Genomic DNA, 72,089 nt, shown 5'->3' on the forward strand with positions numbered 1-72,089 from the left:
TCACTATTCTTCACACCTCTTGCCAAATTCAATTTCAGCTGTGCTTTAGCTTTCTTTATCCCATCCCTAACATTCAGGCAGCATCCCTGTATTCTTTCAAGGATGCATGTGCCTGGTTCCACTGCCTGTACACTTCCTTCTTATACTTTAATTTCACCAGGAAGTCGTTACTCAGCCATGCAACCAGCTGTACCTTCTGGGTACAGGCTTTTGGGCCTTCCTTTGTTACGGGGCTCTCTCAGGTCTGTGTGTCCACTCCTCTACTTTTCAGACTTACCTGTTACCTTAGGTAATTTCACCCACAAAAATATATCTGTCTTATATATACCTAAGTTCTATTGTTATCCTGTAAACATCTGCAGGGATACCTCATGGTTCTCTTTAAAATCTTTTTTCTTTTTCTTTAACTTATTTGTTCATTTATTTTTAACTGATACCTAGAAGCACCTGGGCAAAGATGTGACATCATTGCCTACTGCACTGGACAAGGTCATTCGGTTGTCACAAAGTTCTCTTTTGTCTGTATATCTCTGTTCTTTATATCTCAGATAGCAAAGTCATTGGGTGAAGACCAGCATTTTCTTTTCTGTCTTGTGTGTGAAATCACAGTGAAGTGATCGTTCACAACAGGATGTATTTGCTGTGTCTGCTTATTAAATACATTTGCCAAAGGATTAATGAGTATCCTTGAAGGTATTGCAGAGTGGCTCACATTCCCATTGTTCTGAACTCACTTCTTTTAGAGCATGTGTTTGTTATTGTTTATTATAGTATGAATTTGAGCAAATATGTTACATGCTCTTGGAAGTGAAAGAAGAGCACTGTAAGAGATCTGAGGTGAAAGTCATGCTTAAAATAATATAAGAAGACTGCATAAGACAGCTAGAACCAACCACACTGCAATTTTATATGCACTACCTAGTGGGAGGTCTCTTGGAATTCACTGTCCCTCAAACAACACCTAGGTTTTATTTTAAGGAAATTAATTGGTTTTCCCAAGGAAATAATTTACACTATTGTTATATAGACAATGAGGAAACCATGTTCTGAGTGTGAAGAGGAGTTATAGTTTATTTGGAAGTGTGGGCATGCTGTGTAGATGCCAGAATAATAAAAATAATAATAATAATATTCAAATTTCACCTAAAATACATCTGTAAACAAAGATCACACTTGAAGTACATCTGCAATTGTGGGATTAAACTCACGTGACTTTAAGACTCTCAATTTATATAGTTAGCAGATAGGAAGTTCTAATCTCCATTAACTTGCTATGCTGTCTCTGAAGTCAAATATGAGCATTTCAGAGATGATTCATAGTATCTGTCTTAGTAATTCAGCTTCATATGGAATGAATTTGCTTTTATGAACCAGCCATGTTTTTCCAGTTACTATAGAGGTAATTCAGTAATTTCCTTGTTGGGCTTCCAGCTAGGATCTGCCATAAGTCCTGTTTTGTATCTGCCAAACCTGTACAGGTGATGTACCTACCTTCTATTGTGTACAGGCAATAGACATCTTTGGGCATCTGTCCCGACCCAATATCGGGGAGGGTTGTTAAATGATCCCGAGACCGAGATTAAGACACAAACGAGGTCAAATGCTATACAACCTTACAACTTTTATTTCCTACAACAACCAACAACTGCAATAGAACAAAGTGAGGAAGAAGGAAAGGAAAAGGCAGACCTAAGAAGCAAGATAATGGGAGAGAGACATAGCGAGACTAGTTACCACCACCATGAATCCAGCAACGTCCTGCTGAACCGGTTCCGACGCCGATGTTGGAGGGTCGGGTCCTTCTGCTGCCAGTCCAATGCCTCTCCCGGTGTTACAGTCTTTCGGATGGTTTCCAAGTCCAAGCTGTCCACACGCGCGCGCCCGAGAGGGGAGTACGCAGTTCTTTTATCGTCCCAGTCCCCCATCACTTCTTCGAAAAGTCCACCCCTTTCTTCAGAAGTCATTATCCTGTGTGCCGCCCCCAGTTCCTCCATGGGTGCATGCCCAGGTGCTCGTGGTGGTTTCTCACCTTGCTTGTGGGCAGGCACAGCTCAGCAGGCACAGATGTGGTGGCTTTCTTTGGGGACATCTTGTGCACTCCCCCACAACAACAGGATGTCGAGGCAGCAGCGATGTCGAGTCAGCAGAACCAACACAGTCTCTTATAGCATCTCTGATGACACTAAATTACTACAATTAGGCAAACGTATCATGTCCTGTGTGTTTGCCTTATGTGTCTACAGTGAGCTGAATAGTTGACTGAATTCTACTATACTGACTAGATCCATTTGCTCTATAATGAGGCCATACCAACTCACATGCTGGTACTTAACATTTGGTCACCTGTTTGTGGTCTTGAATTTAGACATCTGGAATCTGAATTTTTTTCTAGACTTTTGGAGATTAAACTAATTAGAACTAGCTTTAGGATGGGTGAATTCCAAATTAATAATCTAATTGTGCAGTATACTAAGGCAACCCAAAATTAAAACATGTATGTTAACTTCAAGAAAACAAACAAAGAAATGAATACTTTGCCTATTGGGAAAGGGGGCAAGTGGGGGAGTTTAAACTATGGTTTCCTTTCCCCTCTTTTTTTTTTTTAAAAAAACCCACCCTATTATCTACTTGAATAGAGCTTATTTGAAAACTAACCTCAAATCCATATTGATCCAACCTCTCCATTTCCTTTTTATGTGCTAGAAATATTGAATAGAAAAAGTCCACTTGCTTGCAGTCCCAAAATTTCCTGATTTCAACCTTTTTGTCCTGTACATTATTTCTTTAATGTTATTAAGCAGAGATAATACAAAAACTAAATACAAGTAGTTTGCTTCTTAGTGGAGTAAAAGTTCATAAATAAAAAGCACAATATTATAAAGCATGACATAGAAAAGGAGGGAGCTCAGGTTTCCTGACTTTTGTGTTAATCCTTCACTCCTCTGAAGAGGATAAACTAAAGCTGAAATGGAAGACATTAAGGTTTGTTTGTTTTCCTAACTTCTAAACCCGAAACTTCTTAAAGAATTTTAACAAAAGATGTAAATGGCTTGTAAATACGCTACATTTTTTTCCTTTTACCTATAAGCTCTTTATCTCATAAACAGAAGATAAGTAAAAGGCAGAATTTTACATTACATTGTTTTCCCTTAAAGTTTAATATGAAATTCATTTTTTTTTTTCTTTACTAACACATGAGGAAAGAAAAAAGATCAGCTATTAAATGCAGAATAAATTAAATGTGTGGTATTGGGAAATAATTTAAAAAGCCTTTGCTGGCAGAAGGGGGAAAAGAAAAGGGTAAGGAGAAGGTGACCAGCATCTCTGATGCCATTTTGGCTATGGGAGTACTGCAACTACAAATCAGCCAAGCTCTACCCAGTGTATAGTGTCCCTGACAGATGAAAATCCATTTTGGCCTATCAGAATCACTGTATTAGCTAGTACTCAAATAGAAAGAAAAAAAAAAAAAAAAAAAAGTGTAGCAAAATCCATCTGTTTATCTTCGCTTCCCTCACTGCAAGAGCCAGAAAAGTTACCTTTCTTGTTTTTGTCCCCGCCTCGGTAGCAGACATTATTTATAGGAGAGCTGAGATGGCACTGTAAATTGAAAGGCAGGAATAAATTCTGTATAAATGAACTCTGGTTCCTTAACACTGTCAATACACTCTAGAACTTCACCATCCCTATTCAGCAGTTGTTTTAGAAGCTGTAAATTTGGCACCTTTTTGCAGCTAAGATGGTATCAGACTGGTTCATTGCCTTTTTCTTTCTTTCAGTGGTCTATTTACTAGTACATATTTCTCTTGTAGCTGTTCTACCATGGCCCTATTTCCAATTGATGAAGCACATACGTTCTGGGAAGTAGACAGATCTTTGAAGGTAGATGGATTACTTGAGTGTCAGGGCTGGTAAAGAAGAAAGAAGCATTGTGATATCACTTGTGAACAGTTTGACATGTTCAGTCAGAGGTTTACTAAAGCCCAAGGCTTCAATGTGTCCAAATTCTGTGAAGTACTACATTACTCCTAGCATTAGGAGTAACTCCTAGTGTAGGATTTTCCCTATTTATTAAGGAAAATAAATAGAATTTTTTCTTGTTACCCGCAACAAGCTGCAGAAGAAAGCAGAAATGATGAATTGTTGTTAAATGTGTATATAATATATGTGTCGGAGATTCTGTTCCTTAACTTCTGAGTACTGCTACATGGTTCTATATTGTGTTTTTTCCTATCTGTGGATTTTACATTTCATATCTTTTTATTGTCAGTACTTTAGTGTATTTTTCACTTGTTTTGACTATCCCATGTGTTCTAGGGTACAATGTAAAATACTATGATTTAGAAATAACAAGTACTTGATTAAGAGTTTAAAGGGTTGGTACCCAAAACTTCACTTAAACTTTCATAACCACTTTCCAATCCAGAAACTAAAGACTGCTGTGTTTAATTTGTAAACCCTTTTGTGAGCTGAACCCTGCAGAAATCATACAGCCCCATGCACCCTTTGAGACTAATAACAGCAACTGCAGCAAATCAGTCAGAAAATTAAACAGGAAAGGCAAGAAACAAAAAAATAAAATAAAATAATAAAACCAACCAAACAAACAAAAAACTCAACAACAAAAAAGAAAGCAGTATAGCATGAGTGAAAATCAGTTGCTAGTGAAAAAGTAACACTACATGAAAAGAAAATGAGCACTGAGATTAGACAGAAGGATATACTTCTGACATGTTTTTAAAAAAAATGAAAAATAAAACGCTCAGCTTTCATATTTCCAGATTATTTTTTACCAGAGTTATTATTTATTATTTAGTTTTTACTCACAGTTACAAACTAGGATCCTTATTTTCAGCTGTTTATTCTGTTGATTTTTTCTGTTTTATATTTCTGAAGGCTATTAAAACTCAGAGTTTTTATAAAATCATGACACAGGATATTATGGCATTTTGAGTCAACTGTTATGTTCTTTGAGATTAAGAAAATAATATCCCCATAAACATGAGTCTAATTTAACCAAGTTATGTGGGATGACCAGTATTAGAAAGGATGAATTCACATCTGAAAGCTAGCTTTACTTTTCTTTTCAGTAACAGATCTCACAACACAATTCATTCACTCTTTGTTATAGAGAAAATTTACAATAATTTCAAATTAATACATTATCTGTATTTGTTAGTAGTTGTTTTTCTTTTTTTTTTTTTTTTTTTGGAAAGGGGAAAAAAAAACCCCTAAGGTAAATTGATGAAATATTCTGAGTATTAAAATATCACCTGTAATTTTTATATTTCAGAATTAGTGCATAATAATTATTATGGCAGAACTTGTTATGTCCTCTAAAGCACTCAGTGAAAATGTAAATAATAGCCACAGTACAAAATGATGAAAAAACAATGCTTTGTAATACTTCTAATTTCTTTTTTTATAGAAAACACAGAATGAAATTAGTTATAATCTCCATATCCCCAAGGAAAAACAATGGACTATAAGGAAAAAAATTAAGTATTTAAACACAATTAAACATAATATACAGATAGTACTCTTTTTTCTTTTTTCCATTTAAAAAAAAATATTCCAAACTGTGTAAAAACTCATCTTAAATCATAAATCTTGCCTGTAATACCATAGACCACTTAACATTGAACACTATGGTAGAAAGGGAGCAGGGTAGAATCAAATGGAGAAGAAAATGAAGCAGCTACTGATTGTAGTAAGGCTTTTGCTTCGTTACAATACTTTCGAACTAGAGAAATGGAAAAAAAAAAAAAAAACAACAAACCACCAACTTTTGTCTTAGTTTCTTCAGTAATATTTAATGAAGTGTCAATATGTCTTTAAATTTTTATCAATGGTTTTTCACTACATTGCTAGATCACTGGACCCCAGTGAATAGGCAAGTGAATTAAGCTATTTGAAGGACTGTGTTTATCAAATATAGGAAAGACAAAGGAACTCCAGTAATATGTTTTATTTCATCCTTCATTAAACACCTAACAGCCCTATGATTTTTGGGCGTCTGATTATCTGAACCATCATTTTAGTTAAAACTTAAAAAAAATTCAGAAGTTGAAACAGAAATTGAAAGTATTAATTTGATTTTTTTCCCCAGATGTGAATAAATAGACATAAAATTGTCTTACATGTTGTTTTCTCTCATGTAAAGCAAATGTATGATACACACAACAATGCTGCATGTATGTGGCTGAACACTTTCAGAAACAGCGTTCATTCAGAATTCTTATTCAAATATAATTGAAAACATTCACAAAAAGGACAATAATATTATTAGAAAAAAGTGGGTGTTAGTGTAGGCGTAAAAATATCTATTATTTTCCACCATTTGAACCACATACTACATTATACTTCTAGCTTTTAAGACATGAATATTATGACTGCATTTCCATGTGAGAGAATGTGCAGAGGATATTCTTGTTATATCCACATCTATTTTTAGGATCTAAACAGATCCCCTTTTACCATGGTGAGGCAAATAAGATTATTGGTTTATATTAAAATTTGTCAGGATGTCTTACTTTCATGGTATTTGGGATGTTTTTCTCTTCATTATTTCACAAATAACTTAATCTCTATAGAGTCTTCCATGTTGGTATTAGGTCTCTGGAAAGTACATTTTGCAGATATTCTTTCATGTAGACTCTCACTATGTTTGGTTCTCCAGGGTAAATTCTTGGGTGCTTCTTTTTGAAACACTTTGTTTTCACATAGTTATTTTTTCTTAACACTGAGAACTCACAATGTTGAAACTTCTTTTTTGAAGCATGTGAATATTTTCCCTCAGGATTAAGGGGTAAATATCCCCTTTTCTTAAATTCTGAAAATCTAAAGATGAATTGAACTAAAGAGAACATATTTGTCCTGTAAAATAAAGCAGACTGTATAGCATAAGGATGCTTTCCTTCACTTAAAAACATAATTTCAGATGTAGTCCAGATTTTGCTGCTGCATTTTATGTTGGTCATAAGAATGCCATCCAATCTCAGCATTAGAAAAGCAACCCTCCAGAATAGTTGTAATAATAATAATAATAATAATAATAATAATAAAAAATATATAAAATTATTATTATTATTACTATTATTATTATTAAATCAGAAGAAACCATAACAAACATCAATAGTTTACCTAAGGATTTGTTCTTAGGTTACATTGCTTTTGTTCAACTTATATCAGCTGGACTCACTCAAGTATATTAAGGATTTATATTTACTTCATTGCTTTCCATAGGCATATATATTTTATGGGTGTTATATGAACATTGTTTGGAGCATCATTTGATTTATATGTCTTGATTGCTTAGCCCTTAAAATGAAATTATTGCAAATAAAAGAAGTCATCACACACACAAAAATACCCTGAGGCTGAAATCACATATTTTACAACGCCTCATTTCTGTTTCAGACTAGAAGTACAATGATATCTTGCTTTTCAGATTTGTCTCCTCAGAGTCTGTCTTTTTCAGAGCCAATGAGACAAATAATAATATCAAATTATGATTAAATGAGTCAGTAACCACTTAGTAACTGAGTGGAGAACTTAGCATGGGACCACCAGCTTATAATGTAATTATTTATTTTTGATACATGCAATTAAAAAGATTATTCATTTTTAATTCATGAAAAAGTATAGTCACAAAGCAAAATTTATGTCAGTACCCTCTGTCCATGTATTGGGTGCAGGTGCCCACGCGCCGGCAGCAGGGCCTGCCAGGACAGCCTCTGAGGAGCGCCCGGCGCTGCCCCATGCCGGACACAGCCGGTTCCAGCCGGTTCCAGCCGGCTCCAACCCGCCCACCCCAGGGCACCGCTCAGCCCCACAGCCAAAATGGTGGCACCTCTGGGAAAATGTGTTTAAGAAGGGAAAAAATGCTGCACAGGCAGTGAGGAGCTAGGAAAAAAATTGTGAGAAACAGCCCTGCAGACCCCCAGGTCAGTGAAGAAGGAGGAGGAGATGCCTCAGGTGCCAGAGCAGAGATTCCCCTGCAGCCTGTGGGGAAGACCATGGTGAGGCAGGCTGGCTCCATGCAGCCCAGGGACGACCACGGTGGAGCAGGTGGACATGCCCTGAAGGAAGCTGCAGCCCAAGATGAGCCAATGCAGTAGCAGGCTTTCATCTTATTTTCTCCTGTTCTGCTGAGGAGGGGGAGGGGGAGAACCGCTCGGTGGGTGTCTGGCAGCCAGCCAGATCAGACCACCACAATTTTCCTTTTATGCCAAACCCCAGAAACATTGCAAAACAATGAGGTAGTGCAGGGAATACTTTATCCCCTGCTGACATCTCTAATTAAAATGATATAATATGCATACAGAACCAAAGCCTGATACAACAGAAATTGTCAAAACTCACATCGTTGTTTGCTGTGGATGTCACCAACAAGCCCAGTCCTACTTCCTCTAAACTCAGTATGTCAAATTCAGAGCTATTATATCTTTTAATGGAAATGTTTCAAGAGTTTAACCTGTGGTTTTTGTTCTATATTTAAATTGGACACAGGCCTCCGCTTTTCTTTATTCCCTTCTGTTTCCTCAGTTGCACATCTTCATACCTCTACTGTTCCTTGTCTTTCTAACACCTTCCTACTTGATATTCTGTGCTGCTCACTGTCCTCTTCTCAGATACAATGAATGTGTCTCGGGGTAACATTCACTACAATTCTGTAATGCAGAAATAGAGCGTCAGAATGTATATCGAGAATATTATTTTCTCCCTTTCATAACTGTCAACGTCACAATTTCTTGGACTTTATTTTGTCATCTATCATCTCTCTACAAGACCTAGTCTCACTCACATGAATCTAACCTCTGCTGACAAGACATGTTTGGCAACTACAAACTTCTAGCTACCATGACAGAATTAACACTTGTATTTTATACAGTCCTTTCCAACACTACACAGTTCATGCAGCTACTCTTTCTGCTACCCATAAATGACAAATGGATTATAATTTAACTTTAGTTACTTTATCTCCTATCTCTCTTAGCAATAGAAGACCAAAAAACATTAAATCTCACACCATCTCACCTAGCTAGGTTATGAACAAGAGGGGTATATTTTACATTTCTAATGCTTATAATACACAAGGACAACATATTTGTCAAAACGGTTATATTCAGGGATTTCTTAAGTTCAAATAATTCAAAACATTAGTGAACTGAGTCCTGAATGCAATGAAAGGTAGCTACCTTAGAGTTCATCTTCTCCCTCACCCGAAAATTCTTAAAATGTTTGCGAACTTCTTTTCTTCCCCCTATGTCCTGCTCCAGACAGTTCTACATGAAAATACTAAAGGTTTCATATCCCTCCTATCCATTAGACATGTACCACAAAGCCAAATAATTTATTTTTTCACCCTGTTAATGATTGACAGAACTTTTATTATGGGGATGTGCAACCAATTTGTTTCACTGGAGTTACAGAACATGTTGCTTGAATTCCCATCTGTCTATTGTTAGTTTTATTGAAGTCTTAACAGTCCAACCAACAAGTTATTAGTATAGCTAAAATGATGCTAACACAGTTCAAAATGTATGCAGTTAAAATAGATGTGTGTGTTTTAAAATATTTATAAGCTTATAAATATATAAAAGTTATACCTACATATATATATTTATATATATATAATAATTATTCCCAGTATCAGTCCCTTTCTCTGGTTTCATGCTCGCCCTTCTACTGCCCCTGTGGTGGATCTTACAATAGGTGGCTCCTGTCTGAGAAGGATCTGTAAAGGGAGTCATCATCAAGTCATTTGCTGGGAGTAGTACAATATTGTTTCCAACAGTTTCTTCTTTCTCACACTAGGATCTACCTTAGGTTATTTTTATGTGTCTGCTAACATGCTCAACACCTTGTTCCCTTTTCATTGGTCTGCAAGTCTATGATGTATCCAAATGCTCTGTATGTGGTGTGCTTTACATATGCTGGATGCTTGTACTTTGTGCTCTTTGTTATCTCAAAAATTTATTTTGCCCAGATCTAAAGACTGCATTTCTTTAATGACCAATAATTGACCATTGGTGACTACAGCCTCCAGTATTACCCTGTGCCTGCATTTTCAAGGCCTTTCTTGTCATCCCATACTGGCATTCTTCCATACCACATTTTATTCTAGGGTCTCAGCTCTTAAATGGTATAAACTGTGCTATAACTATCTGTTGGTTACTAAAGGTGGACAATGATAAGCATTATATCACACATTGGTATAAAAAAATGAAAGCTAAAGCAAAGTAGGTAATATTTAGCTGGCCATTAGATAATTTCTGTTATAAGTTAAACCACATCTCTAGGCAGGCCAAAGCAAGTCCAGAGAAAGCCAGGCAGATTTTGGGGTCTGATTTGTCATCTTAGCAAAGCCTACTGCAAGCATCAACAACTCGGTATTTACTGGGGTACAGTGCTACAAATAATAACCCTGGGCATTTGATTAGCAGTACCTCACTTCTGATTCCAGCCCATTCTTTTTATTTGTTTTGCATAGCTGCTACAACTATATTATTCATTAACCACATGAGTAGCAAATAGGATTTTTCATCTCAAAGTGATTTTACCAGTATTTCCAATGTTATAAGTTTAGAATTTGTTACATATATTTTTATAAATATAACAAATCTTCCGATAATTTACAGCTATTTTTTAAATAAGCACAGTGACAGCATTCTTCAATCTTACGTGCTTCAGAAAGCCATAATAGCAAAAATAACTAGGATACATTGGTTCAATAAAACTAAGGAATTTCCAGAAGTGAAATGACCTGTTGTATGAGATTTTCAAGAAGTTTTTAAATTAATACCCCTTACACTTCAAGGTTACTATACTTCTTTAATCCCCACAAGTGTTCAAGACCTTTGTTTTGTTGTATGCAGTTAATATATATAATTTTAAATACAGCAGATTGTAAACACCACTTCTTTTTCTTGTCTATTGATAGCAAAGGTTTTTTCTTAACTACTTAAATAGACATTTGACTGACAACAGTCTGATACAGTTTTATCTGTATTCTCTCCTAGTGTGTACTTAGAACATAATTTACTTCAGTTAAACAAGTTGTGAAGTCTCAGAAAACAAAATAAATCTTCAGAATACAATCTTATAATGGAATCTTGCTTAAGCTTATTTTCAATACTGTTATCTCTATTTTCCAGTAAAAAATTTCAGAGAATGTCATGTGTTATCTGTATTTGGAAAAACATAGATTTTCATTAAACAGAAAGCTGCTGAGCAAGTCTTAAAACAAGTAATTTTAAGAGTTCTGGAATTAATGAAGTCCATCTTGAGATGGACCGAATCTCCATCTGGAAGTACACTTTTCTATGTAGAATTGTATATGACCGCAGAGCATCCTCAGATACTTCTAGGAAGATGAACCTTACCTTCCTTTCACATGAATATAAAACAAAACCAGCCCATGCAAAATTTCTTCCTCTCTTGCAGGCCAGGAGTCTTGTCTAGCCATGAGTCAAAAGGCAAATTATGCCAAACTGCTTAATAGTTAAAATATTCTTTCCTCTAATTTAATCCTCTGTTCTTGTAATTCCTGATGTAATGAGTCAAATTTTAAGGAGGTATTAGAAAATGAAGTAATAAGAAGGAACAGTCATCAAAGTAGCATTCAGAAATTTTATCCTTAAAATAAATCTATGTTTATGTGTGTATATATATGTATACAAGTTTGTATGTATGCATAACCTGTTTATTGTATGACATTGTGATTTTATACTTGAACTTCTTCAGGCAGGTTCTTTAGGTGGAAGGAAAGGTGAAGCAGTGACAATAGGTTTTGAAATAATGAAACACGCAAGGTGTGAGAGAACTAGTGGAAGATCCCACAGAAGCATACAGTAAATACAGAATAAAGTATTGCGAAAGTTACACATAAAAAATGAAAACTGCTACAGAGGACTGTTGAAGACCATAGACAGTGATGCAGTGTTTGTATTCCTCAAGAAAGGGAGAAAGTGCAAATATTGTTCAGAGTGAAGAGTATGTGGAACTTGTTAGTTCTGATGTAAGTGGATAATTCAGCTTAGTTTTTCTTTTACACCTACTTAGAACAATTTGAGAGGATAACAGACAAGATACATTATTAGCTAAATATTATTTGGGTGTTTTTTTATTTTCCAGTTATACTTGCTTAGTTAATGGCATAGACTCTAAATCCCCATACTCTACCTAATCGAAGCTATAACAGCACACTGATTTCTGCATTTGAGCATATTCCCTCATACTTTTTGTATAGGTCATTAGAACTGGTGGCTACTGAAGGAAACAATAGACTGTCATCAATCCAAAACTTAATTTCAGCATGATTTATGACATATCCCAGAAAGGCTCAACAAATACATTGTATTTTGTAGTACAAAGGGTACATCAAAATGTAGAAATGTAAATATATCTGATTTTATCAGAGTGCACTACACTGCTTTTTTCCAATAAAAATAAAATACTTCTAAATCTAAGATTCAGCCTCAGGGAAATCTATTTTTTTCCCTGTGCATAAGGACTACTTTTATTTGAAGTAATACTGTCTTATTCAGAACTGTGTGGCCACTACAGCTCTATGGTTTTGAAAGGCTGTTACTCAGAGAGAAAAAAAAAAATAAAAATTAAGGAAAAATGTTTCTTCTGATTGACAAGCAATTTAGTTCAGAGGAGAGTTCATAAACTGAGTGCTGAACTGACAGATATGGATGCTGAAGTCCTGATTAACGGAAAACCCATGTTACTGCTTTTGTAAGTGACAAAATAATTTTTTTTTAGACTGCTTCTGCCTCTCTGCTTCTAACTTTTTTTTGCCAGGACAATCTCTAAGGTTAAATAAATTGTTCAGACATTGCTTTCTGAGGATGCCAGAAAAGGTACCTCATAAAAGAATTTTCTTCGTGAGTGGATAATCTGTGAACTGAACAAGCTCCTTTTGCAACTATTTCTGTGGTAATTTCTTTGATTTCAGGAATATTGATTTGGAGTCAAGGTTTCTTTTCAAGAGTTAGATGTCATATACATTTCACATTATATATGTAATTATATATGTGATGTTTTATATATATGCATATGTATACATATATGTAATAATATATTTTTATATATGTGTATACACATTGCCATCTATTTAATAGACGTGCATACTAAAAGACGTGTTTGTTGTGTGTTTTGTTTCCTTCTGACTTCAGTGACCTATAGTGTAGGTATGCAAAGGAGATTTCCCCCACAGTCAGTGGAAATAAACAATTCTTCTAGGAAGAAGGAGAGTTCTGGCAAGAAATTTAAGATGAATTGGCATAGATTATAGAAAAGTTTATTTCTTTCTACTAATTTTAAAGCAACAACATATCTACATATGATCAGATAAGTCCCACTTTAAGTTTCTGTCATATTGAATCCCTCTTCCATCACTTAAAGTATGTGTACATATACAGGCACTGCTTTTCACTTTCAGATGTTCTGAGTATGTCACAATTCTTGTAACTTCACACATTGCCTGAAAGTGAACTCACTATTTTTATTGTTGTCCAAATTCAGATTTCATTCTAAGTTTTCTTTCAACAGCAATTTCAGACATATTTTTGAGAAATCCTACTGATTTAAGCTGCTTAATTATCTTCAATTAGATCTTAAAATACAAGGCATGTTAAATTGTGATATGTCTAGCACAACTCAGTTCTTATTAAAGGCTGCAGTGTACCCTCAGTAGGCATGAGAGCACAAAATCCTTTGATCTCATTGTTGTGCAGTGGACTAAAGTATCTCTTCTACTCTTAAATATTTCCTTCTGGGGAGCCTACTCAGGTGGAGTTGGTGGGCTATATTACATCTCTGGCAACAGTGTTACTGCATTACTAATAAAAGGTCCTTTGAATCTTTAACCACATTTGAGATCACAAGTCATCTGCAATTTGTGTGAGAGAAATACGCAGTGAAAAGCTGAAACCTTGGGGTTTTTTTACTATTCTTCATGTGTTGTCTGTTTCAAGTATACATTTCCATTCTACTAGCCACAGTACTGTTATAGTAGTACCCAGTGAAGCATGTCAGACAGCACCTATTAATCACATCATTTAGTCTCTGTCTTATGAACATGACTGTATTAAAACAAAACAAAAATGAAGAAAAAAAGTCCACATCAAGGAGAAGAGAAAAAAAAATATTCACTTTTTCCTTCAATACCTTTCCCTATTCTGTATTTTATTTGACAAGAACTTGAAACTAAAGTTACTCAGATTAATATAGTGCTTCAAGAATATTGATAGCTTCAAAATAAACTATAGTATTTGCTAACTGCATGGGAGCTTCTTTGCTAAGATGATACCATGAGTAGCTCAAGAATTGTTTGTTTGCCTAGCTTTTTATGATTTTATTTTCCTAACTTGAATGGAGATCTTAAATATTCAGAATTCACTAAACAAAAAGAAATATAAAGGCACTATAAAAAAAGAAATGAAAACAGGAAGTTATTTGAGTGCAAAAATTCTTTGATATAACTGGTTCTTTGTAAGACAAAATAGCGGCAATTAACATAATGACAGCAACTCAAATGAAATATAAAATGCCAATTTATTTTAAGAAAAAATGTGGAAAGCCGTAGTGTAATCAAACTTCAAAATTAATATTACATTACTTCAAAAGATTTCAGCTTTTCTTGATTGGCAGCTGTATTGTGCCATATAATAGCTACGGTGTTCCTTTTTTTAAATGGTGTATACAAAAGGTACTGTATGCACAATATTTTTCCTCTCATGTCTTGTTTGAGTTATCTACTTGTTGTTTGATTAAAATTCCAGAATGTGCAAAAAAAAACCCTCAAATGAAGAGCAGCAGACCACCAACAACAAAACCATGCCACAAAACATGCTGTATCTGAGCAAAAGTTTTATGGTTATGGTTAACTGTAAACACATAAGTAATATCAGTCTACTCCGTCCAGCCTTTAAACAAATACTTGATTTTTCCTGAAGTCAGAAATGTTGCAAATCTTAGGTGACCTCCCATAGGGTCAAAATAAATGAACAAGATATTAGCAAAAGTGGTAAAGTCTTATATTCAGTATCTTCATGCACATAGAAGGACATATAAAAAGCAAGGTGAAAGCGTCCAGACATCCACTGATTTTAAATTATCAGTAAGAACTCAAAAAATAGGTCTAAGCATCACTTTAGCAGTATTGACATTATTTCAGCAGTTTGGACAATAAAAGAGCTGCAGACAGCTGCCAGAAGGACTTGATTAAAAAAAACAAACAAAAAAAACCAAACAAACAAAAAAAAAGATAAAATTGGCATTTATATATGTCTAGGTAGTTAAGCTGTAAGAAATTAAAAAAAAAAAGCTGAAAATATATAACAATTTAATTTGATGATACATACTCAAATGGGATATTTTGTGTAATTATCTTAGGATATACCAGAAAGAGAAAAGGTACAACTAAAAGCATACAGTATATTACAGTTATTCCATATGTGGAAGTCTAAAGCAATTAAAATTCTTGCTTAGAGATGAAAATTCAGACACATTGTGTGATGGTTATATAAAACTGTGTATTGCTGAACTCACGCTTACCTAAGATTTACTTAACTATCATAATTTAAGTGAACAAAAGTAAATTAAAAGGAAAAAAATATCTGAATAACAGGAAACTGTTAGTCAGGAATTTTATTTAATTAACACTATTTTTAGTCTCACAGCAAAATTTAACTCCCTACTATTCATAAACTCCAAATACTATGAGCTACAAGCATTAGCAGGAATAGCAAAAACTGTTGGATGCTTATTAACATGGACGAGCATTCTTTATGCAGTCCTACTAAGTGAAGAAAAAATTGGTAAAGACATGTCATCCCCTTTCTCCTAAAGGTTGGGAAATTCTCCTTATGGACAAATCTGTAAAGGTATTTTAACACACACTAATATTTAAGTATCTGACTATTCCTTCTGTAAAAAATGGAAAGTATTTTAAACTTTTGTCTTCTGTTTAAATCAGTAGAAACTGTCCTGTATACTTCAAGGAAAGGAATATTTAGCACATAAAGATTTCCTGGATGTTTTGATAGTAGGTTTTGTTAATAGTGAATGTCAAAGACAAGTTAAAGGATGACATGAACAAACCTCAAAAAAGTCTTATCTGTTATATTACCCTGTAGAGTCTCTTATTCAGCCTGAGTATCAATGCCATGTTGCATGAATTCATAAGAACTTTTAATAAGAATTATTTTATTATTAAACCATAGAGCCTATATCTACTCTGATGATGACAGGACAGAAAAATGCATGCCTGACCAACTTTATTTAGTTGTATCATAATATTTTGAATGAACATGTATTAGAAATAAATCTTAGTACTACATCACAGTCCTATACATTTGATTTTTTTTTAATCCAGGAAAATATTCTTGAGATATTTTTCCACATGATGTGCTATTAAGATGGATACAGTAAATATAAAAGCAGTATGAAAACCAACCCATTATAAATACTGATCCTTATTAAGCTCTCATAGTGTTTCAAAACACAAGATAAGGAGTTTCTCACCACCTCTCATATGCCAAGGCCTTTTAAAGGTTGATTAATCTGTTATTTATGGCAGAAGCAGGAATAATCCAGCAGAAGCTGGATAATCTATAGACTATAGTAAACATTATCACTAAAGCTGCTGAATTCTCATCATAGTCAAGCAGATTTATAATACACTTTACCTCTCAATCATTATATTGTAGCTATATGTATTTTAATAATCATTGATAAAACTGTATGATCCATTGTTTTATCACTAGTCCATACTCATGATGCCATTTGTCACTGGCAGGTCAATATATATCCAGCTAAAAAAAAAAAATAATTCACAGACATATTAGAGTGTGATAAATTCTGAGCACTCTAGTCTCAAAGAAGGATTGTTATGTTATCATTATTCTATATATCAGTTCCTTGGAAGATGTAAGAATCTCTAAACATAGAATTTGTGGATGTGGTAATTTTAATCATTCATCTAGCTACAGTTTGAACTGAGGTCACAGTAGTGTCACAGATTTTTTTGAATGGCATTGCTTTGACCTAAGTTTGTATCTATCAAAGTAAATAATAAACTATTATTAAAGTAAATAAATTATTTACAACATTAATGGAAAAAAAAAGTCAAAATTAGGTTCTGAAAATCCCACAATATATTTTAATGAAATTTTAGCCTTACTATATATTAGTAATCATGTCTTATATTACTACTAAGTATCCTGCCTTTTGGAGAGTAGGATAATATCTATGAAACTTGGAAGTAATCATTGTGAAATCATACAAAATTTTCAAAATAAATTGTTAAGTCATACAAAAGCCTTCTGCAGGTAGACACTCCGCTGTTTTAAAATGAATTATATTACTTGTCTGTCATTGGGATATACAATTTACCTTAGAAAAATCCAGATTTCAGTGTATTTATTTTAATATATATGCTATCCAGGTACTTTCCAGACCAAAAGTATTTAATATTATAAATGGAATATTGATTTCTTTGAAACTGAAGACTGTCAGATAATTTTTTACTTTTATTTTTAATATGTTAATTCTTTTGAGCAGTTTAAATGAAACAAATAAAAGCTTGAAAATGCTAGATTATCATTTGTTGATGTAATTAGGAACTTTTCTTAAACCTAGATTAGTTTCTATATTTTCAATGACAATAAAAGTAAAGTATTTTGTGTTTGTTATGTATTAATTTGACTTCTTTTAGTTTTTCTCCAAAGGACTATTTTTCTTTTTTAAAGAAAAAATCTTTATCCTATATACATGTATAAGATTGGGTAGTAGAAGCTTTCTAATTAAATATGAAGATGGTTTGCATCAGCTCACAAACTCAGTCAAAAAGTGTTTCTTTAGTGGGTATTCCTTTATTCTTCTGTGGCTTTGGGGAGGGACACTAATATTCTGTCTGGATATAATTGGCCTGGTTTTGTTTTCATAAGAAGCAAGTCATACTTGCATACACTTAAGTGCAGCACTTAAGTATTATCTTCTAACTTTTCCTTCATAAAATATTCTATGTCACAAAAAGTTTAGTACAATGCTTACTTCCTAGAACAATGAAAAGCAGAGTACAGAAGTTACCAGGCATTAGGTCTCAACTGAGCAGAAGACATTGGTCAATATCTAGTGCAAGTAAAAGCTAAATTTCAAATGCATTTATTTAAGTAGTGTAAATAACTCTGTTTTTAAATATTCTGTTGTACTAGCAGATTTTTTTGAGTAAAATCTTTTCTGAACCAGACCTTCTACAGTAATTTAAGTTAGTTTCTTAACTAAAATAAATGTTTTTCAATTAAGTACTCAGCACTTGAGTCATGGGAGTCTGATGCAGGCTGGTTTTAAACTTTGGGTCATTTATGTTTTCCTAGTACTTTTGAAAGAAAAACAATCTGTAAAGAGCAGATAAATTATTTGCACAAATTTCTACCAGAATTTTGAGGGAAAACTCCACAAGAGGAACATGACCAATGAAAAAGGAATAAGAGATTTAACACTGAATCAGACTATGTACAGTATCATCCACAGATAGCAAATTCACTACAGTGCGACTTGAATGCATTGCATACATAAAAATACTTTTCTAAAGAGTGCTGAGGGTCAACACATCTGATAACCTTGAAAGTGCTTCAGCCTGAATAAAATTTAGCCCACTTTGTGTCCCTGATGCATGTCCTGGTTTTAATGGTGAGATTTTGTTTGTTATGATTAAAGCATTTATCACTCCACTTTAAGCCAGTTAACCTCTATTATGACTTCTCAGAAAAAAAAAAAAAAAAAAAAGTCTAACTACATGGAATGGATGAAGAACACATTCAGAGAAATAATTTTTGTTACTATTTTAAATCACAGTATGCAATGGCAGGAATATTACGGCACCTGCATCAACACAGGACCAGGTAAGCCAATTTTCCTGCACAAACTATGAATTGGTCATGATGATTTCAAAAGACAAAACATAGACTCCTATACATGACAGGAAGCATTTGGTAGGCAATAAATTATATGTAACTCCACAGAGTAAAAAGATGACAGAGAAAAGGGGGAGTTTAATATTTGTTTTGGTGCATATTTTGGAGAAAGGAGAAACCTCTGATAGTTTGCAGTTATTGTAAGGAAGAATATTCTTTCCTTTCCTCATTCTCTTTGTTTCTTCAAATGCCCCTACATTTGGTTAATAGAACCTCAATTCCTCTCTCTGTTTCTGGGTGGGGTTAGAATTGGAAACAAACAAACATAAATCAACAAGCCAATAGCAATATCTTTGAAAAATGCCAAGGAATCACAGAGTCACCAGTGATGAATATATGCTGATACAACAGAAGTATTATGATTCTATGTCTATATTATATCAAATACTATCAAAACCTTTAGGCACTGATGCCTACAATACTAGCCTTTTGCTCTTCTGTGCAGCACCTCTGTGTTATTCTTTAATGATCACCCTGCTGTGCATTGGATTCATAATCCCTTCCCAACTCCATCCCTCCCCTCCCTTGCCATTCACAGCCAGTCTAATCATGGGATCTGACCATCCTATTTTAGAACTGGAATCAAACCTGTACTTATTACTTCATCTCCTTTTCATGCACTCCCTCTCCCTTCCTACTTAGTGGTTCTCTTCCCGCTGTCAGCAAAATGTTGCATGCAAGCAGAGATGCCGTATGAACCAGAAGAGGGGGAGAGGCATCTATTGCATCTGTGAGAAAGACAAGTGAGGAAGAGGTACAGTGGTGGATCAGAGGATCTCAAATACACTGTGGCAGGAGGTGAAGTAGGCTTGCCAGCAACTACTGCATCGCCTGCTGTGAAGTTCCAAGGAGAAGTTCCCAGTTTTCCAGAAATATCAGGACTGATGATGGGAGGCATTACTAAAGGAGCAAGAAAGATTCCTGTATTCTTTTATAGCCCCCAAGTTTACCGTATCACATTGTCTAAATACTCCTTAGTTTCCATTATGATTTTTGGTATCTATATTGTCACAGATTCAAATGCTGGCCCCCATATCTATTAATCACGTGCTCCACATATTCATTATGGTAATTTTCATCATGTTAAAACTGTGAAAAAAACCAAGGATTTTGTACTAAAAAGCAAAAAAAAAAAAAAAACAACAACAAAAAATATAGCCCTTTCAGAACATAATAATATCTAGCATTCTCCTCAAATAATGTTATTTTGTGACACACAAAAGTAGAGAGAGTATACATGGAGAGCAAGCTGTACCAACCTCAGTACTGTTCACGCTGACATATCTGTGAAAGTAACAGGCAATAGCAAGCCATAACCATATTTCGGTACAAGAAATGTGGTTGCACTGTAAAGAAAGCATTAAAAATCACTTACACCCTGGGAAGTCAATGCACAGCTTTAAAAGAAAAAAAAAAAAAAAAAAAAAAGGAAAGAAAACCCCAAACCAATCAAATCTTGTATCGCTCAGGTTCACAAGCAGTAAATTAAAATCTACTGTTTCATATTTGAATACAGGTGACATTATATAATTATCAGAAGCTTTTTCTTTTTACTGCTAGCCCTGAGTATTTGGTAATGTACTACCCAGGGATCTGCTGGAACAAATTGTTCACTTCCCCCCTTGTATTCGTCTCCAAAGACTTACTGACTTTTTTTTTTTTCCCTTGTAATTACTCTGTGGGAGAAAAAAAAAAAATAAAATTAAAAATCCAGAGGGTTTTTTTGATCTAATTATTGAATACTAGGTATGCCTCTTAGTTTCCAACAGTGGAAAAATCACTGTTCCAATCACCTTTAGAAGCAAAGGAGCAGGAAATTCCATGGTGCCAAAAGTCAAGCAAGCAGGGCAGAAGATCAGCTTGTCTGAACAGGGAACCCTTGATACACTGGCAGAAAAAGATCTCTGGAAGTGAGGTCAGGTTTGGGTTGTGATAGAATTAGTGGAAGTATTAGTCTGTTCCCAGAGCTATGATGTTATTGGCATTAGCAAGACTTGGTGAAACGAGTCCCATGACTGAAGTGCTAGCATGAAGAGCTGTGGGCTATTCAAGAGGGACAGGCAGAGCAGGTGAGGTGGAGAAGTTGCACCATATGTAAGGGAGAGGATTGAGTGTACAGTCCTTCCAGATAGGGAAGGTGTGGTTATGAGCATCTGGTTGAGCATTAGAGGGATGGAAAACAAAGCAGATGACATTGTGGGTGTCTACAATCAGTCCCCCAGCCAGGATGATAGCACTGATGAGTTATTCTATAGGTAATTAAGAGAAATCTCTGGCTCTGTAGTCCATGTCCTTATGGGAGATTTCAACTTCTCAGATATCAACTGGTAATACCATACTGCTGTGACAAGCAAGTCTAGGAAATTCCTGATTATGTTGAAGATAATTTCATGTCAAAAATACTGTGTGAGCCAACAAGGAAAGATACCCTCCTAGACTTGTATTTATGAGCAAAGAAGGACTCATGGGAGATGCGATAGGTGGCTGTCTTGGCCACAGCGATCACAAAATGGTTGAGTTTAAAATTTTCAGTGTAATGAGAAAAAAGGTCAGCAGAGTTGCTACCCTGGATTTCAAAAGAACAAACATTAAGCTACTCAGGGAGCTAGTTTGCAGTGTCCCCTGGAAACCTGCTTTTGAGGGCTTAGGGGTCCATGAAACCAGGTCAGTTTTTAAGAATCACCTTTAGAAGCACAGGAGCAGGCAATTCTGTGGTGCCAAAAGTCAAGCAAGCAGGGCAGAAGATCAGCTTGTCTGAACAGGGAACCCTTGATCCTCAGTCAGAAAAAGATCTCTGGAAGTGAGGTCAGGCTTCACAGGAAGATCACAGAGCTGTAGTTCATGTATGTAGGGAGAAAACATGAAAAAAACCAAAGCTCAACTAGAGTTGAAACTGGCCAATGTTGTGTCAGTCAACAAAAAAAAAAGGCTTTTTTAAAGTATGTTACTAGTAAGAGGAGGTGTAAGGGAAATATGGGACCAATACTTGATGAAGATGGTCTCCTGACTAATACGGATGAAGAAGAGGCAGAGGCATTCAGTGTATTTTTTGCATCAGTCTTTGATATTAAGGATAGATCTTGGGCTGCCTGATCCTCTGAGTTGGAGGACCATGACTGGGGGAGCAGTGACTTTCCATTTGTGGACACTGAAATTGTAAGGGACCAGTTGTATCAGCTGAATGTTCGCATGTCCATGGGGCCTGATGGGATTCAACCCAGAATACCAAAGCAGCTAGCACATGTTATGGCAGGACCCCTCTTGTTCATCTAGCAAAGGTGGTGGGAGTCTGGGGAGGTCCCTGATGACTGGAAGTTAGCCAATGCTATTCCAATTTGTAAGGAGGGCATCAGGGAACACCCAGGAAACTACAGACTCGTTAGTCTAACCTCTGTACCTGGAAAGGTTATGAAGAAGATCATACTAGGTGCTATTAGGCTCTACAAATTGATCTGGACAGGCTGGATCGATGGGCTGAGGCCAATCGTATGAAGTTCAACAAGGCCAAGTGCTGGGTCCTGCACTTGGGTCACAGCAACTCCATGCAATGCTACGGGCTTGGGGAAGAGTGGCTGGAAAGCTGCCCGGCAGAAAAAGACCTGGTGGTGCTGGTTGACAGCCGGCTGAATATGAGCCAGCAGTGTGCCCAGGTGGCCAAGGCGGCCAATGACATCCTGGCCTGTATCAGAAATAGTGTGGCCAGCAGGAGCAGGGAGGTGGTTGTTCCCCTGTACTCGGCACTGGTGAGGCCGCACCTCAAGTCCTGTGTTCAGTTTTGGGCCCCTCACTACAAGAAAGACATTGAGGTGCTGGAGCGTGTTCAGAGGAGGGCAACCAAGTTGGTGTGGGGCCTGGAGCACAAGTCTTATGAGGAGCGGCTGAGGGAGCTGGGGCTGTTTAGTCTAGAAAAGAGGAGGCTGAGGGGAGACCTTATCGCTCTCTACAACTACCTGAAAGGGGGTTGTAGTGAGGTGGGTGCTGGTGTCTTCTGTCAGGTGGCTGGAGATAGGACAAGAGGAAATGGCCTCAAGTTGAGGCAAGGGACATTTAGGTTAGATACTAGGAAAATTTTTTTTACTGAGAGGGTTGTCAAACATTGGAATGGGCTGCCCAGGGAAGTGGTTGAGTCACCATCCCTGGAGATATTAAAAAAATGAGTGGACAGGGTACTTCAGGACATGGTTTAGTGGGCATGGTTAATGGTTGGACTCAATGATCTTGAAGGTCTTTTCCAACCTAAATGATTCTATGATTCTATGATTCATGTAATTTCTTTTAGACAAGATATAAAAAGGCCTGACCATAAGCACAGGAAATGCCATCTCTCAGCATTAGTACTTGACTATGCTAAATGAGTGTATCTAGATTTTGAGCAATTTCTCACTCAAAAATTTGTTTTCTCAATAACACTTTCTTCTGTGCTAATTACATCAGGCTTCTCTTTGTGGAGTTGAATTTTATTTGAAGTTGCTAAGAGACAAGAGATTCAGCAAAATACTCAGTTGCAAAAACACTGAGCTAATTTCATTCCGTCAATTTCATCAACACTGAGAAATTTTACTGCTGGTTTGGAAAAAAATCTATTCAGAGACATTATTTTAAAACACCAAAATGAGCCAGCTCTCTCTATCCCTGTATCTGATTTTAGAAATTGTCTTATATTAGACATATTGTCATACAATGTCTGTCATCAAGAAAAGGTCCTAAACCAGGTATTTGATCATATTTTCTGAACAGGGAAAAAATATTATGAAAGATATGTAAAAAACAGACCTCTTACCTTTAAAGACAAGGATAATATAATTCAGGTAGTAGTAAACAAATAAAATGTTTTTCTAATTATTTTTGTTGTTTTATTCAGCTACTCTTTTACTGTAGGAAACAATGTGGTTTTGTGTATGAAAATGTCTGTATCTCTATAAATTATCACTGAAATAATTTCAACAACAGTGAATTCAAGTTAACTATGCAGGGGAGGATTCAGTCCACTTAACACTGGTACCTAACTAGCATCCAAGCCTTGATTAGAGAAGCAATTCTCCCAATCTGCATAAGTACACATCCACTTTATCTCTACTTAGGATTCTTTATGGAAGCTAAGACCATCCACTGGGAGGTCTGGAGGAGCTTCCCCTTGCTGCAATAGTACATAGGACAACTACAATGGAAAAAATTCCTTAATACTGTTACATACATTTCATTTTCTTCAGTGCTACACATGATCAGTAGGAAAAGAATTCCCACAAAAAGCTGTGAAGCCACTACCTTACTTTCATTCAAAACCTTTATTAAAACATTATTATTATGATGCTCATAAGAAGCTAATCCCTAGCAGGTGGCAAACTTGAATAACTGTGATTACTTCTGCTACTTTGTTTAATATACACATATTTTATTCAATTAATTCTGCAGTTTGTCTTACTAATCTAGCCTGGTTGATCTCTTAGAAGCTTTTTTGGACTGTGGTTAACATTTTCTGGAAGTTCAGTCAAAAGAACAAAAGAACTATCTTCAAAAGATTTCATAATTTCCAAAGTTTTCTGCTTTCTGATTTTCGATGAGCCCAAGAATAAATTTACTAACTTACTTTTCTCTTTCAGTATTCAGAAAATCAGAAAGAAACAGTGATGTTATAATTTCCTGTTCATGTCAGATATTGTCCTACTTGCCATCTCTCATCATTATTTTGTGATCCAATATGTTGATCCAATATGACATAATGTAAAAAAAACAGTATTCTGGAGTACAGAAAGTTACCCTGAGAAATGCCTTTTGCCCCAAATAAGGATGAAGGTATCCTGAATGAAATGAGATACTAAAAGAAAAGTTTACTTGTCTGTGTTGTGCTGAATTTGTAAGAACAAACAAAAACGTCTCTAGAAAAATGGAAATAAACAACAACACTGAAAGAAGCATAAAACTAATCTGTGAGTTTTCATCATTTACACAAAGCACACAAGCTTCTTTAGAGACATGATTATAACAATCTTTGAAGTACTTTTGTGGTTGGACTCAGAATATTAAGAAGACTATTGAAATATTTAGATTCCAATTTGGGCTCTAGTTGTTGAAAAGCTCATGTATAGGCATATCTGAATACAGCTTGGCTTCAGAACTGTATCCACTTCCCAGACTGCAACAGATCTTAAATTCAAGAAATTATACTCATTGACAGTACATTTCTCAAATATATGTGAAGCTTCTTTTATACATTAAGATTCTAAATGGCAGGGTTTTTAGCAAAGACTAAAAAAAATAGCACTGTAAATGGTAAACTGTACAGAAAATGTACAATAGATGTATGTTTTTCTAAAGATAAGGGATATTAGTTAGGATATAGGAAACAGGTTTGACTTTTTTTTTTTTCCTTTTCAGTTTTTTATACAGGAAGTAAATAATGGATCACTTCCCAGTTACTAAAAAAAGCACACAATTGAAAAAAAAAAAAGGTTGGAAAGGAATCTTGCTCTCATTGTTCCAAAAAAAGAAAGACTTACATATCTCTCTTCCACTTAAGAGTTTTGACTCTCAGTTTAGTGCGTTTGTGGAATGAGACTACTCTTTTACACTTCAACTTTGAATAACTGCTGTTACTATATAATATATACTAACCAGAGAGACAAACCTTTTCCTTCAATGAGTCTAGAAGTTTACTAAGGTGGTATACAAAAAAAGGATGCCAAAAGTATGAAAGAAAAGTAACAAAAGAATGGGTTTAATAGTAATGACATATGAGAAAGACGTAAGTACAGGTAAGAAACAGTAAAGAAAAAAATCTCTTTAACTGACACAGAAAAAAAAAATAGACAAATTCCAGGCACTAGGCCTGCTTTGGGTTTAAAATAAATGCAACAACATTAAAAGCCAAATACAATGGAGAACAATTACCTTGATTTTGACTTGATTCTGTTAATCAGAGTGACATAAGCAGAGACAGAACTGTGTAAAGACCTGAAAGTAGAAGAAATACAAGAAGCAAGCCAGAAGAGGATCCAAGTAGCATTTTAAGTAGACAAACAAGCTGTAATATAATGAAGAAGTAGGAATACATTTAGAAGGAAGCAATTAAGAAGTAATTTATGTCAACTCCTATTTGTATATATATAAACTACCCAACAGGCCATTGAGGAAACCAATCTACAAAGCCATTTTTTAATTGGCAAACTGAGCTGTCAGAATTGAATACCTCAGGAACACTTGTTGAATATACTGAAATTAATTTTATGAGAAGAAAAATGACACAAAGACAAAATTAAAAGTTCAACTACACCACTTGCATAACTATTTATTGTTAATGGAAAAATCCCTTAGATGCAAACCCAGAAATGGGTATATCTGAAGACACATATCTAATTCATGAACCATTTGAAGTAAACTGCATATAAATGTTTTCATGAACCATTTTTCTGTAAAAAGAATAACCAGACTTCTAAGTGTGACTTTGGAAAATTTGAAATCTAGATTCTGAAATTAACAACATCAGCCTGTCAATAGTATAAAGTACTAAAAGGCAAGAATGTGAATGCTAATATTCTAGAAAAAAATGCAGGCATCCAAAACAAGACCCACATAGAATGCTAGGCAGTTATGTAGTCATTATATTCATAAAAGAAAAAGAAAGAGCTAAAGGTCTTCTTTCTAAAACAAAGAATATTAGTTCCAAAGTGGCAAGACTAAATTATGCTTTTTTTCCTTTGCTTATTTTTTCCCATTTTTTCTTTCTTAAGCAGAGTAATGCTCATAATAACAATTAGACTTTAGTTACTGAAGGGAGAGAAAAGTAATAATTAAAAATTATTTGAAAGGAATGTGATTATATATCTTCAGACAAAAAGAATGCCTCTACCTCTCTTGTACTTAGAAGAGGAGTCATCTTCATCAGGGATCTTAGCAATTCGGGTTTATTCTCATGTTAATTGAAAATAACATTTTTTATGACATATATTACAGAGGGAAGTGTCATATACATGCTTTGTGCCATGCACTGAAGAGAAAAAAATGTAATTATTCTAGCTCACTAATTAAATTAGGATTGCCAGTTCACTAAGTATAAAAACCTTGTATCAGAGGATTGACAGAGAATCTGTGAATTTTCATAAGGGTTTTTTTGTTTGTATGTAACGTAGTTGGGGGGCAGGAGATTGTTGTTTGTTTTTTTTCCTAATCAAAGTAGATCTAATGATTAAGCAACCACAATAAAGGACAATAAAATCAGATTTTTCAACTGCATCAAAAAGAAATGCAAAACCAGAAAAAAAAAATCATATGTTCATTTTTTATTTTTTTAAATGTAATCCTTTTGATTCCTGAATATTCCCTTTCTAACAAGATGAAATGTAATCCTTTTGATTCCTGAATATTCCCTTTCTAACAAGATGAAGGAGTAAACTCACAGTAGCAGTACTGTGTTATAACACTGATCAGGGCAGACTGCTTTGTCATATTAAACCTTAAGTATTTTAATCCAAATGACATTTACCAGAAGCTAGAAAGTCTTTAATCTAACTTACTTCCTTTAATGAGTTTTCAGATGTAAATCTTAGGAGTATTTGGAAATAGTCAATATTAACATTTTAAGTTACTATTTTAAATACCAACAATGATTTTGGACTCAAAAATGGCAAAGGCAAAAATATTTCTCTAAGGTACTGCAGCAAGAGTAGAGGCAGGTAAAGCTACACTATAACTAAGAGAGAAGGGTTTGTCAGAAACCTGTTCAAGGATGTTAGCTGCTACTCAAGAAATACATAGTAATGAACTGGCAGAGATGCAGTAAGTCAAGATGTGAAGTTGTTCTGAGAAGACTCTTACTCATAGCCTCTATATGTGATCTTTTCCAGACATTTATATCTGATTCTTTCTAGACCCTGTTGGCATGCATTTTCAGAGGCAGTTCATTCAATTATTAAAGCAATTATCCTAAATCTTTTGTGTTATATATTCCTAAAGAAAATGAGATAAATGAAGATAAAGAGATTTCAGGATTTCTATGTAATAGAACCTCACTCAGGATTTAAAAAAAAAACACAAAACCAACCTCCCCCCCAACCCAAACCAAAACAGAAATCTGACAGTGAATATGGCATGTAACAAAAAAATATATATAAAAAATTGTTTCACAGAAAAAAAAAAAAAAAAAGAGTTTAACTAAATTTTGCTTTCTCACCCTTACTTTGCATTCAGGCCTTAATTCCTGGTTGTCCTGTTAGTCTGCTCCTGCATGAATCTGACTTCTTTTTGGCTGAGAAGCAAAGATATAGAATAAAGAAAAGCCCTGTTGGCAGACTCTGCCCTCCATGTAACATGAATGCAAGTTAGGCCAGATTTGACCCTGCTGCCCTTTGTAGTCTCCCAAGGTTAGACCAGGAGTCTGTGGCATCCTGAGTAACTCAGGAGAAAAATGAGTGCTAGAGGACACTGGTCTGCTGGGCAGCATTCTCATGCTGTCTTGACAGAAAGGTTAGATACCATGTTTTTACATGTTCCTAACATAACGTGCTGTATAACCATACTGTGGATATTCCTGAGCATTAAGTAACATATGAATGTGCAAATTGGTTCCCTTGGCTAGGGAATAGCAGGATGCTCCTGCAGCAGTTATTAACACCTACAAAAGTAAACCTGGAATTCTGAACACAATATGTCAAATATCCCTCTACTACAAAGAGAGAGCAAGTTTTCCAAGTGTAAGTTTTTTTAAAGAAAATAAACTGTAGTCTTTTGTCCCACTGCTTCCTTATCACACTACTTACCAAAGTGACATAATCTGAAGTCCAATCACTCAAGCAATTATTAGAAGCATCTTCAAATATGAAAGTTTTTCAAATTGTGTAATTAATAGTAATATAAATTATTTTGTGTATAGGAAAAAACTGTCTGAAAGTGTTAAAAGTGTGCACACTGATTTCAACTAGAAGTTGCATATGGATTGTTAAGCCTACAGACAAATACTCCTTTACCTTGCTGAAGACGCTGTGTTGCCATGAGGTGCTCAAGTGATGATGCTGTTTTAACAATGCTAAACTATTCTTAAGCTGTCTTGAACCAAAAAAATCTGCTTGTGTTACTGAAATGAAATATTGACATAAGCAAGGCTTTGAGTTCATTTTCAGATTTTCTTACTTTGCCCCATAAAAATGTCAAAGAGTTTTGTAAATTTTACAGACAGGCTTAAGTAGAATATTGAAACATATATTTTAAAAGGGAAATAGTACAACTTCTGGGAAGAATTACAAAGGTTTAACAAAAACATCCCCCTCTTCCCTAAACTGTTCTTGCATGCTTGTTCTCTTTCCAACAACTCAGTAATACTGGGAAACAAAATCTTCAGTTTCTTCTGGATCCCACAAGGTTTCTTTCCATCATGTTTCAGGTCAGCTTGTTCCAATTCTTCACAATTTCCGAGTGTCCATTTGCCAAAGGCTTCCTTCTGTTTTTTTATTATTCCCTCTGCATGCTTGAGTGCTGCTCCCTGCACTCCAGAAGGTTCCCCCAGTTCAGCAACCCTAGCTGATCCCACAGAAAGGCTGACTTCCCTCTTCTTCAACAAGTTCTACTTGATCCAAGAGACAGCAGTCCAGACAAGTAAAACAGGGATCATCATTCCCTGCTGCCCAGCCACGCCCTTTAAAAAAAGCAGAATAATAACATAAGGCTAGCAATAAGCAAAGCAAATATGTCATCCCTCACACTCATTTTGGAAAAGAAACTTGTATTATCTCTTTACTGGTATTATATTAAAAAAATGAATTGTGCACACTCAGAAATAATTCCTATAACAAAGGCAGTGCAAAAGATATTACTGAAATAATTTTATATAAGCCAAAAAATGTCACTTTGCACTTGATTCAAAATATTAGGAAAAAATATGTGGGAGGGGGAACATGAAATGTAAAGAAAGGTGAGAAGTGAAATTTTTCCCCCAAATCAGGTTAAGTATGGCAGCAGGAGGAAATATCAGTTTCAAAAGTGCCTGAAAAAACATACAAAAATGCCTGTACAATCAAGTAGCAAACAGCTCCTATGAAAAGTAAAATACACTCATTGAACCATTTGCAATGCCAAGCTCCTCTTACTCTGCTTTTTTTTCAGTAGTTTAATCATTAACCATGCTTCAGCATCTTGTGCTATTTGCTACAAACTATATAACTTGGCTAATTTTCTGGGACTTGGGATTTTTTTGCAGACTTGAAACTCCTCAGCAGACTTCCTAATGCACACAAAGCTTTCAAGAAACAAAATGGTCTTTTATGGAATTGTATCAACTAGGTGCTTGCAGTTTCACTAGGTGTTGACATGAAAGCTTAAGCAACTCAGCTGGATTGATTTAATTTTGCTTTGAAGTGAGAAGTTCATTTGAACCTGAAGCTCAAAGAAAGAGTCACACAATATAAAACCAAGATGAACTAAAACTGGGGAGAAGGCATTATACACAACTTTTTCAAATCAAAATACAATGTTGTGTGGCTCTATTTATAACAATATCAATCCTGTTCCAGTTACTTATTATTTTCAATTGTTAGAAAGTAATCTTAAATATAAAATTAATTTCTGTCATTCCTCAAATGTACTGAAAACATTTTAAAGGAAATTTTACAATGATACAGCACAAATAAAGGATTACCCGGAAGTTAGAAGACATTTCATCACTGTGCTCTCACCTTTAGAAGCACATAGCTGCTCTCACTTGCCAAGTTGGCTGGGACTCCCATGGTGATAGAGCTGGAACTACTCTGGCAGGGTATTATTTGGGCTCCCCCTCCTGCCACTGTCTCTCTGAGTTCCTGTGTGGGTGTGCACATGAGCTTGTATCATATAAACTAACATGTTGATTCAAAGGTGACTCATTTCATTTTCCTTGCAGTAGACAAAGTATCTTACAAATAAATATGAAAGGTCAAAGTTAGGAGAGAGTGTGTGGTATGGTGACCCTGGCTGGATGTCAGGTGCCCACCAAAGCCGCTCGATCACCCTCCTCCTCAGCTGGACTGGGGAGAGAAAATATAATGAAAAGCTTGTGGGTCGAGATAAAGGCAGGGAGAGATCACTCAACATCATGGGCAAAATAGACTCTACTTGGTGAAAATTAATTTATTGCCAATCAGATCAGGTTAGGATAATGAGAAATAAAACCAAATCTTAAAACACCTTCCCCCCACCCTTCCCTTCTTCCTGGGCTCAACTTTACTCCAGATTTTCTCCATTTCCTCCCCCCAGGAAGTGAAGGGGGATAGGAGATGGGGGTTTACGGTCAGTTGGTCACATGTTATCTCTGCCACTCCTTCCTCCTCAAGGGCAGGACTCATCATACTCTTCCTCTGCTCAACGAGGGGTCCCTCCCACAGGAGGCAGTTCTCCATGAACTTCTCCAACCTGAGTCTTTCCATGGGCTACAGTCCTTCAGGCACAGACTGCTCTAGCATGGGTCCCCCACGGGGTCACAAATCCTGCCAGAAAACCTGCTCCAGCGTGGGCTCCTCTCTCCACGGGGCCACAGGTCCTGCCAGGAACCTGCTCCAGTGCTGGCTTCCCACGGGGGCACAGCCTCCTTGGCTATCTCCCTGCTCTGGCGTGGTGTCCTCCCCGGGCTGCAGGTGGAGATTTGCTCCACCGTGGACCTCCCTGGGCTGCAGGGGGCCAGCCTGCCTCACCAGGGTCTTCCCCACGGGCTGCAGGGGAATTTCTGCTCCAGCACCTGGAGCACCTCCTCCCCCTCCTTCTGCACTGACCTGGGGGTCTGCAGGGCTGTTTCTTTTGCTTGTTCTCACTCCTCTCCTCTGGCTGCTGTTGTGCAGGTTTTTATTCCCCTTCTTAAATCTGTTCTCCCAGAGGTGCTACCACTATCACTGATGGGCTTGGCCTTGGCCAGCGGCGGGTCCATCTTAGAGCCGGCTGGCACTGGCTCTGTCGGACAGGTGCAAAGCTTCTGGCAGCTTCTCACAGAAGCCACCACTGTAATGCCCTCCCCTCCCCGCTACCAAAACCTTGCCACACAAACCCAATACATTGTGTTAGGACTCAGTGTTAAATTTTCTTTGGATAAATGCACACTTAGTTTAAAGAGAGTCTTTAGTCTAAGAGGTTCATCTAATGTAATGGAAAATTACTCATACACTGGGGTTAAATTCCTCAGGTCTGTCCTGTGTTAATTATCACATGAAGAGACCAGAGTCAATTAAAAAAAATTAAATAAATTTAACTATATTATTGGTTTGTATTGTTCCCACAAGTTTCTTTCTTCTTTTTCATGAGGCTTTGTTCTGACTTAGCACTGCTCATTTGTCTATACATATCTAGTAGTATATAAATATTTTGTTGCCTTTTGGATGAAATAAAGTTTAACAATGACAAAAACCTTTATTGAAAATGTATAGTCTATATAGTGCCAAAATTTTGCAATATAAATTTCATTTTAAATGAAGAAACAGGTATTTTTCATTTAAGGAGTCTTAACTACAAGTTAGTTACAGCATGGTTTCTGTTTTTACGACTCATTAAAATTTGCTGAACTCGCTTCCTGGAGCTTTGCCTAAACTGTTTCTTAGGGATTACACATCTACAAATTTCTCATTTGTCATAACATATACAAAACAGTGATAAACCAATAGCGTTGGAAGTTATTATAATGCATTATCTTCTGCTGCATGTCACCTGCAGTTATATAGATGCCTATCATTTAATTGTTATATTTAAAATATATTTACACCTGTTTCTATTCTCCACATGAGTATTTCACATTCTTTAATCGTTCTGTGAATATGTAAGATATAACAGCAATAGTTTATGCCTTTAAAATTCATGGGGTTTGGTGTTTTCCAGTTTTTTAATTAAAACACTTTCCTTGGAGTATGTAAAAACTCAGAAAGAAAACATTTTACTTAGAATTTGTAAGAATCCCTAAAGTTTAAGTTTATTCATAATCACTCCTTTTGTACATTTGCACAGCAGACATACCACTCTATAAAACCAATGACATCTATAAGAAGAATTCTTTATATCATGGTTAATGTCACATCCTTGCTCATTAAGGATCAAATATTTTAATTCTGTTTCTGCAATGGAACATTGTCTTGCTTTTGATTCCAGCACATGTACAGAAGTTTGGTTTTATATATCTGCTTTACAGTATGAGTAATGCATTATTTGTTAGAAAAAATGTACACATAGAGACACTAAAGAACATACCTACTAGACACATGAAATTGTAATTATATTTTTATATTCATATTCATTACATATCCCAAATTTCTAGGCATGTACTGCGTTTTCAAATTTAAAAAAAAAACCACACAAAAACCCAACAAAACAAGACACAAAACCCCTTACCTCTTTTAAATGTTGACTTCTCTGAAAGGATTTTAATTGTTTTGAAGTCTTAAAATGGCTTAATTTCCATTTTCAGATTTGTTTGCTTACCTGTTTTTCTTAACACTGTTACGCCTTTGTTTTATAATGACAAAAACCTTATTTTCATTAGGTTTCCAAAATTCTTTGGCAGTTACCTCATTATTTCACATTTCATGTAATTCCATGATGATTAATTAAGTTTTTTCAAAACTTTTCATATACGTTCGAGAAAGATCTTAAACAAAAAGCAACAATCTTAAGCAAAAATAGCAACCAAATATATATATATATATATGTATGTAGTAGTAGATATGTGTAGACAAATAAGCAGTGTTTAGTCAGAATAAAGCCTCATGAAAACGAAGAAAGACATTTGTAGGAACAATTCAAAACACCTAATCTGTTATCTAGCTATATGAAAACATCCTAGAAAAGATATTCAGAAAACATATGTCTTCTCAGCATTCTTAACAATCAGACAAAAGCACTATTAATTTAACAATGAACTATCAGGCAAATGATGAATACGGCATGCTTTTAGTCCCATAGTCAAACTGAACTTGTCAATAACCCAAAGAGCACAATAGTTTTCAGACAGCCTAGTCCGTGCAAAAAAAACTATGCAACTAAGCAAACAACATGCATCTTTGAAGAAACCTCAAAATACTGTGGACAAATTCACTATGATACAAAAAAGAACCTCCTATGATTACGTAACGCTGGTTGTTGCTTATCTCCTTAGCTTGAAAGCTAGAAGGAGAATCATTAAACAATGACATAATTAAATCATTAAATAATGACAATCCATAGTGGAAGATGCCTATATCTTTGTCTCCTCAGAGCTCCTCTTAGTTGTTCTAGCTCTAAGCAGCTTTACCAGAAATTAACTTCCCAGAGATGAAAATGTACACAGTTGAGCTATCTTCCTGACACCACAATAAATGTCTCCATGACCAGTGTATTAAAATCCTAGAATTATACAATTTTATACTTCAGATGTAGTGTGAAGTACACACATCATTTGGTGTGTCAAATGCCAAACACACTCTGTTGGTGAGACCAAACAGTCATTACCTGTGTAGCTCTTCTGTAGGTACTCTGCTATACCTATGTATGCTAGGGGATATAAAATATCCTGTGTAGCCTACAGCTGCTTTTCCAAAAGCTTTCACATGAATCCTTACCAGACTTGTGTAAGTTCTCTTTCATATCTGCCTGTCCCAAGCTGATGTTTTGGATATCACAAGGCATCTCCAAGAGCATTAGGAACTTATTTTTACACAACCGATTCCAAATCTGGATGCTTAAAGACAGATGGGAATGTTCTTCCCTGCTACCAGAGGAAAAAACCACTCAAATTAAATTTGTTCTGTCTCTGACATCTCAGTGCTGATCCTCAAGACAAATTTTACAAACCAATTTCAGAAGAGATCAACCAAGCAACTAAACCTCATGCATTGGCTTCAAGGCATACAGTAATTTTCACCAAAACCTTTAGTCATTGCATGCTTCACAGGAAAAGATTTCCACCCCCGCTATCTCTAAGGAATTTATTACCTTTATACTTGGTAACCTCTCCTCTGTTCCACAGCTCTTTTGCCCAGTTTTTCTAACCTATACTTACAGAGTCAAGTAACCAAGCTAAACATAAACTATTATTGGCAGTACATACATATAGTTTTGAAAGCAGAGCCTTCTGTTTTACATATAAAAAAGGGTTTATCTACTCGAAAACTCATCTGTTTGCTAAATTGAATTGGTCTAATAAAGCTATTGCCTCTCTGTGCAAACTTCTTCTGGTTTATGTCTTTAGATCAAAGCTGCAGCAATGCTATTATAATACCATGAAAAGCAACTTACAGGCATGCAGTATGAAAGTCAGACATGTATAAACTATAGAAGTCATATCTAAGAAGCCTGAAAATTCATAGACATAAGATGATTTAGATACGTCTATGAATCACCGCTTTTTGATGGGCTTCCAGTCGGTTTGCTCTTATCATTTATAGCCAGGCAATTGGCAAATAATGACATTATGTTGCTATCTGAACAAATAGTAAATAAAAAATAAATAAATAGATTTGCAAGTCCAAAACTTTTCATCACCTACAAGTCTGTTACAATACCATGAAATATCAGTTACTCTGTCTTAATGAAAATTCCCATCTTGGTACAGTTTTGGTTTTGGTTTGGGGTTCGGGGGTTTTTTTGAGGCCCTAAAAAATACTGCAAACCTGACCTGGGATAGATTCCTGCATAGAGAAGGTAGCTGATCAGTTTGGTTTTGGATTGGCTTGTGTAAATAACATGAAGCTATAAGAAATTCAATGCTATTAGGATGAATTTGTATCATATAGTATATGTCAACTCATTTGCAAAATGAGCATTTGATGTTTCAAGGATCTTTCATCATCAATGCAACTAGAAACCATAAAGGTATTGCTTTCATTCATTGTTACCTAAGGAAAAAAAACCCTCAAGTGTACAATAAAAATATAGACATTTCAAATGCCGCACTTTATATACTACTCAAAAGCAGCTTCATCTTCAAAGGCTGTAGCCTTCCATTTTCCTTCTTTGATGAAACTTCCCTCAGTCTTGAACATCACCTTGAGCTCCCTTCCACCTCCAACCTCACTGCTCATCAGACCAGTTTCCAGCCATCTAGCATTTTATATTTCCTTATCATGACCTATTATGCTGGTTTTGACTAGGATAGAGTTAATTTTCTTCATAGTAGCTAGTATGGTATTATGTTTTGGATTTGTGACTGTAAGAGTGTTGGTAACACAGGCATGTTTCACATGGCTTACACAGAGTCAAGGCCTTTTCTGCTTCTCACACTGCCCTGACAGTGAGTAGGCTGGGGGTGGATGAGAAGCTGGGAGAGGACACAGCTGGGACAGGTGACCCACTTGACAAAGGGATATCCCATAACATATGACATCATGCTCAGCAATAAACGTTGGGGGAAGAGGAAGAAGGTGGGACATTTGAAGTTAGGGCATTTGTCTTCCCAAGCAACTGTTATTCATGATGGAATCCTGCTTCCTGGAAATGGCTGAACATCTGCCTGCCGATGGAAGGTAGTGAATGAATTCCTTAATTTGCTTTGTTTGCACGTTTTTGCTATTTGTTTTTTGCTATTGAGCTGTCTTTATTTCAACCCACAAGTTTTTACACTTTTAGCCTTCTGATTTTCTCCCCCATCCTGCTGCGGGGGGGAGCGAGTGGCTGTGTGGGGCTGAGCTGTCTACTGGGGCTAACCCACAACAGCTATATTCCCCACTCTGGTCCATAGTGCTGTAAAAGACATCCTGAAAACTTCCAGCCTCCAGGCTATTAGGTGCTCCTACCCCCTGCATTGGCTCGTGAATGATTTTTAAAACAGTAGCCCTGTAACTGCTAGCCAAGTGTCAAGGTACTTGGTGCTATCTGCTCTCTCCCTGGGCTGAATGGACAAGCAGAGGCAGCACCTTTCAAAAATTCTAAGAGGAGTCATCAGGGGATCTTGTGCTGATATTGGCTAACCATGAATGACATGACTGCATCTCCAAAAGTGGAGGAAAACTGTTACCAAGGGCTGGTGGCAAATGAAAACTAGTGGTAGTGATTTGAATGGATCCATTTATTATTTTGCTCACCTAAAACATTAATTTTGATGTCAAACTCTGGGACCTTGATCCACAAATGACTCCAAATGAAAGTGAAAAACAATATGTTAACTTATTTTTACCTTAACTCATGTCCTAAGTACATATTTTAAATGACAGTCAGCTGAGTCAGTTATGTAAAAGTGAATCGATTTCTTACAATGTTTAATCAAAACGCACTTTGGGAAAAAATGCAAGTTAACACCTAAGATCATTCCTCAAATTACAGCAAATCCAATATGTACCAGATCAACATCTAAAGATTCCCTAGAAGAAACATTCTGCTTCTAATCTGCATATCTTCTTCTTTTTCGCAAAATGAGGATAAGTGATACAGAGAATAATTGCTGTGTGAAGAACATGTAATGCAAAATGCTTGAAGGTTTTCTAGACCTGCCATTATAATTACTAGTATTACAACTCGGTGCCCCTTTTGCATTTCTGATCTTAAATTGAGATGTTACATGAAGACATCCACACAGGAAAACCTGTACCCTCTTTCATTTCCCAAAAGTCTGGGGAGAGAAAAAGAATATAAAAAGACATCCAGTGAAAGAAATATAGTCACATATGGTTTATACCATCATCCTGAGAAGGAACTTGTGCAAAATGATTTGCAGAAACTGCTGTAGTCATAGTTATCAGTTATGTTAACCTGCTAATTAGGGAATCTGTAGAGGTTTTCCTGCAAAGGCAGTTTTCATTGGTAAAATGTGTCAGGAGAAAATATTTCTTAAAATACATCAAGATAATTAACAAAACCAAAAATGCATCTACACAACACTCTCTTTGTACTAGGAAAACCAGGAGTCCTAGGCTACTTCCTGTGAAGCTGCGTAACTCTTTACAAGCCTAATGCCTGGAAATCTTGGCACAGTCTTTGTGGTCAACATGTGAGAACGGGCTTGAATCCCTAACCTGCAAGGCTGATGCAGAAATATTGAAAAGTGCTGGAAGTTTGAGACTATGTGTAAATGAATACATCAGAATACCTAACTGTATTATAGCATAGGACTCCACTTGAAGTACCTGTGTCCACACATGGGTATGAGCCATTGTCCTGCAAGAACTGGTTCATTACAAAACCTACAGCTGACTAAAGAATCACAGTGATCACTATTTAGCACTCAGTCTATAGTCACCCGTCCCCCCAAAAATTCCTGGTGCTTCTATTTGTTAACAGCAAGCAACCACACACTGGCATTTTAGGTAAGACTAGGAAGCGGAAGTATAGAGCAACTTTTTTCCTCCATTCTTCTTCACATTTCTACAATATACTGGAACTTCAGAACTGGTACGTTCAAAAATATTTTGATGCTTACAAAGGAAATTAAACAGTGAGATTTCTAAAAAGTTCTCAGCAGTGGACATTTCAAGCTTCGTTATCTTCTTATTTGGAATAAAAAAAAAAATCTGTCAATCACAGAATTTCCTAAGAAATAGTTTTTATCTCCAATTTTTGGATTTAGGGAAGGGGAAGGCAAGGAAATTTCTGATAGAGACACAAACATTGTAAAGATGAGAAATAAAACCTAGTTCCCAAGTGCAACACATACTAAAAGGATGGCCTGCTACAGAAAGGATATAATGATAAATGTTTCTTCCATCTTTCTTTTTCACACTCCGAATTTAGCCGGTCTATTTTCCCTTCCGCATCCATGAATTTACATAAAAATACTTTTCTTTTTTGGCAATTTCATTGCTGCTCTCTGATTTCCTTTTTTGTTCAGTTCTCAAACTCCTTATCCACAAGTATATTGAACTTTCAGAACTGATAAGACTAGAGGTATTCTTGTATTAATATTAACACATATATATGTGTTTGTATGTATGTCTATGTGTGTGTATATATATATATATATAAAATTGCAGAATTTTAGAAGTCTTTAAATTAGTCTGGCAGATTTAAAGCCTTAACAGTAAGCTAAAAATCCCTGAAGTAGTTTTATAGAATCATAAACCTTAACACTTACTTGTATTTTACTTGTCTAAAAATTATTATGCAGTCTCTGCAAAAGAAACAGAACAATAAAACAGAAAAATAATACTCTTCCTAATGTAAGTCTGTACCCTACAAACTATTATTTAGTAGAAAAAGAGTACTCCCAATTTTGCGATCTCAAGTGTTTTGAAGATCGTAATGTGATTATTCATCTAGATGAGTGAGAAAAGCCTGGAGTCCACTCCTGTGAAAATGTGGTGCTTAAGGTGTCATGTCAGATGAAATAGATGAGGATTATCTCTAAGTACTAACTGAATAACAGCAATGAAATTTGACATGGTTACATTGATCTATAAGAGAGAGTAATTGTGACATATATAAACCAGAATCTATAATCAGAATTTTTAAGTCTTTATCTAGATTGCATTTATTAATTTATAGAACTGAAGAAATTTTCATAGCATCTACAGCATAGATGTGTAATCAAAGTAAATAATATGAAGTATGTTGTTCTGTAACATACTGCAAAAAATCCTTCTGCCATATAACAAATCAGAAAAAATCTGAACTACTGTGGGAAAATAAGATCTACTAGGCAAAATGAGAATTTGTTGCAAAAGCATCCCAGCTTGGGGTTTTTTTTGTAAGACAGCAAATAAGCCAATACAAACCAGCTATAGAACTTATTTTTACATATCATCACAACTTATAGATGACCAGTGTCCTATTGCTTCTTAGTTTCAACAATAAAAGTGTTCTAAAGCAACACCTCTCATATTATTTAAATAGTAAACTGAAGAATCGGAGTTCTAGAAGCCCACCTTTTGCAAGATAAACTGTTGAAAGACTATGAGAATTGTCCCTTATTCAGAAACAACTGTTCAACATAAAGTGACTTAGAACCTGAAAATGTTTAAATAAAAAAAAAGAACTGGTATTGCTTGTTACCAGCTTTTCCCATTGTCCTGGGTTCAGCTGGGATAGAGTTAATTTTTACAGGAACCTGGGAGGTGGGGGCACAGCCGGGGCAGCTGACCTGGACTAGCCAAGGAGCTATTCCATACCATGGGACATCATGCTCAGTATATAGATGGGGAGCGGGCCGGGGGGTGGTCTCTGTTTTCGGTGGGGGAAGTGGCGGAGCGTCGGGTCCCGCGTGGTGAGCAGTTGCACTGTGCATCACTCTTTTTGTATACTTTTTTTTTTTTTCATTAGTGCCGTTGTTGTTGTTGTAATCTCTTTGTGTTTGTCCCAGTAAACTGCCTTTATCTCAACCCTCGAGGTTCCAGGGTTTTTTTTTTCCTTTTCTCTCCTCCGTCTCCTCCCCATCCCACCGGAGGTGGGCGGAGGAGTGAGCGAGCGGCTGCGTGGTCCTTTGGTACCGGCCGGGCTGAAACCACGACACCCATGAAGAAAAAAACAAACAAACAAACAAAGGAGAAGAGTAACAAAACTATAATGAACACAAGCAGGTGAATTTTGATCTCCCAATATTTTTACCATGACTACTCAATTTTGTGAACAAAAGGATTGGTCTACTAGTAAAAAACAACAACAACAACAAAAAAAAAAAAATCAGGATTTTTTGTGTGAAAATAGACTGCATATCTATATAAAGACATGCATGAGCATACATTGAAATTCTCATGCCAAATATACATTTATATCATAATACTGTGCAGGAACATAATAAAAATAAATAAATCAATGAAAGCCCTGTGAGATGGCCAGTAAAGCTCATTTGTTCATTCCCTTCCTTTCCAGGAGGGAAAAAAAAAAAAAGTTTTTACTCTTTCTTAAATATGTTATCACAGAGGCACCACCAGTGCTACTGATGGTCTCAGCTTTGGCCAGTGGTGCATGCATTTTGGAGATGACTACAGCTGGCTGTGTCTGACATGGGGCAGCTCCTGATGTCTTCTCACAGAAACCACGTCTGCAGCACCCCTGCTACCAAAACCTTTCCAAGTAAACCCAATACATTCTCACATTAAGTTGTTTTCTGGCATCAAAGCACAGATGGTGTGCAACATGGTACACTCAGATATAAAGATCTTGTTGATGCAGAATTTTTCTCATAGCTTATTTATTTCTCATTCTGTGTTTCTTGCTGATTTTTGGAATGAAACTATTGTACTATTGTCTATTGTCTGTAGTCTATATTGTCTATAGTCTATAAAGACTATTGTCATGTCTGTCACTGTTTCTTTTGGGTTTTTTTTTTTTTTTTCAAGCTCAGATTTCATATTTTGTCCAGCAGAAAATGATTGATTTTTCAATATATTTTCACTCTTAACATTGTCTATTTTGATCTATGTATCTCAAAGGAGTAGTTTATAATTTCATTTTCATTTTAGTATTTTACAGATTTCCAATTATTTCACTCCAACTGGACTTCCATTAGAAGATTTGGAAAACCACGCTTCTGTTACCTATACTTGTGGTAGTTCATATGGCTGGCAAAGTCTTCCAATAACTGCTATTGTAAAGGCATATTTTATGTCACAGTACTATAAGGAAGAAAAATGTAATAAGTACGTAGTTTTTGATAGTGAAAATATCAACTTGATGAACTGAGCCTATGTTATTAAAATGTTGAGCATTAACACACCTTTCTGCTTTGCAGTTATAAGTAATGATCACATTTCTAAACTGATATATGGGGCTGGGATTTCAAAGATAAAGACAGATATCTAAACTTAGACATGCATACATAAGGGACATGGGTTGGAATTCCATGCTATGATAGCTGTCTAAGATATTTGGGGTGAGTGATCATTGGTGGAGTTTTTGCTGCTTATTCACTGAACTCAGACCACAGATTTTGGCTGTTACTTTTAGGTAGCTAAAGTGAGATGAACTAAACTCCATCCCCAGTAGAAATCAAAGAATCACAGAAAGGCTGAGGTTGGAAGGGACCTCCGGAGGTCATCTGGTTCAACATCCTTGCTCAAGCAGAGCCACCTGGAGCCGGTAGCCCAGGATCATATCCAGACAGCTTTTGAAGATCTCCAGCGATGGAGATTCCACAGCCTCCCTGGGCAACCTGTTCCAGTGCTTAGTCACCCTCACAATAAAGGAGTGTTTCCTGATGTTCTGAAAGAACCTCCTGCATTTCAGGTTGTGCCCATTGCCTCTTATCCTGCCACTGAGCACCACTGAAAAGAGCCTGGCTCCATCCTCTTTGCACCCTCCCTTCAGGCATATACATACATTGATGAGATCCCTCCCTGAAGCTCCTTTTCTCCAGGCTGAAAAGTACCAGTTCTCTCAGCTTTTCCTCATAGGCGAGATGGGCCAATCCCTTCACCTTCGTGGTCCTTCGCTGGATTCTGTCTAGTAGCTCCAAAAGTAAACTGTCAGAAAGAGTATAGATACAATAATTCATTGTCCTTCCCAAGCTCCATGGACTGATTTTGAATTTCTTTTCAAGAGAAGTATGCCTTGCTAGTCATAGCTTTTATTTTTGGCACGCCCCCTTGGAAACTCAAGATGCATATGATTGTGCTCAAGTTGAGGAGACCTTTGACTTTAAAACTTGCAAGACTAATGAGTGTTCCAACAACCAGTTTTCATTTTGCTAGATTTAGTGTTTAGTAACATAAGAAAAAAAGAAAAGATTGCCTACAATCAAGAAAACCTTATTACATTTTGGTTTTAATTCTGGGCACAGGAAGATACGTATGTATCTTGGGTATTCTTGTAGGGTTTTCTTGAGCCATCTCTACACTGGAACATTGTGCTGGGTATTGGGTCTGAAAGCTCGTGGTCAAATCTTAATGTGCCCTGAAAGCAAACAGTCACATCAAGTACAACATGTGGAGTAGAGAACAGTCATGTAAAACCTTGTTACTAGCCCACCTATGCCCCTTCAGCATTTCTGTTGTACCTGACTTGCCTGGCTTATGTAGAATTTTTGACCCTGCTGGAAACTTTTTGTAAAAGTTTCTGCAATATCAGTACCAACAGAGATCGTAAGACTCACACCTGAACTTTCCAATGAATACTAGTTGGAAAAAAAATTGCATGTAACTATTGTGAAAGTAGCAGTACAAAAGGTTATAACAAGAGGCAGCATCACTACAGAATTTGTATGAAAACACAAAATAAGATCAGTATTACATTTCAAAATGCTGAATTCTTATATCTGTTATGAACTGGTAGTCACTCAGTATAACTTACAGCAGGTACCTAAACCCTACAAAGTATATCATATATAACAGGCTGCTACCTTGGATATGCATCACTGTATATCTGGTACATGTATTCACAAGATCCTTCAGGTGTTTTACGGTCATTAGCAGGCATCAAGCCAGCTCAGTCTCCTACACTAAAAGCCCTGTCTTCCCCAGGGATGTCTATTGGTCATGCAGGGAATTTTAAAGCTAGAGGGTTCTCTTTCTAGAGCCAAATGAAAATACCCTGGATCTCCAGAAAGCATTTCTGTTCAGACAATACCTAGGTGGAACAAGAGCAGAATGTTCCCAGGAAAAAAACAGGTAAGAAGCAAAGAACTGCCTCTGGTCTTGTTCTAAAAGGTGCAAAAGGGAAAAGTGAACAGGGGCCTCCATAACTCTGTGTCCACAAGAGGGAGGGCTTAATTCCCAAGCATCTTTTAAAACAACCTTTCAATAATAGTAAGCAAAATAAGAACAATAAAATCCCACAAGCTGATAGATATATTTCTAAATAACTAATTTAAACATAGTAATAAAATGTTATTATCTTTTAAAACCCTCATCTGGTCTCTTCTGCCTCTCTGCACCCCGAGCAGGTGCTTCCCTTTCCACATAGCTGCTCAGGAGCCCTAGCTTTAGTGGGCCTGCTGCTGTGGATGCCATCCAATGCCTGCCTTTTGCAGGCATGCAGTGTCATATGTTGGCTCTTTTCCTGGTGCCGCTGAAACCAACAATGATAGCCAGTGAAACAGACTGTGGGATGATTTGCCTGATGTTCAGAGAGGCAGGCTTCTGAAAATGTCCTGAGCGTATGCCAGCTCTCTTGATTTCTCCCTTGAGAAGTAACTGTGGTACAAAATTCTTAGCATTAATACTTTTCTTCTCTACCTTAGTAGACTGTCCAGAGCACAACCACCAGTTCAAGTCCATCATCATACAATTCATGCCCTAAAGAAAGTTCCTGTCTAGTGCGAGCTTGGCGAGCTGCCTCCACTTGCCTTCCAGATATTCTGTCTACCCATCCTTTTTTCACATTTTCGGTATGCTGCAAGGTACTGAAGAAGCTGTGACTCTGCAATAGCTCAGATGGCGCTCACATAAGTCCTTAGGAGAATGAACGGTGAAAGAGGGGATAGGGCAAGGGATAATGAAGGAAACCAGAGTTGCTCAGTGCCATTTGGAGGAAGGTCTGTAACCCCCTTACTCTTTCCTCTGTGTGTGCCTGTGTCCTTGTACAGAAGCCGAATTGTGGTTTACTGAGGTCAAAGTCACTTGCTACCTCAATCTCTCGTCCTGGGAAACAAAAGCACATACCCACCTTTGCTTGCAGTGACTGAGGGTTTTTACAGAAGTTACCGTGAACCAGCAGCTACTTAGATAGAAATTTGTATTCCTGTAGGCTGGAGACATGTTAGACTCACAAAAACTTATCTGTTAGACTTTATGAGACTGCCATCCACAGACTTTGTTCAGTCTGACAGTATGAGCTGAAATTTTATGCTGTGAGAGTTGCTGCCTAAGACTGAGTATGGCAAGAAGATCAAAAGTCCTAACATCAGGCTGCCTTATCCTTGCATAGGCATTATCCTAGAGATGTTCCCTTTAGTATTCCACAGCCTGTCCTCTCTGCCGCATTAGTCACCTCTGTATAATAAAACACTAATAACATCTCTTTCACATCAGTGTTGTGATACTGCTTCAGTTGAAGACGCAGAATTATCCAAGTGTTCTTGTTACCATAAATGATACGTAGCACAGACACCTCTGTTGTGTGCTAGATACTCTCTGCATCAACATCTGTTCTACTGTCATGCATTTCATTTGCAGTAGTGTCCTGTGTATTCCTTCTTCCTTCAGAGACTACTTTTATTTACTTGCATTTTATATTTGTTCATTTGAGAGCTGTAGGTTGTTCTTTTCCTTTTCACAGGAACAAAAGCTGTACAGCACCCCATGGGTCAGCACAAAAGAGGCTTAACTAGGCTGCTGTTTTCTGAAATTTTCCATAGTATTCCATAGTGAATCATCTGTATATTCTTTTAAACACTTTTATTCTGTTTTACAAAGAAATTCCTTTCAAAGCACAGGATTATTATTTTTTTTTAACTTTCCAGCATACAGAGTCTTCTTTCACATCATCTGTCTTTTGATGATCTGATCCAGGGAATAAGGTATAATTAAAAGTGCAAAAGAAACCGAGCTTCCCAAATATAATTATTGCAAGAACTGCTGCCTAATCACTTATATCAGTTCTCAGCAATTTTTTAACTTCAGTATTGACCTGGACCTCCCTAAAAGTCATATTACCTTTTTTGTAATAATTGCACTTACACAGATTCTCCACTTTAATGTTGCATAGATTATTGTCCTCTGTAAGAGACTGAATTGTTATCTCTAGCCGTTTGTCTCAAAGATTGTTAGGTGTGAGGGACTGGACCTGTCATCTCAAGCCATTCATCTCAAGGAACTGTGAACTGTTTATCTCCAGCCTTTTGTCTCTGAGATGGCTTGTTTAAGCCATAAGGCCGTAAGGACGATGACCAGGACACTGAGGCATCCAGGGGAGGAAACAGAGCTGGAGCCAAGGACGCATGCAAAAATGTGGAGTGTACCATGGAAACGTAGTCTTTGAGATAAGATACTGGTTTCTGGTGTTGATCATACGAAGGTCATGTGATAGATGAAACCTGCAGCGCGTGAACAGTGCATGAACAATACATACGTGCATACCTCATCGAACTATACCCTACAAAAAAAGGTGGAGACGAGCCATGGTGTGCACACACCACCAAAGAAATGAATACTGAGGACCAACGGGATGCCACTGGATCCATGGTGGTGACTATCCTTGCAACTCTATTCCAACTGCTTGCTTGATTTCTGCCTTTTCTTCCATTCTATCCTATTGCTACTATTTTCTACTTTTGATACTTTTGATAATAAAAACTCTTTTGGGTTTGACCTCGTTTGTGTCTTAATCTCACTCTTGGGATCATATCAAAACCTTCCCCAACATTGGATCGGGACATCCTCTTTCATTTGAAATATAGCATGACATTATTTATCAGTAAAGTTCAAACTAATCCAATAAAAGTCTTTGTCCTAGCAAAAATTCTTGGCTGCTATTTCAAGTGCATCAAAATGTTGACATGTCACTTATAACTAAAATTGTTAAAAAAAAATAATAAAAAAAGGAAGTTTTGTGTCTGAAAAAAGCGCCTCCGGGAAAACATTTGGTTATGTGATAAAAAGCTCATCTCCCTACTCAGGCAGGAGTGCAGAGGCAGGGCAGGCAGAGGAACCCCAACAACTTAGTTGGAGAGACAAGCACTGCCCTGGCCCAAGGGTCAGCTGAGATGCACGTGTGGGTGTGTGTCTGTGTGTCTGTCTGTCCGTCTGTGCCTGAGGCAACGGAGGGAGAACAAAGATCCAGGACCAGCTGATGGATGAACTGTGCATAGAATCCCAGTTCTTGGAAGGATCCAAAGAGTGTGTGTTTGTGTGTCTGTGTGTTGGTGCATGTGTGCAAAGGGGTCTGTATCAGCACCTGGAGTGGGGCTGCCATGCAGGGACTCAGTGCAGATGCCAGCAATTGGGAACATTGGGATCCAGGGGCAACTACTGGACAGACCAAGTGTCTGAGCTAGAGGGATCCATGTTGCACGGGTGTATATATACACATATATATATTCCACTAATTTGCCTTTATCCTGACCAGCCACAGAGGGGATTTGATGGCTCCCTAATATAAAAATGTAGGCTGACACAATGATCCTAAATAATATTTCACTTCAGATTAAGTCTGAAGGATTCATTTGTATATCTGATTTTATTTTGGTGTTCTCAAAATGTTTTATTTTTAATTCTAGCTTTTTAAATTTGTTTTTCTTACAAATAAATTGAAGTTTTAAATTGTAATTAATATAATTATTGTATTAATTTGTTTTATAAATTCAGAGTTGTTTATTTTTAAGTAAGGAAAATAAGGAAAATGGTGTATACAGAATTCATAACAGAAAACTATTCCAGAACAAAATGTACAGTCTTCTGTGTTGTAATATTTCAACAACTATGACAAGAAATTACTCAGTTGTTCTCAAACAAATTCTGTTAAATTTTCATTTTTCCATTGATTGTCTTTTGGTTTTGTTTCCTCCACAAAATGAGAAAAAATATCATTGCTTAAGAATTTCCTATGCAATTTTTTTTGAACACTCTTATTCACAAGACTTTTCTGGATGTATAATAAACATGCCTACTTTGCTAAATAAAAGAAGACTGAGGAAGCATGTCTGAGTTATGGACTTCTTATATACTGCCTGCTCACTCCCTGCCTCTGTCTTGGGCTATTCTAACAATCATCTGTCCAAGATAATGACCAAGTGTGCTTCAGGGATTATTTCACTGTAGGGATCACTTCTGAAAGGTGTTATGAACAGGACTGCACCAGATAGGATTCTTTGCCTGTCCCAGGTACCTTAGCATCTTCAAACAATCTTTTATATATGCAAGCTGCACTCCAGCCTTGCAGGAGGTAGTCTCAGTTTTGTGATATGAAAATCACCACTCTTGTATATGCATAACACTCCTCCCACTGTTCTAGACACTTCGAACTGAGAAGATAAAAAGCCCTACTCATGAAACATTATTTATGTCTTAGGTTTACAGAGACATTATATGGTTGGCAGCAAAGATTAAAGGCCGAGTGTGGGCATAGCCAGTCTGCTTTACTGTTGTTTAAGCTGATTTCAGCACACAAGGGCTCCTCTGCTTTTGTTTGGGACTCATGGACAATTTCCTGGAACAAATGCATTTAACAATAGCGATGTAAATGTGATGCTTATCAGGCTCCAGCAAGATTTATCTTCCATGATGTCATGCTGGTACAGAGTGATACAGGGTAGAGAAAAAACCTGACCCCTTTTGCATGGGAAATCTTCCTCTATAGCAGTCCAATGTGCAAGATTAACCTTACTGAGCTGCAACAATAATGAGCAGAATCTATCATTGCTGAACAAACACCCCCATTAAAGTAACAAAAAAAAGCCTACAGGTAGATCTTCAGCATTTATTGTAAAGAATCTTTGTCCAAAGCTTGTTAAATCAGGTTTTGCCATGAGGTGAAGATTTTTCCCTTGAAGCTAATGAATACTTCTTACATGTTTAGGTACGCAGCCAAATATATTTTCCATGTTGGTTAGATACTATAGCAGTTATTGTAACTGTACGAAATACCTAACATTACCTCATACTTTTTTAACACTAATGAGCATTACAGAGCTGTTCACAGCTTGGTTTTGCTTATGATTATTTTTCCTTAATGAACTTGCCTATCTGAATCCAATCAAAAACCTACTTAGTGGGATAGCTTAATTCTGCTGCTTCAAGAAGAATCTTAAAACCAGCTCAGACAGGTATGCAATCAGGCGTTGATGCAGTCATCTTTACTTAGGATGCTCTGTTTAGGCTGAACCCTTCCTTCCTCTTCTACTGCCCTTTTCTACTCCCCTATACAGATCTGTATTGGTTTTGTTTGGCAAGGTTTTGGTAGCGGGGGGGGGTTACAGGGGTGGCTTCTGTAAGAAACTGCTGGAAGCTTCCCCTGTGTTCGAGAGAGAGCGAGCCCATATTAGCCGGCTCTGAGACGGACCCGCCGCCGGCCAAGGCCGAGCCAATCAGTGATAGTGGTAACGCCTCTGTGATAACATTTTTAAGAAGGAAACAAAAGTTGGGACGGAGAGAAACTGCCGCCGGAGTGAGGAGTGAGAACATGTAAGAGAAACAAGCCTGCGGACACCAAGGTCAGTGAAGAAGGAGGGGGAGGAGATGCTCCAGGCGCCGGAGCGAAGATTCCCCTGCAGCCCGTGGTGAAGACCCTGGTGAGGCAGGCTGTCCCCCTGCAGTCCAGGGAGGTCCACGGGGGAGCAGATCTCCACCTGTAGCCCGTGGAGGACCCCACGCCGGAGCAGGTGGGTTCCCGAAGGAGGCTGTGACCCCATGGGAACCCCGCGCTGGAGCAGGCTCCTGGCAGGACCTGCGGATCTGTGGAGAAAGGAGCCCACGGAGCAGGCTTTCTGGCAGGACTTGTGACCCCGTGGGGGACCCGCGCTGGAGCAGTGTGCTCCTGAAGGACTGCACACCATGGAATGGACCCATGCTGGAGCAGTTCGTGAAGAACTGCAGCCCGTGGGAATGGCCCACGTTGGAGGAGTTCGTGGAGGACTGTCTCCCGTGGGTGGGACCCCACGCTGGAGCAGGGGAAGAGTGTGATCAGCCCTCGTCCTGAGGAGGTGAAGCGGCAGAAAATAACGTGTGATGACCGTAAACCCCATCCCTGTCCCCCTGTGCCGCTGGGCGGGCTTGGTGGTGAAATCCGGGAGGGTAGTTGTGCCCGGGAAGAAGGGAGGGGTGGTGGGAAGGTGTTCTGAGATTTCATTTTACTTCTCATTACCTTGCTCTGGTTGATTTGTAATAAATTGAGTTAATTTTGCAAACTGAGTCTGTTTTGCCCGTGACGGTAATAGTGAATGATCTCTCCTGTCCTTATCTCGACCCGCGAGCCTTTTGTTATATTTTCTCTCCCCTATCCAGCTGAGGATGGGGGAGTGATAGAACGGCTTTGGTGGGCACCTGGTGTTCAGCCAGGGTCAACCCATCACAAGATCAAAGTTTTTAATTGAACTGTTAAGAAAAATTGCTCTTTGCTGTAATTTAGCCATTTTCCACTATGTGTGATTTTTTTGTTGTTCTCTCTTTCTTCATTCCTGCTTACTATTTGGAAAATAGCCAGTAAATTTATGAGCAAAGTAGGCTGATTAGTAATGTTTTTTGCACTCATTATCACAGATGGACCCAAGCCTAAAATAGATAAAGTTTTATGTTATTACTCCATATCTCACTAGTGCTTACACCCAAATAATGTAACTCAAAATAAATGTACCAAAATTGAAGAAAGCATATTTTGTCACATAGCCCCCTAAACAATCTAGTTTTCACTGGAAATGAAAATGTATCAGCCTTAGCTTCCTTTCAATTTTTTTTTTCTTTTTTCTGAATGTTGCAATTAGGAAGACATTTAAAAGTGTACAAGTTATGTATGTACCTGCCAAGTACACCTTAAATGTATTTTAACAGTTTATGTTCTGTCTCCCTATCATAATGCAGCATAGGACTTAAGAATCAACCCCATCCTTAGTCTAAAATGCTGATCTTGGCATTCCTTGTTTTATTTATGTCTGGAAGCCACTTCCATATCCAAGTCTTTTGTTGGTTTTTTTTTTTGCTTTGGTTTGGTTTTGTTTTTTTTTTTTTTATTTTGTTTTAGTAAGACAATCAGTCTTTTAAACTTTATTTTCTGGGATTGCCAAAGTTTGGTTGTTTTTTTGGTTTTGGTTTTTTTTTTGTTTTTTTTTTTTTATTTGAATGGTAAAAGGCTTGATGATCACTTAGCAGTTTGAGGCTTAAAGAAATTAAAATTTCTTTTAGATGGATCATTTGAAGGGTTGATATGCTAGGTAGTCTTAGTGTGTGAGGAAAGCACAAACACAGGATCAGGTACAGTGGAATAATCAGAAGGTGTTTCTGATCTATCTTAAGCCCTAGGTGGAGACGATGATTTTCTGGTTATATGCTTGCGCAAGATATGTTAGACTTGAGTTTAATTCTCTATTTTGTTGATGCTTTCCACACCATGCTGTGGATGCATAAACTGGGGTAGAGACTCACGTGTCTGAACATAGATGACATTTCCCACATAGACATTAAGCATGGTGCCCAGCCTTTGGTTGCTACTGCAAGTGAATTCCGTCCATGTGTAGTTGCCTGTATCTTAAAAGACATCTCGGTGTAGATGCTCCAGTACCTAAGATATCTATTCTAATATCCTGAAATATCTAAAATGAATGTAGACCTGGATGTAGACATAAAAGTAGGCAACTACTCTAGGATGAGCTGTTTTCTAGATTTCACAGGCAGAATCAAGTTGAAGTGTAAAATCAGAATTAAAGAGTCTACAATATGGGGCTGAATTCCGCCCATGATAGGAGGATTATTTGGGTCAGAAAAAGAAAATGTGACATTTTTACTTGAACTTTTGTTAAATGTCAGAGAGACATAAAACCTTGATTCCAGTTCCTCCTACAAAAACTCTGTGTTTTATTTAATAACTGCTTAATGCAGAATGGTTTGTGAATTAACAACATTTAGGATGAATAAAATTTCACTACCCTAGAAATGGAAAAGCCAAACTGTTCACATTCTTGAGGTTCATTCCTTTATCACCCTTTGGGGATATCATCTTTTATTTCAACAGTATAGCCTGCTTGAGAGCAGTTGAAAGTTTTCTTCTCCCCTTCACCTATTCCTTCTTACCACTTCAGACTAGTTTAAAACATTTTAGTTGAAGCACACTTCTCGGGGATGTGCATTTTTACCCATTCACACAAAAGAAAGCATTGAGATGAAGTTTTCCATATCTTGGTAACTGTATAAAAGGAAGGCTCTCCTATAAAAGTTATGGAAGGAAAGAAATCACCACTGTCAGTTTTGGGTTTGAAACAAAACTGGTTTAGGGTTGATTCTGATTAGTGAGGACTCTCAAGCTGGGAAGCTTAAATAATTGAGAGAAATGAGACTGAAGGCACTTTTGCCTCCTTATTATTTTCCTATGGGATATATCTGAGATGCCCTTTGGTTAGAGTCCTGGTTATGTCAATAGTCTGAAGCATGTAGCTGTTACCATGCTTTGTTTAGGGAAGTTAGGCACAAACATCTGTTATGGATTGTCCTTCTGAGGCTATATTGATAGCTATTGTTATGATACGATACAATACGATACGATATGATATGATACGATATGATATGATGGCTATCTACCTACCTAAGAATATTTAAAGAGAATTGTGCAAATAATATGCTTCCTTTTACTTAGGGTTGAAGAAAGTGTCAATAATGAAAGTCTTGGAACAGTCTAAAAACAATTATCGGAGAGAATGTTTTGTGTACTACAAAATGCTTCAGCCAATCTGCAATTTAATAACTAAATTATCTATAGATTGTGAGCAGATTTTTTCAAATTTCTTAGAAATTAGGAAACTCAGAATGCAAAGTTGTAAACAGTTCATTTGACTAAATCAACAGTCCACATTTCAGTACTTCCTCCTTTTATATTTATCCGTTTTTACTATTGCATTTGATCCAAACATGTATATTTTCAGTTATCCTAAACTGCATTTGGAGGAAAATATACTGTTACATTATTGATAATCTCTATTGATAGAGATTATCCTATCTATAGATATCAAATCAAGCTAAAATCAAGAATAAGATTTCTTCATATAATTTTCAGAAAAAATAGTTTAACTTTGATTTATAAACAAACATTTTAAACTATGGCAGACATCTGATAATAAATATAAAATCAATAGACTAAATTAAATTTAAATTCAATACTAAATTATATTTTTTTTATGTGAAAAACAAACACGGATTATTAGTACTGAAGGTGAGATGGCTTAAAACATCTTCTTTTTAAAAATTATTTAATTCAGAATGATTTTTATTTAACTTCCAGAGACAAATTCATAGCAGAGAACAATAGAAAACTACATAACTCTTTCCAAACTCTCTGAAGTTTGTTTTTTTTTCTTATTCCATGAATATCTGTTAGAATACAGGTGAGGTATTTTAGATTATACTTACACAAATGCAGTTGTGATTGACTCATTAAACATAAATCTATAATTAATCATGCCTTTAACATCTAATTGCTCATTAATATGGATCTCTTGTGCATAGCTCAACAAATCTGATTATTAAACAGAAGTATAGAATAACTGGAGAGTCTTCAATGCGTAAATGCATGAAGACCTTTTTAAAAGGTTATGAAGTCTCTGATACTCCTAAGCTGTCCCTTTTGGTGAATAACTTTTGTGGAATAAAGCTGACTGCTGAAGATTATTTGTAAGATCTCTTCAGTATAAATCACATATGAAATAACATATATAAGATCTGGTGTGTGTATCCCTTTCATAAAGACATAAAGTAATTAGAGATTTCATTATCTCTCCCAGGCTTTGGCTAGTTCAAAATGGGATTTTTTTTCTTAGTTGTTAGAGGGATTCAGTAAGTTTGATGAGCAGCAACCCAGATAAGACTCTCCCTTTACATTTTTTTGGGGAAAATAAAACACATTTGTGCCTGCTATTTCTCTCCTGAGAAGTAAGATCCAGTGTAGTCAGGTAGGCAGAAAGACCTGGGAGATTTTCCAATGGTTCCTCGCAAAGATATTAAAATTTCTCCCCTCTTACGTCTTCCTTGTCTAAACCCCTCTTCTGTCTTTTGCAATTCATATCGTCCATATTGACATTAACAATTATTTAACATTAACAATTATTTCAGCAAATTGCTTGAATAATTGCCGTCCCATTATCAAACATATAGGTCAGCTCTTCAGCTGGTGTGAATAAATAAATTCACCAACTTCTATGTGAACTCATACTAGATAGGATCTGGGTCAGTATTCTTTCACTGCTGTGGAATGGCCAGAGATAAGATGACACTAACTACTTACTGGGTTTTGGTTGGATCTTTCCCAAGGAAGAACTCTCCAGAATAGTTTTGATATGGTACATTCTTCTTGTTATATTAATATTGTGAAACTGTCACCACACAAAATGCCAGAAAATGTAAGTTGCAGGGGGAGTTTAGCATCTTCTGTTCCCATACAGAAGTTAATGAACTGCACAGGACTGTCCTGTACAGCACTACATCCACTCTGTGGAGAGAGCACCATCCACAGCTTGTTGACAGCAGAAGAGGAGACCTGGCAAGAAGTGACCAGCTAGTGAAGAACCAACATGAAGGATGTTCTAGGAAAGGGAAATTTGGCCAAAACCACACAGGTTTAGCTGAGATATAGCCACAAAGCTTCACTGAATATCGTTTTCATACAGTTTGACCAAGAGAGACTTCAAACATGATCGAGGATTTTGGTTCCCAGCAGGACTGAAGGATCCTGTAGTTCAGGTTCACCCATTCCAGCAAAGTTCTACACCATGGGCATGTTATCCCAGCCATGAAGCAGGATGTCACTGTGCAGATCCCTAGAGGACCAAGCACTGGGAAAGGATCCCCAGAGCTCACTCAGACACTGGTGTGCCCACTTCATCAGCACAGTCCAAAGAGAGGTCTGGACGTCTGCTGGCAGGTTCTTGAACTTGAAACCTTCCTAAACTTGCAGGAGGAGGATCTGTGATGTTGCTGGAGCAGGTACCTCCTTGTTCAGCTGGAGCATTCTTTCCCCATCACTGGCCCCCTCCAGCCCTGTGCAGCTTTTTGGTGTGCAACCTGCTGCAGTTTCTCCCAGTTGTGGTGCATCTGTCATAGGCAGTCATAGGCTGCTTGCCAGAGTTTATCATGGAGGAGAAAAAAAGGAGGTTTTCATTCAGATCACACTGATTTCCACCACTACGTGCCCTTCCCTCAACACCTGAAGCCTGACAGAGACAAAGGTGTAACCTCTAGCCTTAACATGATTTTTGTAAAAAGCAAACTGACTGTAATGCTAAGGTGACTGGTTGAAACTCCCAGTAGAAAGTCATGGTCTGCCTGAGGCTGATGATAATTTAATAAAATCATGGAAAGGTGCATGAGTAAATATCTGACTGGGTGACGCAGGACTGTTCACGCTGCCAGTGTGTTAGGTTAGATATTCTTTCTGTGTAGTGGAAGGATTACTAACAAGGCTAACAATTGCAGTTGGATTATTGATTTATGTAACAAAAGGCAGAGCTTTAGCCGCTGTGTGACAAGGATGAGAGCAGAGATTGAAGGGTTGTGTGCTTCATTGCTTTCCTGGGCTAGGCACAAGCATGGGCAAAGCAAGGGACTGCTTTGTAATGGCATCACTCACACAGACACCAGGACGGGAGTCCTCTAGTCATCCAGAAAGGGCTAGGACCCACATCCTGACCGAACTGATTAACGTGAGCACTGGAAATTCATACACCATCTATACAAGTGGTTTTTTTGTAGCAATCTTTGTTTGAGGAACTAGAATCTTAAACTAAGCATTTTACTCTGCTTAGCCAGACACTGATGCTTCAGAGTGTATTGAATAATGTACTTAATGTGGTTGGCAGCAAATAAATTAAATATAAGCTCCTATTCAATGATTTGCCCCTTTTCTTCCCCTCCAGTTAACATTAGTCACTGCTTGTTCAGATATACCCTAAAGATAAATAGCTTTATAAAAACACTCATTTGGAGCTTTTCCTCTCATGGATTAATTAATGCATCTCAACAAGATGTTTTACAATCAGTTTAGAATTTTTTTAAAATAATTTTCTTTAGAAAAATACACAGGAAATTTATGTACCGAAAACTTATACATCATCAAATTTGAGTAGACCAAATCTCATATACTTTAATGTGCTAATTTTGTAAGAGAAAGGCAGAAGGGACAATACAGTTAAGCAAGGGAAAGACAGCTCATTCTACCAACATTTCTGTTTATAGAAAGTTTTCTGTACTTAAATAAGGAACAGAAGTACCTTCAAATTAAATTTTTTCAAGTAGAACATAGACTGACATTTTCCAAGCCAAGTTTATTTCTGTGATTACTTCTCATAGAGCTAACTTCTCACAGAGCTAACTTCTCACAATATGTGAGACAAACTTTGTCACTAGTTTAAATTGAATTTGCTATGTCATTCTGAGAAGGCCATGAATTTGTTCTGCAATAGGCTTATTCTACTAAATTCCCCTGTCAGCATACAAATTTAGAACATCAATTTACAAATGGCCACTTCTAAAATGAATACACAGGAACAGAGTGGAAGTAATCTTCTGGTATTGAATATAATTTTGTCTGATAATTGACTTTATTGTCTGCTTGAATAAAAAGGTGCAAAAAACTCTTCTAATTACAGACTAACCAGTCCAGGAACATTCTCGCTAACCACAATGAAGCACACTTCAAAATCTTTGTTTATTAATTACATTTTTTTATCCCTTGTTTATTCTGTAATATATTATACACCTCCACTGCCTCTCTGGTTATGATGAGATTATGGATAGTGTCTTTCACTGAATTCTGTGGATTGCTTTGAATCCTGACAGGTTTGTTGCACCTCTTACACAGTATTGTTACTTAGGGAAACAGGGAGAAAAGACTTGATCTTTTCTTTTTCTTTTTTTTTTTTAATCTTTTTCTCATTAAAGTGCCTTTATATATGTTCTGTATTATTGCTTTTTCTGTTTTAGTAAGGTCTAATGGCTATTCAAAAGCATATATATTCTTTCCTGATGTCTTGATCATGATGTAAAAATCAACAATTTAACCATTTTATCCATGCTTATGACTGTTGTGTGTATATCACTCAAACATAAATTTAGCAGTAAGATTGTACTTCATTTGAAAATGCGACTTTCTTTTATATAGGAGGCATACCTTTGAAAGTCCTATATACTTATAGTAAATGTATTTTTAAATCTTAGTTGATTATTCAGTTTGTTTTCTGTCTCCATTACCTTTATTTTTACACAAAGAAAGTGGAAAGGAAACAGAAGAATAACAGGAAAGAAAAAGCATAAAGAAGCTACATATTAATAAAAAAAGGTTGCAAGCGAAGGAAAATAAAGAAAAGGATCAATAGGTGACAGATTATAATCAAGGAAAGGAAAAAAAAAACACCAAAACATGAGAAAAAGTTGGTGCATTCTCAGATTTACATTCTGAATCCTAGAGGAACAAGAGAACTTTTTTTCACTGAACAGTTCTAGCACTGCTTTTTGTAGTCTGATGGTTAATGGAAATCAGAATCAGTTTTCTAATTGTAATACTTAAATGGAAAGGTGGAAAGTGTAACAGCCACTGCTCATGAGTTACTGATTGTCAGAAAGCATTTTTCTCTATTTGTCACATGCCAATGTGGGAGAGTTTTTTTGTAATTAGAAGAGCACTACATTTATGTAGCATTTTCTGCAGTTAAAGACACAATCTCTAGTAAAGTATGCTATACTCAGTCATACAAAATTGAATAAATCTCTCAAGATTTTCAGACAGTACCAGATTTTAGCTAACGTGACTTTAATGGCAACAATCAAAACAGCTAAGACATTTTCAATTCAAGGAGAAAATTATCTGTCTGTTCTGAAGTATTCCAAGACACCTGTGTTTTCCTTATCTCACTTTGTTTCTGACAGAAGCAGACAGACAGATAGATGGATAAGTAGCATCTCATAGTGCTGATCAGTGACACGGTTCTCACTGACTTCAGATTTGTAAGGCTTTGTAAGGCTTTGTGGTACCAACAGTGAGACAGGAGTAGTGTTTTTCCGAGACAAAAATGATGCAGACTCTCCGTGATGCTTACTAAAGTGATCTAAGAAGAACAAGTACTTGCAGTTTTCTTAAACAGCTACTAGGAAATAGTAGTCAGACGGTTACCCTTTTGTGACTGTAGTGGATTGACCCCAGGTGGCAGGTAAGCCCTTACCCAGTCACTTGCTCACTCTGCCCCACTGGAATGGAGGAGAGAATCAGAAGGGCAAAAATGAGAAAATGCATGGGTTGAGATAAAGACAGCTTAATAGGTGAAGTTAACCCCCTCCCCCCCCAAAAAAAAAAAAAAAAACCGAAAAAAACCCAAGTGATGTTAAAGCAATCACTCACCACCTCCCACCAGCAGACTGATACTGAGCCAAACCCTGAGCGAAGGCTACTTTGGAAAAACTCCCTCCCCTCAGCTTTTATTGCTGAGCATGATGTTGTATGGTATGGGACATCCCTTTAGTCTGTTGGGATCAGGTGTCCTGGCTGTGCCCCCCTCAGCCTTTTCTCAGCCCCAGTCTAGTTGCTGGCAGGGTAGAATGGGAAACAGAAAATGTCTTGACACTGTGTAAGCACTGCTCAGCAATAGCCAAAATGTGTTATAACACCATTATGGTGAAAAATCTAAACCACAGCCCCATACAGGCTGCTGTGAAGAAAATTAACTCCATCCCAGCTCGATCCAGTATAGTGATAAAACCCATGACCACAAAATAGAATAACTGAGGCCAAAGGTCAATGGTGGCACCTCTTACAAGAAGTTCACAATAGCTAATCTGAAGCTGATCTAGTAAATAAGTTTCCTTCAAAGATAAATGTTCTATATGTCAGGAACATTCTGCGTGGGACTAAAACATGTGACAGCTGGTGTGATATGAACTGCGTTCTAAGAACTTGCTCAGTGGACAATGTGTAATGGTCTTAAAAAGTTATATATATTAAAAAAATATCAAACCATTGTGGTGAAAAATCACTCAGCAAAATTATGGACATATATATTTCATAAAGAGAAGTGAAAACCAGCCTGGTTTAGGGATAACTTTTTATTCTAATAAATCTTGTTCACCACCAGTGAGAGAGGATTTTTTCAAGCTTTATAACATATATTTTAAAAAACAAAATAAAAAGTTTATAAAGAATAAGCTCCTGATTTGTTCAACCTATCCCTTATAAAGGAATGACAAAACGCCCTAACATCAGAAAAGACAGTATTTTGAAAGGCAAGACTGGAGAAAATTTACTGTAAAAGTAGCTGAAAAACCACTGCTGATAATAAAGGGCAAATAAATGTTAAGTACTATGGCTACTAATGGAAAAGGAACATCCTAAATATGGAAATATCTCCTTACCCACTGATCCCTTTGTTACGAATTTCTGATGTTTATTTAGGTCACATCTTTTATACATGAGTTCTCTACTGGATCAGCTTTCTAATATACAGGTAGTTTCCACACAGGTTTCTTCAGATAAAGCAGTAAAATTGAACTCCTCTTAAAAAAAAAAAAAAACAAAAAAAAACCCAAAACAAACCACCAAACCAAAAAAATCACTCAGTGTAAATTGAAATTGAGTTCTTTAATGTTATGTCCCATGTAATGGCTATCCAGGAGTGTGACACATAATTTCCATTAATTACAAGTTAATTTTAAAATAGTAACCTATTGGATAGGCTTATTATTCTTTGATAAGAACAGGTTCAGAAGTATAATCTTATCTTCAGTTAATTTCCTGAAATTAAATACTAGTCTAAAATTCTGCATCATGTGTGTTATAGTAGTTAATTTATCTTTTAAATTATTATTTTTACTCTATAGGTACAGTATATGTAAGCACCAGATACCTACAATAATATTTTGAAATTAATGGGATAATTAATTTTAACTTTATTGTTTCAAGCTCTCTGAGAAGTAGTAGGCAGTGTTGCATCAAGTCATAGTTTGAAGATCTTTTTCCACCTGCAACAGATACACACTTATTTTTGTTTTCATGTGCTTTATTACACTCTTTTAATTAATGGTTGAAATGTTGAACAAGAGATATCTTTATAAGGAATATCCCTGGGCTAGACCTTTGCAGCCATCAAGTGTGGCAAATCTGAGAATAGAAGAATACACCTATGTCTGTATTAACATGCTAAACAGAGCCAGGAAGCATTTACTGGGACTGAAATTAAAACATACGTATTGCTAAATTGTTAAATTACAGTTTAATCTGAGCCAGCTAACATACTTCCACAAAATTTCTGCGTGTGTTTAGGATGTAGAGATCAATCCATAATTTATTATAAGGATGCTTAGTGGTAACTGAGTTTTGTTCCCTGCAATAACTCAGAACCATCCATATACTGTGCATCCTGTGGCTCAAAATATCAAAATATCAAAGATATTAAGATATCAAAAGCTACAAGGCACGACCCGTGTCTATCTTGTGTTTTAGAAATTTTTTACTTCAAGTTATTTAAGTTTTTTATAAAAGATCAGAAGCCTAAAACTCTAACACAGGCAAAGAAGAAGGAAAAAAAAAATGTTAGCAAGAAATATATTATGTGAAAATAGGCATAAAATTCTGTGCCAATCTGACTTTATGGAAAGTCCTTCCAAGTAATAAAACTGATGATCTAGTCATCTCAGACATGTGAGCAACACCAGCCACCCTAGAGGTTTTGCAAAACCATTACAATGACAAATGTAATGTCCAACATTGTTTTTTTTCCTGAGGCCAACTTTGTATGCTTCAGCAGAGTGAACAGCCCAGCATTCCCAGAAGTCTCTTTATGGCCTAACAGAGAAAGCAAAAATATTTTGGGCCTTGCATGGCTTTTGCTTCACAGGTCTGAAGCACAGGATAAATACAATATAAGTGTTTTGGAAAAAAAAAAAAAAAAATTGAAAAATCAATTCAAGACTATTACAAATTTTATACCACTAATGGTTAAAAAGGTCCTCCAAATTTCCTGTCCAAATATATGCATGCTTTATTTCATAGAATCATAGAATGGTTTGTGTTGGAAGGCACCTTTAAAGGTCATCTAGTACAGCTCCCCTGCAATGAACAGGGACATCTTCCACTAGATCAGGTTGCTCAAAGCCCCATCCAGCCTGGCCTTGAACACTTCCAGGGAGGGGGCATCCACAGCTTCTCTGCACAGCTTTGGTGTCTCACCACCCTCATTGTAAAAAATATCTTCCTTATGTCCAATCTAAATCTACCTTCTTTCAGTTTAAAACCTTTACCCCTTGTCCTATTACTACAGACCTTGGTAAAAAGTATTTCTCTGTCTTATATATTGAAAGGCTGCAATCAAGTATCCCTGGAGCCTTCCCTTCTGCAAGCTAACCAACCCAAATTCGCTCAGACTTTCCTCATAGGAGAGATGTTCCATCCCTCTGATCATTTCTAGACCCGCTCTAACAGGTCTATGTCTTTCTTGTGATGAAGGCTCCAGAGCTAGACTCAGTACTGCAGATGGGATCACATGAGAGCAGAGTAGAGGGGGCAGAATCATCTCCCTCAACCTGCTGGCCATGCTTCTTTTTGTGCAGCCCAGGATACAATTGGCCTTCTGGGCTGCAAGTGTACATTGCCAGCTCCAGTTTCTCATCCACCAGTATCACCAATTCCTTCTCTGCAGCACTGCTCCCAATCCATTCATCCCCCAGTCTTTACTGGCACTGATGATTGCCCCAACCCAGGTGCAGGACCTTGTACTTGGCCTTGTTGAACTTCATGAAGTTCACATTGGCCCACTCCTGAAGCCTGTCAAGGTTCCTCTAGATGGCTTCCCTTCCCTGAAGCACATCAACTGCACCACTCAGCTTGTCATCTGCAAACATGCTAAGGGTGCACTCAATCCCGCTACGTCATTAATGAACATATTAAACAGTATTGGTCCCAGTAAGGACCCTTGAGGGACACCACTCGTTACTGGTTTCCATCTGGACATTGAGGCATCGACTGTAACTCTTTGGACATGGCCATCCAGCCAACTCCTTATCCATCTAACAGTCCATCTACCAAACTCCTATGTCTCCAATTTAGTGGTAAGATTGTTGTGGGGAACCATTGCGACTATTTTGTTTAGAACTATTACTATTATACTACATAATTTTCTCCCTCCCTAGTATTTAATCTGTGATTGTATTCATAACAGTGATCATATCTCCTCTCAATCTTTATGTTCCTAGGCTTTGCAAAAGAATAATTTTTACTTTCATGCCATAAAATATTTTCCTCATTCATCTGATACCTTTCCGTACACCTGTGGAGATAGTTCAACTCATTAGCATGGAAAAAGTATATCAATATTTCTTTTTCTAATTTGCAAGTCAAGGCAATAGGGACATCTGTAATTTCTAAATAAATCTAATTGTTCATCAGAACCATTGTTATTTTTGAGCATATTTAAATCACTTTCCCATTTCTAAATTTTTTTGTCCCATGCTTTAAAGTCTAAAAAAATACACATACCCGCATTTAAAACATATTTCCATCTTCTCTTTTGCAAAGTGTATTGAAACTGAAGGTACAGATAAATGTGCTATCAAAATGTCCCCATCATTTGATGGATCTCTTTGCACTTTGGTCTTATTTGGAAAAGAATAATTGATTCAATACCACATTGTCTCCCTCCACCCCAAAAAATCCATTCCTCATTCCTGTGCTCTTTTTATTAGTTAGCGTCTCTCCTATCTCTTTACTTTGCTTTCACAAATATATAGAACTGGAGAGTTTGACATTTATACTAAAATGTTAGCCTAAGGGTGGTAAGCTACACTGCCTGGGTGAACACCTCTATATTTAATTTTCCAAATGTTAAATCATTTATTTTGTGCAGCAACTCCTATAATCATTACAATCAATTTTTCTTATTCAGAATTTTCATATCATGCGGTCACAATAGCTGCTGGTAACAGGCAAACTACATATATATGAAACAAGAGTTATTGTGCTTTAAGGCAAAGACTGTTGCTAAGTGCTGATGCAGAGCACAACACCCCTGAAGGGACAGGAGGAGGCATTTGGCTACTGACATGCAGCTCCTGAGAAAGCTTCCAACTGTTGAGTTGCTGCATAGAGTAATTTGTGATACGCTTTCAAAAAAGCCAACACAGTCTCATGGAGGCAACTAGTTTCGTCTGACTAATGTCAGGGGAGAAGATCTGGAATCATCTGCACTTTCCTCCTCCTTTTTGAGATAGTACTTGACAATATATAGTAAATAATACCTCATGTTTACCTACAAGTCTACTGAGTTATGTTTTAGGAAATCCTTATGCAGTGCACGCAAGGTCTTAAATCTTTTCATAAGCATAGTACCCTTAATAGGTATGGACAAAAGGTTGTTCAATAAAGTAAGAACTTTATCTACATCATCCAGCTTGGCAACTTAAATAGCTCCCTAGCATCCTCTGAATTTAGGGAGTGACAACATCCCAATTAACTCACAACTTTTCCTTGATTTTGTGTATAAACAGAGCAACAGTTGTTTGCTAACTTACAATAGTAAATTCATATAAAGGGATAGAGTTAATGTGTATTTTCCAAACATAATGATAAATAGTGAAATGTTTGTTATAATGAAATGCATTATTCAGGTGAAGGTTCTCTTCACATAAGTATATAATTAACTTCTGAAGAATAGGAATTTGATGAGAATTTTTGCTTTTCTAAGCAAATACAGAGAAAGTTTGTTTGGAAAGCAGACAGAGGGTTTAGATACTGTTTGGACAATCTCTGTACCTCCTTGCTTGCCTATAAAATCTTGTTTTTCTTCATACCTGGTCTATGCTTTCTTTACTCAAACAATGATCTCTCTGGGATTTCAGTGTACTATGTACTATTTTTCACAGATGTTAACCATAAAAAATAAGGGAAAAGCTTCTTTTATGATTCCAAAGTCTAGGTATTCAGTATCTACACAGTAAATTAGGGGTTTTTTCCATGTAAAAACTATTGAGTTTAAGAAATGCAGCTTTCATTTTTTGAGGGTTTTCACAAATTCCTGAAGGTTTCCTCCTTACATTGAAGGAAACTACATTGGGAACAGGAAATATTCTATACTCAGGACAAAATTTAATTTCTGTGCGCAGTTGAGAAAGCTGGCAATATATATATATTTAAATTTAAGCTTCTCTTTGCTGTTTCCTGGACAGGTGCTACAGGAATTATGATGAAGATCTTTTATACTGGAGGTATAGGCACTCCTGCATAGTAGTTAGAGTGGAAATTCTAGGGTTCATAGGGTCCTCTTTTCCAAACCTCCTGAAGAAAATGAAAAAAACCCAAACCAAACCAAACCAAACCAAACCAAACCCAACAAACCCAAACTAAAAAAAAAACAACAAGAGGAATCCTTGTTTATGATGGCAATTTTGTGTGAAGTTTAAGGGAGGTTTTAAGTGCAGTATTTCTAACATAAGCTTCCATAGGGTCAATATATTGAAATAAATGGCAGTCTTACCTGGTATAACATCTGTGGCACAGAAATTTCTTTAAATCTCCACAACAATAGAAAATAATGTGACATATAGTGGTAGTTATCAATTTTACCCCTTTCAGATGAAATATATCATACATTTCTGCACAACAAAAATAGTCATTCTAGCATACCGCATTATTAGCTACACTGATAGATTTTTCTGATCTTTAATTTCATTTTAATGTGGCTCTACAAACAACTATTTCCTCATTCTAAGAAGCTGTCCTTGACTATTTTTCTTTTTAGAAGGAATGAATTGCATGGTTTACACATGGGGCAATTTAGCACCAGTTAGTGCTGATATATATTATGTATATTTTATTGGATGAATCCAGAGATAATAATTTAACATGGTAATATAATAGGAAAGCAGTACTTGATCTCATTGTGAATATTTGAAATAGGATTTGTAATTACCATTTCCTTTGGGAGATTAAAATATTAAAGCTAGGCTAGTCACACAGACCATTCTTATGACACTAGTATGCATAAACATCTCAATGTTGATTTTATTTCTCAGCATCTTTCATGTAAGCTATCCAGAAGCGAAGGGCAGATGCTGATAGCATCTGGCCCAAATCAGACACTGACAAGGTGATACCAGGATGTTCAGTCTGTCTGTCTGGGTGTCCTACTGCTAGCTAGAGAAAGCACCCTGGGTCATCCTGGCTCTGGAAGCAGATTTGACACATATTGTATGATCACAGCCACAAGTTTGGGCTATTGTTCTGATTTAGATTGTGGTGACCAATTGCAAGACAGGACTGGCTTGCAGGGATCCCCAAACAACCGCAGTCACCTGATTTGCATACCTTACTATCCCTTTTCACATTTCTTGACCTTACTGTCTATTGCTAAGTTTCTCCCTTTCTCTGCCCTTGTCTATTCCCAAACAAACAGCATATTGATTCCAGCTTTGCTACATTCATATCCAAATTTGGTCTATCATCTGATGCTGTTACTTGGGCCATCTCTTCCTTACACAGTATCACAGATGGGGTTACTAAGGCACCGCTGGCCTTGCAGGACTCTGCTGCCCCGAAGGTCCATGGTGTTCCCATTCAGCTGCCTGTGATGTTTGGCCATTTGTCTCAAACCTCTACCTTAGCCAGTACCTCAGAGTGTTATCTGTAAGTTTCGTAATCTTCTCATTCTCTAATTTACAACATCCAGCAATTTCTCATCTCATATCTAGCAGTTTCTCATGTCCTGTTTAGTTAGCTTAATCTCAGGTGAGTGCCTAGTCAGTGCCCCAGCCATTGACCTGAAACCCTAGGATAAACATCCACATTCAGCATCAAGGAAAAAAACAAATATTGTATTCCAGAACCATATTTTAAAAGATATGAATTTTAACTTTAAAAAAAAAATCTTAAATCTTACAGCAAATATTTACAAGACAAACTAAACTAATAAGCAAGAATTTTCAATTCTGCAGGAGAGATATTTTAATGTTCACAACATTACCTTTTACTATTGATAGATTATCAGTTGTAATATTTGGATTTCTTTTAATAAGTACAGGGACTAAGTTTTGTCTCATTCAGTATTTACTACATCTTTTGGCTTCCATTTTGCAAGCTAAAATTGGGAGACTTTTTCTTGCTTTAGAGCAGACTGAGGATGAATCAAGTGGAGAAGGTTCCAAAGGCATACAGCTTTCAGGCATTAGTCAAGTAAAATTCGTATGGGGTTCAATTAATAAATTATAAATGCATGGCTCTTTCTGTAATTTCCAATTAAAGTATTATAGGACCAATAAAGAGATACAACACCAATACGTAAGAAAAAATATACATACTTTTTACATGTTTACAGTTGAAGAAACCATCACTGGTCTAATTCAATTTGATTCTTTTGTAGAACATTATATATGCTAATATGAGAATATTATTTTTTTTAGTAAACTAAAAAACCTGTGAAAATGGAGAATTCTATAACGTTCCTTGGGACTGACACCGTAAAGGTCTTAGTGACAGTATTTTCCTTTTTTACAGGAATGTTGCAAATCTAAATTCATTGGTGTGAGTAAATGACTGCTGGACTGTAAGTCCCACAATAACCAGAGAAACAAACAAAATATAATAAATCCTTTCAATCAATATATTTTTGGATTATAATTGGTAGAATTAGTAGTGGGTGTACAGTATATTTCAACCCCCAGGTGATCTGAGGTTTATTCTGTATTTTTATGCATTCCATCTGTAACCTGTAACTTAAAAGTGAACTTGTTTACTACCAGCTTCAAGTCAGTGAGTTCTTTCCTGTCTAAAATTACAACTCATCATGTAATATTGCTTACTAAGTAAAGTTGCAAAATTACTATCATTTGTACATTACACACTCTCATTTTCCTTCTCTCTGCCTCACATTTTAGAACATTCATTTATTTTTTCTACCTATTGTTTTATTTTCATATTTTCTTCTTTTTTATTGTTTCTGATTTTATCTCTAAAACTCGTAATATTCTATTATTTAAATAGTTATTTTTCTTCTATCAGAATTTTAATCTGTTGCATTCTTTCATAAGCTATACTGTAAAAGAATTTGAAAGTTGAATTGTTTTAATTGCTATTTATTCTATATCTGCATTACATGAACTGTGTTTAGTCTTTTAAGAGATATCCAGCTGTAGACAGCATTTTCTCCTTGTCCACAGTCTCAACAGTGCAAAGTTTCCTGTTGTTTTTTGTTTGTTTGTTTGGTTTTTTCTTTTCTTTTTTGGGGTCGGGTGTTTCTTTTTTTTTCCTATTGTTAATAAAAGAGCAAATCATAGTACGTGAAAAGTTCAAAAGCATGGAAATTAAATTTTATGGAAAAATTGGTAATCTATTTAACTGGGAAAAAACCCTAGCAAACGCTGAATGATCTGTGCATAAACGTGCATTTATTTTTACACTAAATTATCTGTTGAACTGTTTTATTTTTTCACTGCTGAAAGGCCATCATAGTAAACGGTGGCAGTGCTATAGATGGATAATTGAAGGGCTAGGAGAGGCATTCCTGGTGGGTACAGTGACTGCAGTAATGAAAACCTTTTAACCCCTTAATTTGCAGCAGCACATAGTACTGGAACCCAAACATTATTGTTGCCATTGATTGATCCTCACCTTGTCTGCTTTTACTGTTCCTCACAGTTCAAAATCCTGAACAATTCTGTATGAAACAGTTAAAATAAACCAAATAAGGTTTTAGAAGTAAAATTGACATTATTACATAGTAGAATAGCTCTTTACGGACCATACTGCACGACTTAAGGATATCTAAATTAACTGTAAATAAGTAGATGCATAAGAAATCAATATATTCTTTCTAAATGAAAAATGCATAGTTCTGTGAATATATTTAATTACATCACTGATGTTTCAGAAAATGAATTAAATAAAAGGGATTAAAGTTAGAGAAAACTGATCTTCTAAAATGGCTGAAGTCAATCATTTTATCTCAGACAATGTCTGCTTGGCAATCATCACAAACATACTATATGTATCTAAATGCACTTTCTCCATTATTTCAGGTACATAATTTTCACAAAGGATTATACAATTTCCTAATGATTTCCAGATTTTTTAATTTAAAATTTTATATGTACAAATATACACTCAAACATGCATAAATAGTAAAAGAGATACATTTATCATCAACAAACAACACTTTGCATGGAAAATCAGCTGATTTAATGAAAATCTGAAGTGCAGTTTTATAATGTAAGCCTACTACCAGTGCCAATAATGTCTCAACTATGTTCTAAGAAAACAACCTCCTCGCTCTTTATTCTAGGTACTTGTATTCTCTGTGTTGTACATGAACTGTAACTGTGAATCAGGTATGGAGACAAACAATTTATTTTTCCACATGGAGATTTTGACTTTTCTCAGTTTTGGTGGAAGAGGACCACGCAGCATTTAAGAGATACAGTTTTTTAAGATCAAAGTCTTAAGAAAAGGAAAAAAAGTCTTAAGTCTCCTCTAGTCCTCTATTCTGTGGGGTTTTGTTTGATTTGTTTTGAAGGTTGTTTTTTTTTTTTTTTACATAAAACAGACAACAGGACATTCCTGTGCTATTTTCTTGGTTCCTGTACTAATATTTAAATGACAATTATCTGTTGAAAAAATGCCAATGGTTCTTGATTTCAATAATATCCAGTACTAAGTATGCATTATGAAATGTTTTGTGAGTTATGGGTTTCCTTGTTAAAAGAGATAGAAAGTTTTCCATATCCTAAAGTAAACATAAACTTCAAGCCTTTGATTTTCATGCCATCTAGAACAGTGATTTTAAGAGTATCGTGTTCTAGCATATCTATTAAGTAATCAAGACACCCTGTTCTCCCCTGACCATCCTTAACTACAGTAAGATAAAGAAAATTCCTTGAATCTTTCACTTCAAAGCCTGGTTATTAACATTCATCTGTGCTTTTGGTTCTTTTCTGAATCTACATCATATATTTTAACATATATCCCCAACTACTGGGAGATAGGAATATAGCTTACTGTATGATATTTTGACTAACTGAACTATTGCAATTTGTGGTGATGTGCTCTTAAAGGTGAGGCTCAAACATTGTATGGCAAGGCATTAACTCATCTCTATATATAGCATAAAGTGGTTTGCAGTTCACAAAAAGCACAGTGCAGCTGCCTAGATAAATTAACAAAGTTGCTGGGTGAAGTGGTTTTGTGAATCATCATTCAGTTAACACTGCCAAAGACAGGATATTGATGCTAATGAACCAATAATCTGTGTAAGTGAGGTAAATTGTCTGAAATAAATTCTGTACTAATTTACATCCTATGATGAATCAAGGAAATCATAAATTATTTGTATTGGCTGTTCCAATTGCAGTGTCTTCTGTAAAGAATTATTAATAGTTATTTTTAGAGTAATTAATTGCTAGTCTTATGGATAATTTATCCTAACTGATTATTTAAAATTTTCTTTTCAAGTAAATGTTTTATTTTGTTTTCTGATAAAATCTACTTCAGTAAAATTGAAAAAAAAAACCCAAGCCCAAAACCCCAGAACTCATTATTTCAGTTTGTATGCAAAGCAAAATATTGCAAGTGAATTTCCCTACTGCCATTACGTAGATCAGTTTAGAATAGTCAGGGCTGCAGAAAAAACTCTTTTGAAATAGGCTGGCACAACTACACACTGGGGGCCAAAAATCTGGAAAACAGCTTGGCTGAAAAGGACCCAGGGATCCTGGTGGACAACACATTGTCCATGAGGTATCAAAGAGCAGTTGCAGCAAAGGTGGCCAACAGTGTCCAGAGCTGCATTAGGAAAAACATCATCCACAGGTCAAGGGACATGATCCTTCCACTCTACCCAGCATTGGTGTCGTGGTTTAACCCCAGCCAGCAACTAAGCACCACGCAGCCTCTCACTCACTTCCCCCATCCAGTGGGATGGGGGAGGAAAGCGGGGAAAAAAGTAAAACTCCTGGGTTGAGATAAGAACGGTTTAATAGAACAGAAGAGAAGAAACTAATAATGATAATGATAACACTAATAAAATGACAACAGTAGTAATAAAAGGATTGGAATGTACAAATGACGCGCAGGGCAATAGCTCACCACCCGCCGACCGACACCCCGCCAGTCCCCGAGCAGCGATTCACTGCCCGCCCCCCCCCCCCCCCCCCCCCCCCCCCCGCCACTTCCCAGTTCCTAAACTAGATGGGACGTCCCATGGTATGGAATACATCGTTGGCCACTTTGGGTCAGGTGCCCTGGTTGTGTCCTGTGCCAACTTCTTGTGCCCTGGCTGGCCATGAGAAGCTGAAAAATCCTTGACTATAGTCTAAACAATACTGAGCAACAACTGAAAACATCAGTGTTATCAACATTCTTCTCATGCTGAACTCAAAACATAGCACTGTACCAGCTACTAGGAAGACAGTTAGCTCTATCCCAGCTGAAACCAGGACAGTATCCACCCCTTATTCTATACCATTGACGTCATGCTCAGTTCCCATACCTTTAGTTACATCCTGATTAATCATCACCACCTTTCCATTCCTTTGAGACATATGAACAATGATATATATATATACACACACACAGAGATATCATTCCTTTAGTCCATGAGTTATGTTCATAAAACATTTGTTGAGTTCAATTAGTTTCCGACTCTGGGCTCCATCTGTCATACCAGTCTGTCTGGGCAGGAGGAATGGTGCAAAGTCCTCTCAGTCGGTAGAGCAGAATTGGGCTTCAGTGCGGTGTGACGAGCAGCTGACATTTGACGTAGCAGGAGGATGGTGTGCACCGTTGGATTGTTGCATGCTGGAGTCAGTTCTGGTTCCATCACTATTGCGTTTTGCTCAGTTTTATCGCAGTTCTTTCTTGCTTGATCCAAGTGATTCTTACTATAGTACTATGGATATAGCATATAACAACTATAGTAATGATAACGTACAGTAGCAGAGTTATATAGCAACTAATATCATGCAGTTTAATTTTGGCAATTTTCACCTAAAATCAAATCCCCTTGAGGCACACATCGGACTTCTCCATCTTTTTGCATCACCCACCAAGTGCACCCACGAATGGGTTTACCTTTGCCTGAGGCAGGAGTAACCCAGACTGTTTTCCCTAACATGTTTTTCATGTGCACTACAGGGACTTTATCCCCTTCTACAGTATGTAAAAATTCTGATTGGGCAGGGCCACTCCGATTGGCAGATCCTCTGGTGTTGACTAACCAGGTGGCTTTTGCTAAATGTGTATCCCAATGTTTGAAAGTTCCACCCCCCATTGCTCTCAATGTAGTCTTTAACAGTCCATTGCATCGTTCTATTTTCCCAGAGGCTGGTGCATGCTGGGGGATGTGATACACCCACTCAATGCCATGCTCTTTGGCCCAGGTGTCTATGAGGTTGTTTCGGAAATGAGTCCCGTTGTCTGACTCAATTCTTTCTGGGGTGCCGTGTCGTCACAAGACCTGCTTCTCGAGGCCCAGGATAGTGTTCCGGGCAGTGGCATGGGGTACAGAATATGTTTCCAGCCATCCGGTGGTTGCTTCCACCATTGTCAGTACATAGCGCTTGCCTTGGCGAGTTTGTGGGAGGGTGATATAGTCAATCTGCCAGGCTTCCCCAAATTTATATTTCAGCCATCGCCCTCCATACCACAGGGGCTTTAACCGCTTGGCTTGCTTAATTGCAGCACACGTTTCACATTCATGGATAACCTGCGCGACAGCATCCATGGTCAAGTCCACCCCTCGATCTCGAGCCCATCTATAAGTTGCATCGCTTCCCTGATGGCCTGAAGTATCATGGGCCCACCGAGCCATAAATAACTCACCCTTATGTTGCCAGTCCAGGTCCACCTGAGCCACTTCAATCTTGGCAGCCTGATCCACCTGTTCGTTGTTTCGATGTTCCTCAGTGGCCCGACCCTTGGGTACGTGAGCATCTACATGACGTACTTTTACAACCAGATTCTCTAGCCGGGACGCAATATCTTGCCAGAGTGTGGCAGCCCAAATGAGTTTACCTCTGCGCTGCCAGTTGCTCTGCTTCCATTGCTGTAGCCACCCCCACAGGGCATTTGCCACCATCCATGAGTCAGTATAGAGATAGAGCACTGGCCACTTTTCTCTTTCAGCAATGTCTAACGCTAGCTGGATGGCTTTCACCTCTGCAAACTGACTCAATTCACCTTCTCCTTCAGCAGTTTCTGCAACTTGTCGTGTAGGACTCCATACATGTATGGAACACACCATTGGCCAGTTTGGGTCAGGTGCCTTGGTTGTGTCCTGTGCCAACTTCTTGTGCCCTGGCTGGCCATGAGAAGCTGAAAAATCCTTGACTATAGTCTAAACAATACTGAGCAACAACTGAAAACATCAGTGTTATCAACATTCTTCTCATGCTGAACTCAAAACATAGCACTGAACCAGCTACTAGGAAGACAGTTAGCTCTATCGCAGCTGAAACCAGGACAACTGGTGAGGTCACATCTGGACTCCTGGGTGCAGGTCTGAGCTCCCCAACACAAGGGAGACCTGGGTATATTGGAATGAGTCCAGAAAAGGGCCATGAAGATGATTTAAATCTTAGAGCATCTGCCATATGAGGAGAGGCTGAGAGAGCTGGGATTGTTCAGCCCAAAGAAAAGAAGGCTCATTGGGAATTTATCAGTGTGTATAAATACATG

Source organism: Accipiter gentilis, chromosome 13 (assembly GCF_929443795.1).
Source record: "Accipiter gentilis chromosome 13, bAccGen1.1, whole genome shotgun sequence".
Lineage (NCBI taxonomy): Eukaryota > Metazoa > Chordata > Aves > Accipitriformes > Accipitridae > Astur > Astur gentilis.